This window comes from Piliocolobus tephrosceles, chromosome 2, assembly GCF_002776525.5.
Source record: "Piliocolobus tephrosceles isolate RC106 chromosome 2, ASM277652v3, whole genome shotgun sequence".
Lineage (NCBI taxonomy): Eukaryota > Metazoa > Chordata > Mammalia > Primates > Cercopithecidae > Piliocolobus > Piliocolobus tephrosceles.
The window spans coordinates 164,256,027-164,319,358 of NC_045435.1; the positions used below are offsets into that span (position 1 = coordinate 164,256,027).

Below are 63,332 nucleotides of genomic sequence, written 5' to 3' on the forward strand. Positions count from 1 at the left end.
AAAAAAAAAAAAAAAAAAAAGAAATCATGATTTTTCAGGTTTACAAAAGTATATTTTAGACTTTTTTTTTTTTTTTTTTCCAGATGGAGTTTCATTCTGTCACCCAGGCTGGCGCAATCTTGGCTCAAAAAACAAAATCAAAAACAAACAATGATGAAGCATAAGACATCATTCTTTGATCTGCTTTGCCCTTCCAGAAGGAAATTCTTTCTGGCCCATCTTGAAACTCTGCCTCCCAGGTTCAAGTGATTCTCCTGCCTCAGCATCCCCAGCAGCTGGGATTACAGGGACCCGCCACCACACCCAGCTAATTTTTGTATTTTTAGTAGAAATGGAGTTTTGCCATGTTGGCCAATTTGGTCTGCAACTCCTGACTTCAAATGATCAGCCCACGTCAGCCTCCCAAAGTGCTGGGATTACAGGCATGAGCCACTGCGTCCAGATAATTTTTAAAAATACTGATATTTAATGTATGGAGAGTTTGAAAGTTTTGATCGAATTTGATAGTGAGTTTCTGAGTTAAAGAAATGAAGCAGTACATGGGCATATTGCATGATGGTGAGGTTAAAAATAGAAAAAGAAAAAAAAAAAACAGCACAGAACAACAGAAAGAAAGCTTCACTAGGAGCTGAGCTCTGGTCTCATTTTATGTATCTCATTGAATTTCTGTGTAGACTCAGTTTCTCAGTCCCTCTGGGCCTCAGTTTCCTCATCCATGAACAGAGGGGCTTAAGCCAACTCATCTGGAGGGACCCTTCCCTGAAGATCTAGGAGTGGATAAGACATGCTTAACCTACTACCATGTTAAGAATCATAATGTAAACGAAAAGCTACACATCCTTGGTAGCTTTTCTTCATGAGAAATAAATTGTTCTTCATGATGACAATCAGAAATAAATTGTCAAGTTTAGGATGATAAGACTTATGAAGGATTCTTGAGTAGGGAATCAAATGCCTCATATTTGGCAGGAGCATTTGAGTTTTATCAAAAAAAAAAAAGAAACTTTTTGTTTCTTTTTTTGAGACAGAGTCTCACTCTGTCACCCAGGCTGGAGTGCAGTGGCACAATCTCAGCTCACTGCAACCTCGCCTCCCAGATTCAAGTGATTCTCCTGCTCAGGCTCCCAACTAGCTGGGATAACAGGTGCACGCCACCACATTCAGCTAATTTTATATTTTTATTAGAGGCAAGGTTTCACCATGTTGGCCAGGCTGGTCTTGAACTCCCAACCTCAGGTGATCCAAAGTGCTAGGATTACAAGCGTGAGCCACTGCGCCCGGCCCTAGGGCTATTTTGAGACTCAAATACCTTCAAGGTGCTGTAAAACATTGATAAATCTCAAGAGGCAACTTAAATAAGGAAAAAGAAAATTAAAAACAAACAATGATGAAGCATAAGACATCATTCTTTGGTCTGCTTTGCCCTTCCAGAAGGATATTCTTTCTGGCTCATCTTGAGTCAGTGCTCTTCACAAAAGAAGTAAATAGAAAAACTGTAGTATGTATTATTTCAGAATATTACAGGTCCAAGGGGCCTGATAATTTAATAGATACCTTCATTTTAAATTTCACGTTTGAGGCTGGGTGCAGTGGTTCACACCTTTAATCCTAGCACTTTAGGAGGCTGAGGCGGGCAGATCACAAGGTCAAGAGATTGAGACCATCCTAGCCAACATGGTGAAACCCCATCTCTACTAAAAATACAAAAATTAGGAGTTCAAGACCATCTTGGGCAACATAGTGAGACCTCATCACTGAAAAAAAAAAAGTATAAATGAAGCCAAAAACAAAACTGGGCATGGTGGTGCATGCCTGTAGTCCCAGCTACTCCGGAGGCTAAGGCAGGAGAATCGCTTGAACACAGGAGGCAGAGGTTGCAGTGAGCTGAGATCACACCACTGCACTCCAGCCTGGAGACAGGGCAAGACTCTACCTCAAAAATAAATAAATAAATAAATAAACAAATTCACATTTGAGGGAGCCTGTGCAAGCCTACTCTGGCTCAGGAAGCTACTCGATAATAATAAATAATAATAATAATATTTCAAATTTGAGTTAGATTTGCAGATTGTTCTGTAACTGACATATTAATCAAAAGTAAATCAAAACTCATTGGAGATTGATATCTTAGTCCCTTCTATAATTAAAAATAATTTTGTGTTTTTGACACAACTCTGTGGGGTTTAAAAATTATATTTTTAGTTAGGTGGAAAAATCAATATAAAATACCAAGTATATAGTATACAAGAGTCCATAGCTACTGTGGTTTTGGCTTCATTCATACTTTTTTTTCAGTGACGAGGTCTCACTATGTTGCCGAGCGGGTCTTGAACTCCTGCGCTCAAGCAATCCTCCTGCCTCAACCTCTCAAAGTGCTAGAATTATAGACATGAACCACCTTGCCTGGCCCCATTTGTACTTTTTAATGAGAAGAGCATACAATAAGTTGAATGATATGAAATTGCTATCTTCATAGGTCAAAATTTCATCTGGTTTCACCTAGTAGCTAGTAACTCAGTTTATTTAGATGTTCTTATCCTGTTACTAAATAACTTAATTTTTCTTTCTTTTTTTTTTTTTTTTTTTTGCTGGAGTGCGATGGTGTGATATCAGCTCACCTCAACCTCCGCCTCCCAGGTTTGAGCAATTCTGCTGCCTCAGCCTCCTAAGTAGCTGGGGTTACAGGTGCCCACCACCACGCCTGGCTAATTTTTTGTTTGTTTTTGTTTTGAGACAGAGTTTTGCTCTGTTGCCCAGGCTGGGGTGCCGTGGCATGACCTCCACTCACTGCAACCTCCACCTCCCAGGTTCGAGTGATTCTCCTGCCTCAACCTCCCGAGTAGCTGGGATAACACGCACCTGCCACCACACCAGACTGACTTTTGTACTTTTAGTAGAGACGGGGTTTCACCATCAGCCTGTTGGCCAGGCTGGTCTTGAACTGCTGACCTCAGGTGATCCTCCCACCTCAGCCTCCCAAAGTGCTGGGATTACAGGTGTGAACTTAAATCTTTAAGGAGGAAAAAAGTATGCAGTTAGGAATGGTGGGGCTCAGAGTTTATAATAGGAGAAGTCAGCTTAAGTCCATTTTTCCCAACCACTTAACTTAAACCATCAAAGTAATACAACATATACACAATTTAAAGAAAATCAAAGTACAAAAGGACGAAGAATGAAAAGTACTTATATCCTGCCTATATCCCACAGAAAAATATCCAAGATCTTTCAATCCTTTCAAGTTTTATTTCATCTGCTCTCTCTTTGGCTCTAAGCAACATGCTTATATACCTATTTTTCTATTAGTCAATTCCAAACACTATTAAGTCTCTGATGTGATAAACGAGCTATTTGTGTATTGTTCCACTTTATCCTCCATTTATATTTTGTTAATCATAGTACTATTTTGTTATTCTGTTGGTGATATTTACAATTTTAAAACTTTTACTTCCAGTTCCACCATCTTATTTATTTGAGACAGAGTCGCTCTCTGTCGCCCTGACTGGAGTGTGGTGGTGCCATCTCAGCTCACTGCAGCCTCCGCTTCCCAGGTTCAAGCGATTCTCCTGCCTCAGCTTCCGAGTAGGTGGGATCACAGGTGTGCGCCACCACACAGGGCTAATTTTTGCATTTTTAGTAGAGACAGGATTTCGTCATGTTGGCCAGGCTGGTCTCAAACTCCCGGCCTCAAGTGATCCACCTGCCTTGGCCTCCCAAAGTGTTGGAATTATAGGCGTGAGCCACCACGCCTGGCCCCCTGTCTTTAAATAGGATCTCTAAACTCCTTATTACGTATGAAAAAGAAATGAACATTTCCACATCTTCCTTCAACTCTCACTTCTCTATAGACCTCCTGCCTCTGTCAGCTCCACCACTACTTTTGTATTGTCAGAGTTTACAACATGGACATTTTGCTCTATGACTGATCATTCTGCTGATCCTAAGTATTTAAAGTCAATAAACTGCAATTATATTGTTTTGATTATGTAAATAGGATTCACTGCAGAACAAAGTGCATCAGTTAGAAAAGGTAAATCTCTATCGCTAATCTATGCCACTAGAAAGAGGATGCACCAAATATCAGGGCTGAATGATTACATCTTCAAACACTCAATTAGTGTGCTTTATATCTGGAACATAGTTTTCTGCCGTTTTTCATTGCTTTTCCTTTTGCTTCTTAACAAAAGAAGCACATGCCTTCATCATAGGACTAAATTTATCCAGGATCTTAATCCCACGCTCCATGGCACGGACTCCACTTTCTGCTTGCAGGCATTCTTCTCTGTTGGAAACCAGTTGCTCGCTTGGCCTGCCAGACAGCTGTCATTCTAGGCCTGCCTGACATTGCACTCCCGGGTTAGGACTAGTTTTTCTTGGATCCCAAGTTTTTCTCATTCTTGGATTCCTTTGCCTTTTTAGTGGCCCACTCTTAATTGATTTTTTTTTTTTTTTCCAGAAAAACTTTATGAGACATGAGTTTCCTGAGTTCTGACACGTCTGAATATGTGTGGCAGCTTGACTGGGTATGGTATTCTGAGACTTACTCCTCTAAAGGCGGCACTCCACTGTCTTCTGGCCCTGAGTGTAATGGGAAGACTGGTGCTGTTCAGACATTTGTTCTGTTGTAGTTGGCCTGTTTGTTTGTTATCTGGAAGCTTTCAGGATCTTCTATTAGTATTTTCTGTACTGTAAAATCAAAAGGTTATGGTTAAGTATGGGTCTATTTTTATTTCTTTTTTTTTTTTTTTTTTTTTTTTTTTTTGAGACGGAGTCTTGCTCTGTCGCCCAGGCTAGAGTGCAGTGGCCAGATCTCAGCTCACCGCAACCTCTGCCTCCTGGGTTCACGCCATTCTCCTGCCTCAGCCTCCCGAGTGGCTGGGACCACAGGCGCCCACCACCTCGCCCGGCTAATTTTTTGTATTTTTAGTAGAGACGGGGTTTCACCGTGTTAGCCAGGAGGGTCTCGATCTCCTGACCTCGTGATCCGCCCGTCTCGGCCTCCCAAAGTGCTGGGATTACAGGCTTGAGCCACCGCGCCCGGCTATTTTTATTTCTTATGCCTGGCACCAGCATACATTTTCAGGCTGAAGACGCCTGTCCTTATCTCTAGGGAACTTTCTTCTGTTATTTCTCTCATTATATTCTCCCCTGAATTTTCTTGTCTTTCTTCTGAAAACATATAAAGTGTCAATCCAGGAACTATTAGTTGAACAGCATCCTTCCTGGATTAACCCTGTATGTGTTTGGACTTCTAAAAATATTTTCAATTCCTTTTATCTTTCTGCTTTACACTTCAGGAGATTCCATTGACCTCTCTGTTCAGTCCTTATATTGATTTTTTAATTTTAGCAACTATATTTTTAATTTCCAATAATTTTCTTCATGTCACTGATTGTGCCTAATATATATGTATGTATATATATGAGTGTGTATATAGATATATACATACACATCTATATGTTGATTACATATATATAATCAACTTATCTTACGGATAAAGTAACTTCTTAAATTTTCCTGCGGTCACTATTCAGAATACAAGAAAAATTCTCTTATGTCCCCAGAATTATCTGTTTCCTATGAAGTCAGCTTTTTAAAATATCTCCTTTTAAAAGTGTTAAATTTATACCTTCTTTTTATTTTTGAGACCGAGTCTCACTCTCAGCTCACTGCAACCTCTGCCTCCTGGGTTCAAGTGATTCTTGTGTTTCAGTCTCTCAAGTAGCTGGGATTACAAGCATGCACCACTACGCCCAGCCAAATTTATACCTTCTTTTGGTTATTTTTCAAATAAAAGAACCACGAAAATGTGTATCAGGAAAATTGGCCATCCTTTGTCCCCAATTTCTTTTTCACATCTGCTCCAATTTTTAAAAGCATTCTATTATGAAAAATTTCAAGCATATACAAAGCAAATACAGTATAATGAACCTCATGTACGCATCACCTGTTGATCTAAAAGGAAGCAGCTTAGGCAAAATTAATATAGAGAGTGTATTTAGGCCAAGGTTGAGAAGTGCAGCCCAGGACACATTTCCAGGTTGTCTAGGCGAGTGCTCCAAGGAACAAAGGAGAGGCTTAAGTTTTTAAAGAGAAAAGGATGAATCAGGAGAAAAGGACAATTGCAAAAGTTGTTCATCAGGAATTCACTGGGGTTTATAGAAATGAAGTGGCTTCAAGAGATAATGATTTAGTTCAAGGAGGAGTTTCATTCCATGGATTTAATTTCAATGCCTCTCTGGGCCTGATAATTTAAAGGGGCTAGTCTTCCTCAGATAAAAAGCTCCTTTTTGGCCAGGCAAAGTGGCTCACACCTGTAATTCCATATTTAGCGAGGTCAACTCAAGAGGATCGCTTGAAGTGAAGCCAAAAGTTCAAGACCAGCCTGGACAACGTAGTGAGATTCCCATCTCTACCAAAACAAAATAAAAATTAGCCAAATGTGGTTGGGCCTGGTGGCTCACGCCTATAATCTCAGCACTTTGGGAGGCCAAGGTGGGCGAATTATGAGGTCAGGAGGTCGTAGGAGTTCGAGACCAGCCTGGCCAGCAGAGTGAAACCCCGTCTCTACTAAAAATACAAAAACTAGCTGGGCATGGTGGCACGCACTTGTAGTCCCAGGTACTCAGGAGGCTGCAGCAGGAGAATCAGTTGATCAATTAAACCTGGGAGATGGAGGTTGTGGTGAGTCGAGATTGAACCCCTGCTCTCCAGCCTGGACAACAAAGGGAGACTCCATCTCAAAAATAATAATAATAATAATAATAATAATAATAATAATAATTAGCCAGATGTGGTGGCATGCCTGTAGTCCTAGCTACTCAGGAGGCTGAAGCAGGAGAATCACTTGAGTATAGGAGGTGGAGGCTACAGTGAGGTATGATTGTACCACTGCACACCAGCCTGGGAAACAGGGCAAGACCCTGTCTCAAAAAAAAGTTTCTTCCTTTTTTTCCCATATACCCAGCTTCAATAACTCAACATTCTGCTTTTTTTTTTTTTTTTTTTTTTTTTTTTTTTGAGATGGAGACTTGTTCTGTCACCCAGGCTGGAGTGCAGTGGCATGATCTATGATCTAGGCTTACAGCAACCTCCGTCTCCTGGTTCAAGCAATTCTCCTGCCTCAACCTCCCGAGTAGCTGGGATTACAGGCGCCCGCCACTGTGCCTGGCTAATTTTTGTAGTTTTGGTAGAGACGGGGTTTCATCATGTTGGCCAGGCTGGTCTTGAACTCCTGACCTCGTGATCTGCCCTCCTCAGCCTCCCAAAGTGCTGGGATTACAGGCATGAGCCACTCGCCTGGCCTACTGTGGAGGTATTAATAGTATTGGGTGGTGGAGGAGAGGTGGGTATTTGAATCCAGGTGCTGTCATTTGCTAGCTTCTTAACCATGGATGAGTTAATTTCTCTAATTTCAGTAATTGTAATTAGAGAATTAATTACAAAATTAATTACCATTTTGTAAATGTAGTTCCCTCATTTACAAAATTAGGGAAACAGTACCTCCTAATTAGGGTATTGGTAAAGATTGAGAAATAAATCACACTACGCAAGTAGTACGGAGCACAGGACTTAGTTAATAATTTATAAGTGGCCGGGCGCGGTGGCTCAAGCCTGTAATCCCAGCACTTTGGGAGGCCGAGACAGGCGGATCACGAGGTCAGGAGATCGAGACCATCCTGGCGAACACGGTGAAACGCCGTCTCTACTAAAAAAATACAAAAAACTAGCTGGGCGAGGTGGCGGGCGCCTGTAGTCCCAGCTACTCGGGAGGCTGAGGCAGGAGAATGGCATGAACCCGGGAGGCGGAGCTTGCAGTGAGCTGAGACCCGGCCACTGCACTCCAGCCTGGGCGACAGAGCGAGACTCTGTCTCAAAAAAAAATAATAATAATAATAATTTATAAGAGATCTTTATTATTACTGTGGAACTCCTAAGTATCCTCTACGGGTATGGCTGTCAAATTTAGTAAATAAAAATACAAGATAGGCCAGGCGCAGTGGCTCATGCCTATAATCCCAGGACTTTGGGAGGCTGAGGCAGGTGGATCACCTGAGGTCAGGAGTTCGAGACCAGCCCGGACAACATGGTGAAACCCTGTCTCTACTAATAATACAAAAATTAGCCAGGTGTGGTGGCACACACTTGTAATCCCAGCTACTCCAGAGGCTGAGGCAGGAGAATCGCTTGAACCCAGGAGGCAGAGGTTGCAGTGAGCTGAGATCGTGCCATTGCACTCCATCCTGGGCGACAAGATTGAAACTCCGTCTCCAAAAAAACAAAAACAAAAACAAGATTTCTAGTTAAATTTGAATTTCAAACAGACAAGAATAATTCTGGGGGAGTAGCTATGTCCCAGATATTGCATGGAATGTATACCAAAAAAAATCCATCATCTATCTGGACTTAAATTTAGGTGGGCACTCTGTATTTTATCTAGCAAAGTAACTTCTCCTTCAAAGGAGAAACTCGGAGTAAAATAAACTGACAGAGAATGTAACTGTAATTAAATTTTATGTTTCATCTGCTCATACTTGGTAGGCCAGTGGTTCTCAGTACACACAGGATTTTCTCTTCCAGGTAATGCTCAACTTACCATATATCAGAGAAATAAATAGTTTCCATGTTTTGGAGTAGAATGTAAAAATGTCACCAAACTGAAATCTATTGGATCTAGTTACTATACTGAACTAGTCTTGCGTTTCAAAACTGCTTACTGAATTATATATTTCTATTTAAAACCTTATTTGGAAAACCACGAAGCACTAAATATGAAAGTCATATTAATGACCATTAAACATATACAAACTACAGGCTGGGCGTGGTGGCTCATGCCTTAATCCCAGCACTTTGGAAGGCCGAGGCAGGCGGATCACCTGAGGTCAGGAGTTCGAAACCAGCCTGGCCAACATGGTGAAACCCCATCTCTACTGAAAAATACAAAAATTAGCTGGACATGGTGGCTTGCGTCTGTAATCCCAACTACTTGGGAGGGTGAAGCAGGAGAATTGCTTGAACCCGGGAGGTGGAGGTTGCAGTGAGCCAAGATCCAAGCCACTGCACTCCAACCTGGGTGACAAGAGCAAGACTCCGTCTCAAAAAATAAATAAATAAACACATACAAACTACAAATCCTTGACAGCAGCCAATCTGTTTGAAACACTATTTCATAATATTCTTGTTTACCACGTTTTCTTTGTGTGCCAGGTAGTTATCAAAGCACGTTTATTATCAGCACACACACACATACACGCACACACATAATGTAAATGAAATGGACAGGTTTTGTTTCATTCTAAATATCTTCCATTTTACCTGAATGTAAAAGCCTGTTATGAACTCTACAAGTATTTTAGGTCTCCTCTAACCTGTAGTTATATTTGTAATGAGTTGAAAATAGTTAACTACTTCTATTTTTTTTTTTTTTGAGACGCAGTTTCGCTCTATCGCCCAGGCTGGAGCACAGTGGCCGGATCTCGGCTCACTGCAAGCTCTGCCTCCCGGGTTCACGCCATTCTCCTGCCTCAGCCTCCCCAGCAGCAAGGACTACAGGCGCCGGCCAACACGCCCGGCTAATTTTTTTATATTTTTAGTAGAGACGGGGTTTCGCCGTGTTAGCCAGGATGGTCTCGATCTTCTGACCTCGTGATCCGCCTGCCTCGGCCTGCCAAAGTGCTGGGATTATAGGCGTGAGCCACCTCGCCCGGCAACTACTTCCATTCTTAGTTCTTTCAATCTTGCCTATGATTTAAAGAAGGGCATTCCAGTCTGCTTGCATGGTGCTTTGCTAATTTCTAATGCTGATTTCATGCCAAACTCTCCAAAATGCTTCTACAAATCTTTTGGTGTCATTGGCTCAAAATGTAAATGGACTTTGGTTATTTTTAATGTCATAATTATAAATTTAGCTTCTCAAGCGTGAAAAAAAGCACTTTATAGGAATGTATTTTACCACTTTTCCATTTGTGGGAGATATAATTCATTATTTCTTGCTTTGGTAAGAAAAGTGAGGAAAAAGGGAAATTTATCCATTTGCAGGCTGTTTAAACTTCCAGACAGGTTATAATTCATCATTCCAAACAATAAGATGACTGTTACATTTCTCCATAATTTTTATTTGCTAATAAAACGGAGGCAGCGCTTTTTTTCTAAAAATAAAATAAAATAAAATAAATAAAAACAACAACAGACCCCCCCCTCCCCACCCCGTACCTTCTGTGCAAATTCCTATTAAGTCCTTTATCCTGTCAGTGAGTCTGAGGGCCCCGTACTCTTCAGCTCCATCTCGCGGAGGAAAACGCTATCGGCACCCTCAGCTCCGCCCAAGGGCCGCGATCTCTACAGGGGAGATGAAAAGCCGGCGACGCTACACAGGCGTGGACCCTCCACGAGTGTCCCTTTCCTGTGGGTTAAGAGTAGGAGCGTCTGGGCAAAAGGTGGGAGCTTTCAGTTGCCAGGGCCCTTGGGAAAGCACGTATTTAGATTTCATTGATAAATTCAACTGAATCCGGAGAAAAATTATACTCCATTCACTGGCATATTTAGAACGGAATTCCCATTGACCCGAGGCTCCCGGTTGAATCCTTTAAAGGAGCCAAGCGAGGACGTTCTCGAAACAGCAGTGCACCATGTACACTGTGGGAGCCCCGCGCGATCGCCCGCAGAGCGTCCTGTAGGAACGTCACAGAGCCCAGAGAGCGTCCCGTAGGAACGTCACAGAGCCCAGAGAGCGTCCCGTAGGAACGTCACAGAGCCCAGAGAACGCCTGGGGACAGTCGGGGAGGCAGTTCGGGAAGGGGACGGTTAAGTTCCCTCGAAGAGGACGCCGCGGGCCAACTGGAGTCTTTTTCGTGCTCTCCGCGCCCGCCTGCCGCGGGTAGCATCTTCTCAGCGCCCCGGCGCCCAGGAACGCCCAGGAAACCCAGTCCTCCTCCTAAGCAACCTGCGGCGCGGGGATGCCTGCCTTTTGCTATTATTATAAAAGTGCGTGCGACTAAACCTTCAGATTTTTAGACGTACTTCTCGCTTCCTCTGACCCGGGGTGAGGGAGCCCCCGAGGCTACCGCGGGGCGGGGCCGGGGCCGGGGCCGGGGCGGGGTGGGGCGTCATAGCCGCCTCAGGCAGCGCCCCGGCCGCTGGCGGGAGGCGGCAGCGGCGCGGGCCGAGCGGCGAGGGGATTGGCTGCGGCAGGCGGAGACGTCAGGCTCCCGCGGCCCAAGCGGCCGCCGGGCGCGGCGCGGCGCAGTCGGCTCCAGTACTCCCAGTAACGAGGAGGTGTTCTCGGCCGTCCCACCCTCCCCTGCTGTCTCCGGGTTGCGCCGCCAGAGCCGGGACGCGCCTCCGCTGCCCTCGCCGCCTCCATCCCCGCGGCCGCAGCTCCCCTCGCAGTCAGCGCGCACACCATGACGAAGAACGAGAAGAAGTCCCTCAACCAGAGCCTGGCGGAGTGGAAGCTCTTCATCTACAACCCGACTACCGGAGAGTTCCTGGGGCGCACCGCCAAGAGCTGGGGTGAGCGGGCGGCAGCTGGGTGTCCGGGGCCGGCCTCGGTCCCGGGGGCGCCAGGCGCGGTCGGGTGGGAACGGAAAGGCGGGAGGCGGCTCCCCGCGCCGGGGCCCCAGACCGCCCGACCCTAACCCGGGCGGCGGCGGCGCAGTGCGGCCCCATTCATTGCTCTCCGGGCCGGCCGGACTGGCCGTCGCTCGCTCCCGAAGCAGCGGGGCCCTCGGGCAGCCCGGCCTGGCCGCGCCGGTTCCTCCCTCCCTGCCGGGAGCAGGGCGCACGTGCTGCCCGGGCCTCCCGCCCGGCGCGGCGCCGGAAGCCGGGGACCCCTGCCCGGAGCCGGGCCCCGAGCGTGCGGGAGCCTAGCCCCCGGGCCTCCTTTGTACGGAGCGCTCCGGCCGGAGAGGCCCTGGCGGAGGCGCCCGGCCCGCTGAGCGGTTCGGTGAAGCCAGACCCTGCCCCACTCCAGGGGAGAGGAAATTTCCACTCCCGCCGCTATCTTGTGACTCGTCCACGCTGCCACCCCGACCGGTCGGAAGAGTGCGACTGAGTGTTATGTGTGGGTGTGGGTTCCTTAAACGTGTAGCGGTGAGTTAATCACAGAAGTACATTGTACGAGAAAATGCACTTGAATTTGGACAGTGAAAAGGCCCCTGAAAAGGTTGTTTCCTCCCGGATTCCTTTTTAATTACAGAGATTTTCTTCCTTACAAATTTGCTCCTTTGGGGAAAGTAAATCCTGTCTGAACAACACAGGTTTTTGTTTTTGTTTTTCCTGTGTCTTCAAAACAGGAGAGTGATGGTTGTATGTTAGCAGCTTTTTTCTATGCGTGAGCTCTTTGTTTTAAAATATTTAAACCATCTACCATGTAGAGTTGCTTTAGGATGCCTTTTTTTTTTCTAAAATTGTATCAATATCTGAATGCAGGCTAGAGCTTTTTTTTTTTTTTTTTTTTTGCCTTTATACTTAAGTAAACTAACTTCACCTTTTTAAAATCTTTTTGAAACATTTTGTTAGTGGGTCTTGAAAGACCATTTCTTTCTGAGGATAAATCTCGAGAGCTTAGAACTATTTGGACACAACATTTTTAGGATAAGCATGGAGAAATAAGCTATGACTCAGAAAATAAACTGTTGCTGCAGACTGAAGTGGACTCCTTCAGGCTGAAAAGGCGACTTCGGTCTTATCACAAACCGAATGGGGCCTTGGAGGATTTTTAGCCCAACCCCCACGTAAGAGAGATGAGAAAAATGAGACCCAGAGAGGTTGTAATTTTTGCCTTGTGTAAAATTACATATGCCACAAAGCCAAGAAAAGAACCCAGTTCTCCTTTAATCCTAGTCCAGCGGTTGTATTATTTTACAGATGCCTTGCCTAACTGCATGGTAATCACTCAAGATTTTTATTTAAATTGCTGTCTTCTTTTGGGAACCCACTAGTGTGATGAAGAAATAAATCTTGCATCCAGATTTACATGGGAACAAAAGAACAAAGAACATTTATAAAGCTTAATTGCTTGTTTCTAGAGTGTACTAACTTTTTGCTGAAGAAATTTTTGAGTGGTGGAGAGGGATTAATTTTGATAGGCTACCTTCCTCCCTTTCTCCTTCCCCAGGGCTTCCTCATTTCCAGAACAGAGTAACTCCACTTTGTGTTAGAATGACGTTTCTTACTGCAGACAGTGCTCTTCAACCTTTGTATTATATGACCTAGGGTAGAGATTTTATTTTATTGGATCAGTGCATTTAAATAGATAACGTGCACAAATAAGTATAGGGCAGTGTGTAAGGACTGTAAAACTAGTACAAGTGAAGTTGGGATTCATTTTGGAAGAATTAAGCCAATCTCTTCAAAATCGATAAGTATTACTCTTATCAGTAAATTTTTTGTTTATTGTAATAATAGTAAACCGATGAAGAATGGCATATGTAGGTGAAAATTTACCATAATCCTGTCCCAGTATGCGGATATTCTTCTAAGGATATGTAAGGGAGTCGTGAGAGGAGGCCGAAATCCGTATTCAGCTTGCCAGGCTGTGTACCCTAGACCATGGTTGGGTCTGCCTAGAGAAGGGGCACCTTGTCCTAATTCTTGCAAAGACCAGATCAGTTTGGAGAGGTCTGTGCCTCTGGGGATATGTCTGCCAGGAGGGGTTCCTTTTCTAATGCTCTCAAAGGGACTGTATGGGCTTCCTGCCGGATCTCATCATACCTCAGAGATACTATTAACATTCTGGTATATATCTTACTAAATTGTGTATAACATTTGCTTTTTTTTTTTCTTTTAACAAAAGGATCATAAAGTGTTGTTTCATATTCTGAGTATATTGTGGTCATCTTTCCATGTTACTAAAGATTTATTTTTAGAGACAGGTTTCCCTATATTCACCCTTTTCACGTACATTTTTGCAAATTTATTTCTTTGGTATATATTTATACCGATGGGATATCTAGGCCATTCATATGTACTTTTTACATTTTGAAAATTTGTTTTCGTGTGCCTTCCAAGAAGTTTCTAACAATTTATACTTCCAACGGTGTGTAGCGGTGTCTCATACCTTCATCAGCACTGAGGCTATTTTTACCCGGGTTATCTCTTTTAAAACCTTACATTTTTTGGGCCGGGTGCGGTGACTCACACCTGTAATCCCAGCACTTTGGGAGGCCGAGGTGGGTGGATCACTTGAGGTCAGGAGTTCAAGACCAGCCAGGCCAACATGGTGATACCCTGTCTCTACTAAAAATGAAAATAATGATAATAATAATAATATTAGCCAGCTGTGGTGGCGCCTGCCTGTAGTCCCAGCTACTTGGGAGGCTGAGGCAGGAGAATCGCATGAACCCAGGAGGTGGAGATTGCAGTGAGCTGAGATCCACAGCACTGCACTCCAGCCTGGGTGACAAAGCAAGACTCAATCTCAAAAAAAAAAAAAAACCTTACATTTTTTGGTAACAGCTTTTTTTTTTTTTTTTTTTTTAAAGAAAAACAGCCTTTTGTTATTTTGTAAATTTTTTTTCTAGTTGTCTTTTTGACTTTTTTTTTTAAATCAAATTTTATGTAGGTGGTGGTAGTAAAAGATTATGTGTTTGTTGTAGGGGGTAGAAGAAAAAAAAATTACATCTCTTTTGACCTTGTAAAGTTCCTAGGACTCCTGGTGTGTCTACTCCCAGGATTTTATCATTCATTTAAGATGTTTCCCGGTTTTGTTTTTAGACATTTAAGGCTTTAGTATGTTTGTCTCATTTTGATCTGAGGTTCCTCTCCAAGTGCATTGGATACGTTAAAAAGCACACATCTTTAAAAGGTAGTTGTGCTATTTACATTTTGGGTAAAGTGAAAGTGTTGCATGTTACATTGCATTGCCTTATTTAAAACAGCTACATAAAGATTTTGAGTGGCCGCTTTATTGTGTATTCGGCTAATATCTTACAGGTGGTTACAGCAGTTTCGAAATGTTTATACATAAGTTACCTCATGTGATTTTCACAGTAACCTACAGCCAACTAGTTGGGTGATCCAAGTGTACTTAGCACTGCTTTTCAAGCTGAAAAGTAAGTATACATCAGCAATAAATAGTTGCCATTTATGAATACACGGGACAAAGAAAATTGAGCACCTAGTGGCTGATGTTGCAAAATATTAAATAACTTAAGTTCATTGAATACAATTAGAGTCAAATTAATGAAGCTTAGAGATTGTCTAGTGTTATTGAAACTACTAGTAGTGGGCCATGTGTTGCTATTAACATTTTTTTAAATGATGAAATAGAATAGTAAAAATATGTTTATTTTACCTAATATGTTTATTCTAGCTAAAAAAAAAAAGTGTTATTTCATGAAACTTTTGTGTATTTTGCATATATAGATACCCCAATGTAAACTGTAATTGTTACTTTGGCTCATAGTCCAAAAACTCTTGAAAGCCACTAATCTAGCCCAGTGCCTTCGTTTCATAGGTGGCAAAATTAAACCGATGGGTCATGTGATTTGCCAAAATTCACTCAGGAAGTTAGGGATGAAATCCTTGGGGCTTCAGACTCCAGGGCCAGAGATTTTTTAAAAAACAAAACAAGGCTGGACTTGGTGGCTCATGCCTGTAATCCCAGCACTTGGGAAGCCGAGGCAGGCAGATCACCTGAGGTCAGAGTTTGAGACCAGCCTGGCCAACATGGTGAAATCCGTCTCTACTAAAAATACAAAAATTAGCCCGGCATGGTGGTGGGCTCCTGTAATCCCAACTGCTCTGAAGGCTAAGGCAGGAGAATTGCTTGAACCCAGGAGGCAGAGGTTGCAGTGAGCCGAGATCGTGCCACTGCACTGCAGCCCGAGTGACAAGAGCGAGACTCCGTCTCCAAAAAAAAAAAAGAAAAGAAAAACCAACTATGCCATGATGTGTTGTCATTTCATAACATCTACTTGTGAGCTTCTTCGGGGTTCATTATCTTTATTAAGGTGGTCTGTCAGTAAATGCTTTCTATTAACATTAACTTAAAACTCAAGTCACTGATTTCCAAGCCTAGTCAGAATTCTGAACCAAAACTATTAGCACATATATTTTGTTTGTGTGCCTTTTCTTTTACTATAGGTCCATGAAGTGCCATTTTCTCAGTCACTTCTAGGTCATGACTCAGTAATTGTTCTACTTTGGAGATCAGACTTCATCCCACCTGGGGCATCTGACAGTAGGGGAGAAGGCAGATGTTTGTTTTTCAGTGTCACATAATTGTTGTAAGATGGTGTTCTTTGTCACACATCTTAATGTGTGACATTGTTAATGTGGAGAATGTGGAGTGTGCCATTAACCCATTTATGCTGGAGGTTGCAATTTTTTGCATTTTTGCAATCAGATCTTGGCAATGACATTGAGCAGTAGGATATAACTCCCACATGCTTAGCGTTCCAATAATGGAACACAGGCATAAATAGAAGCTTTACAAACTTTACAAAAATGTGCATCACTGGGAAAGTAACAGGACTTACCTTACCCTGTGTGCCAGCTATAAATGCAGGCCAATGGTACATGTGATGGCAGCAGAAGAGCGGGGCAGGTACTGAGCCATCATCTAGCGGGAGAAAGTACCTCCTGGATTGTCCAGGAAGTAGTCCTGTGGTGGGAGGGAGAGAAAGGGTAAGTTTATGTGTTGTGTTATACCATTGTAATTATGGTAGTACGAGTGCTTTAAGATTATTAAAGAGCCTCTCCCCACCCCTGATGTAATTTGATTTCTTTGAAATTGACTTTTGGATTTATATCTATAGAATTAAACTAGTTGTATTAAAAGAAGTCTTAAAAGGCCTCCTATCTGTAGTAACAACTTTTCCATGAGTTTATCATCATTTAATTAAGGACCAGTCATTTAACACTGATTGTGAAATAGGAGGAAACACCCATTTAATCTTGAAAGATAAATTTATTATTTTCTAGTTTTGCATTCATTCTATTGGTTTTGAAGAAAAGTCACCTGTAATCTTTAACCACTTATATAACTACTGTTAACATTTTATGTCTTTTTCCTGTGTATAAATAAGTTTTTGAAACATACCTGAATAAAGTTTTAAAATGCATAATTACATACCGGATCTTATCATTTAACATTTAAGGAGAATGGTCTTTATTCCTCTGCCTTTCTCCTAAATGTTGATGTGCTGGAGGTGTCCTTAGTTCTGTCACCTTTGTGGTGACCATATACACTTCCTGTTGAATTTATCTAAATTTCTCTGGTCTGGTGGCTTAGTTACTATCTCTGTTGGGACTCCCAAAGCTGCATATCTAATCATGATTTTTTTTTTTTTAAGACGGAGTTGCGCTCTTGTTGCCCAGGCTGGAGTGCAATGGTGCGATCTCAGCTCACCGCAACCTCTGCCTCCCGGATTCAAGCGATTCTCCTGTCTCAGCCTCCCAAGTAGCTGGGATTACAGGCATGTGCCACCACGCCCAGCTAATTTTTGTGTTTTTAGTAGAGATGGGGTTTCTCCATGTTGGTCAGGCTGGTCTCAAACTCCCGACCTCAGGTGATCTGCAGGCCTTGGCCTCCCAGTGTGCTGGGATTACAGGCGTGAGCCACCGCGCCCGGCCTCATATGACTTTTTAATGTTGATATAACCACCTGCCTATCAGAAATCTCCAGTTGGATGTTTCATAGGTATGTCTTCATGTAAATCTGTGTTGTTCTCAAGGGCTCCTTAGCGTGACATACAAACTCTTTAAAATCTCAGTGGCTTACTTCTCTCCTGTCATCTCTCTCTACCGTTCCACATCGTTATTTCCTACCCCTTCTGGGCTGTTTCCTAGCTTCTGGGCCTCTCATCCCCTTATTCCATGTTGGTCTGGCTACTCAGATGTCAGCTTTGATAGTCTAATCTCCGGAAAACGTCTTTGAACTCCTCTTTGCATTATGGCAGGGTGCAGTGGCTCTTGCCTGTAATCCCAGCACTTTGGGAAGCTGAGGTGGGTGGATCACTTGTGGCCAGGAGTTAGAAGTTGGCCTGGGCAACATGGTGAAACCCTGTCACTACTAAAAATACAAAAAATTAGCCCACGTGTGGTCACGTAGTGAATGTTTGCAGTCAGACTTTGATGATGACCTGTCGTCGAGCTACATGGGAGGCTGAGGTGGGAGGATCCCCTGAGTCCAGGAGGTCGAGGCTACAGTGAGCTGTAATTGTGCCGCTGCATTCCAGCCTGGGTGACAGAGTTAGCCTATCTAAAAGAAAGGTTAAGATTCAATAAAATAAAATAAATAAAAGCTTTTTCTGTCATAGCATTTGTAACTTTATATATTGTTGTCGTTGCCTGTTTACTAGACTGTAATCTTATTCGTGTCTTATTCCTCTTGGATTCTCTAACTCCTGGCCTGTCCTGGCACTTACTAGGAGTGTAATACAAGCTGGTTGAATGAATGAGCAGTGGTGTGGATGTTTCCATGAAGTTAGTCTTCTGCAGTATTGTTTCTAACATCTTCACAGCGTCTGGCGTACCGTAGTATAATCGTCCCCTCAATTTGGGGGCATTTTCCTTTTTCTTTTGCTAGAGTACTGATGGGTTTTCATGGAAGTTCAGTGTTCAAAGGAAGCTTAGTGATTTTTCCACTTAACTTTCTTATTGGAGACTCAGCTGAGTTTGTGACATGCCTGGATTGTGCACCTGATAACAGTGACAGAACCAGGGCAAAATTTTATTTAGGTTTACTTCCTGCTTTATTGCTCTTTTCAGCTTCTTATACTGCTTTCATGAGACCCTCACAAAGTCTTTTTGTCTTTTAACTTACCTGCTCTCAAATTTAATGGGAGTTTATTCAATAGTGCCCTTCTTCCCTTATGGGATGCTATTACTGATAATATTTCTGAAAAAATTTTTTTAACGCGATAACCTCCCACATACCTGTTTAAACTTTGTTACTGACTCATTTGGGGAGCTTGCTCTTATTTGTGACTTCTCAGGATTTTGCTGGTGCTGTGGGTAAGATATGACTTTGGAAGTGACCTTCCTGCAAGGCATGGGGTACTTTTCTTTTGGTTTTAGCATGTTGGCAGTATCTGGCTCATAAAAGTGGCCCTTTACATACTCCTGCTCCCACTCCCTAGCTTTCTAACCATTCCTTTCTTTTTTTTTTTGAGACAGAGTCTCGCTCTGTCACCCAGGCTGGAGTGCAGTGGCCGGATCTCAGCTCACTGCAAGCTCCGCCTCCTGGGTTCACGCCATTCTCCTGCCTCAGCCTCCCGAGTAGCTGGGACTACAGGCGCCGCCACCTCGCCCGGCTAGTTTTTTGTATTTTTTTTTTCAGTAGAGACGGGGTTTCACCATGTTAGCCAGGGTGGTCTCGATCTCCTGACCTTGTGATCCGCCCATCTCGGCCTCCCAAAGTGCTGGGATTACTAACCATTCCTTTCTTAATTCCTCCCTGTTTGCTCTTCCTGTCTTCTAAATGTTTGTGATGGTTAATAGTATTGAGTGTCAACTTGACTGGGTTGAAGGAAAGAAAGTATTGGTCCTGGGTGTGTCTGTGAGGGTGTTGCCAAAGGAGATTAACATTTGAGTCAGTGGGCTGGGGAAGGCAGACCCACCCTTAATTGGGTGGGCACCATCTAATCAACTGCTAGTGAATATAAAGCTGGCAGAAAAACTGGCCTAGCCTCCTAGCCTACATCTTTCTTCCGTGCTGGATGCTTCCTGCCCTCAACATCAGACTCCACGTTCTTTGGTTTTGAGACTCAGACTGGCTCTCCTTGCTCCTCAAGGAGATATATACATATCTCCTATTTAGTTCTGTCCCTCTAGGCCCTGACTAATACAATGTATATATCTCAGGTGCTGTCTTTGGGCTTGTTTTCTCTTCTTTCCTGGCAATGTCATATAATAACTGCAAAGATCATTCACAGATTTTACTTCTTGTTCGACATCTCTCTCAGGTTCCAGGCCCCTGTTTATTCTCAGTTGCTTTCTGCATATCCCACAAATCTGAGTGTGAGGCTTAGATGTCTTAACTAACTCTTATACCAGGTAACATCATCTGGTACATAGCTCGTTTCCCTTCCTCCACTGAAGTTCTGTATTGCTCCTGTTTTGGCAGTTTTAAAAAACAGCTTCACTATCCTGTCCTCTAGGCTCTAGACTTAGCCAAATTGTGCCGGTCCTATTCAATAACATTGCTTGAATCTCTTGAATCTTTGTGGCCCATACCCCCATTACTCGCACTACACTTATTTTAGGAATTAATTTTCTTTGACTTAGTCAACATTTTCTCTTTACTCCATCAAAACACACATTCAGAGGACACCTGAGATGCTCATTTTTCCTAACTTCATAATCCTAGCCACCCATTCCAAATTTCATTAACACTCCCACCAAACTTGTCCTCATTTTATCGGGATCCTGTAGTGCCTTTTCTTTTCTTTTTTTTTTTTTCAGATGGAGTTTCGCTCTTGTTGCCCAGGCTGGAGTGCAATGGCACAATCTTGGCTCACTGCAACCTCCGCCTCCCGGGTTTAAGTGATTCTCCTGTCTCAGTCTCCCGAGTTGCTGGGATTACAGGCACATGTCACCACGCCTGGCTAATTTTTGTGTTTTAAGTAGAGACGGGATTTCATCGTATTGGTCAAGCTGGTCTCGAACTCCTGACCTCAGGTGATTCGCCTGCCTCAGCCTCCCAAAGTGCTGAGATTACAGGCATGAGCTACCGTGCCTGGCCAGGGGGTGCCTTTTCTTATAAACTCTCTGATTAAAACACTTGAAGCACCAGATGAAGATCTTTGTAATTTTTTCACAGTTGTTCCAGCTTCTCATAGATGATTGGCTTTCCAGCTTTTATCTGCTGCTTTAAACACACACACACACACACACACACACACACACACACCCCTGTAGTGTTGTTGACCCTGGGGAAAGTGGGTCTTACCTATTGGTGCATCTCCAGTAAGATCCAAAGAATCAGCGAGAACATTGTGACTTAAGCAATGTAGCCCATTGCTGTCAGGTTATTTCTAAAGCTGCAGCTTTGATCATATTACTCTCTGTACCCCAAAACTGTGTTTGGGTCCATGCTGCTTCCAGAAAGTTTAGGTAAGTTCCAGACAACCTGGCATTCCAGGTTTATTGTATGTGGGCATGGAGCTGTTTCCAACCCTAAATAACCCATCATTTCCCACCTCGCCTACAAATGCACCCTATGTTGTAGCCACATAGATGTATCTGAGACCCTTAGTCTGGAACCCCTGTCTGTTCCTTCCCACATCTCTCCATTCTGTGCACATGAATTCTTCCTCATTTCACAGACCTAGCTTCAGTGCTGACTCTGCCATAAGCCTTCCCTGATATGCTCAGGTGGAAATAATACCACTTATTTCCTATAATGTCGAAAATGTTATATCTGTACATAAAGGCATAGTTCTGTCACCCAGTTCACAGTGGCTCTGCTCTACTACATTTCTAATTAAGTTTTGAAGTTTCCAGAGAGGGCATCATAATACAAAGTGAACTGGTCGGCTTATATATTTTTACTCGATGCATCTTAAAAGTACACCAGTATACTGAGAAGATGACCAGATAGGACTCAGAGACCTAAATTCTAGTTCCACATCTCTGTCAAAGCTTAGATAACTCAAGATCTCTTAGCCTTGTTTCCTTTATAAAAGAAAAAAGTTCAGACAGGCATGGTGACTCATGCCTTTTAGCCCAGCACTTTGGGAGGCCACGATGGGAGGAGCACTTCAGTCCTGGAATTCAATACCAGCCCGGATGATATAGGGAGGCCCCATCTCTACAAAAAATAATTTAAAAAATTAACTGGTTGTGGTAGCGCACATCTTTGGTTCCAGATGTGTGCTACCACAGCCAACTAATTTTTTAAACCAGGAGGTTGAGACTGGACAATCACTTGAGCCTGGGAAGTTGAGACTGCAGTGAGCCATGATTGTGCCACTGCACTCCAGCCTGGATGACTGAGACCATATCCCCCCAAAAAAGAAAAAACAGTTGTATGAGATAGTTTCAAATGTAACTTTGAAATTACAACAAAGCCTACTTATATAAATGCTTTGGAATGGGAGGCAGCAAGCTTCAAAGGACCATATTGTTGTAGGCTTTGCTGACCACATGGTGTTTGTTGCAACTACCTAGCTCCACTACTGTAGCTTGAAATTGACCATAGAACTAACGGGCATGTCTAGCATTTTATTTACAAAAATAGCAGCAGCCGTGGTTTGCTTTAGAAGTTAGAGTTGGCGAGTGGTCATTGTAGTCTGACTCAAGAAATCTGAACTGGTCTTAAATGGGATGTGGACTCTTGGCTTTGTTCTTTTCATATAACAAAAGTAACACCATTTTTTTACAGTACAGATGTGAATATCAGTAAGTCCACCATCATCTTCAGCTTCTTCCCTGGGTAGCCCCTGTTAAGTATATAAATCATTTTTGAAAGGTAATATGTGGCATGTCCATAAAGGTCTGGCAGTGTCTTAAAAAGGTAAATATATGCCCACCCCCTGAGGCAGGAGTTCTGCTCTTGGGTGTGCTTTATCCAAGAGAGATGAAAACATACATTCACAAAGTACTCTTGTACAAAAATATTCATAGTAGCTCTATTCATAATAGTTCCAGACTTGGAACAGTTCAGGTTTTTATCAGCTAGGCGATAGATAAACTTGCGTGTCTACCCAATGGTATACTACTCAATGGTAAAAAGGAATGAACTACTGATGTACAAAATGTGATGAATCTCACAGGTTGACTGGGAACAAAAGCCTTACCAAAGAGAGGACATACTATATGGTTTTATTTATGTGAAATTCTAAAATAAGCAATTCTTACCTATGCTGGAAAAAAAAACCCAGAACGGTGGTTGCCTTTAGGGCAGTGGACAAGGAGAAGGACTAGGAAGGGACGTGAGGGAACTTTCAGGGTGATGATAAGTGTTCTGTATCTTGAATAGGGCTTTGGATCATAAGTGAATGCATTTGTCAAAACTCATTAAGTGGTATATTGGAGATTTGTATATTTCACTGAATATGCATTTTTTCTCAGTTTTAGTTAATACACATGCTGAAGTGTTCTCTGATGTTTGCAACTTGAAATGAATCTTAAAAATGAGATAACTAGGTGGGAATTGAACAATGAGATCACTTGGACACAGGAAGGGGAGCATCACACACCGGGTCCTATTGTGGGGAGGTACAGGGGGAAGGGATAGCATTAGGAGACGTACCTAATGTAAATGACGAGTTAATGGGTGCAGCACACCAACATGGCACATGTATACATATGTAACAAACCTGCACATTGTGCACATGTACCCTAGAACTTCAAGTATAATAAAAAAAAATGAGATAAATACAGCAAAATGTTAAATGTAGAATCCTGATGGTTTATGGGTGTTCACTTTTAGGTTTCACTCAACTTTTCTGTGCATGGGTAAACATTCCTAATTGAGTGTTGGAGAATATGAATACACTTCGTGTGTTTCTCTCTACCTCCTTCACCAGTCTCAGAGTGTTTCCTACAGATGACTATCAGGTTTTCTGTCAGTCCTTTTTTCAGCACCATTTTTATATATGTATATAAACATGTTTCTGTATATATGTGGAATATATAGAAATAAGTAGGTTCTTGTCTACCTTTATGTGAGTAATAGGAAACTCATATGTTCTGGAACTTGATTTTTTTTTCACTTAATATGTTTTGGCTGTATATATAGGTTTGTGTCATTCCTTTTCATAGCATAATGTATTAGTCCATTTTCACATTGCTATGGGTAATTTATAAAGAAAAGAGGTTTAATTGACTCACATGATATGGCTTGACTGTCCCCACCCAAATCTCATCTTGAATTGTAGCTCCCATAATCCACACATGCCATGGGAGGAACTCAGTGGGCGGTAATTGAATCATGGGGGCAGGTGTTTCCTGTGCTGTTCTTGAGATAGTAAGTCTCATGAGATCTGGTGGGTTTTATGAATGGGAGTTCCCCTGCACATGCTCTCTTGCCTGCCGCTATGTAAGATATGACTTTGCTTCTCATTCACTTTCCACCATGATTGTGAGGCCTCTCCAGTCATGTGGAACTGTGAGTCAGTTAAACCTCTTTCCTTTATAAGTTACCCAGTCTCTGATAGGTCTTTACTAGCAGCATGAGAAGAGACTAATAAATACACTCACAGTTCCACATGGCTGGGGAGGCGTCAGGAAACTCACAGTCATGGCAGAAGGTGAAGGGGAAGCAAGGCATTTCTTATTCTTACATGGTGGCACGAGAGAGAGAGAGAGAGAGGGAGAGAGCGAGAGCCAAGGGGGAAGTGCCACACACTTTCAAACAACGAGACTCATGAGAACTCATCATGAGAACCGCAAGGTAGAAGTCGGCTTCCCATGATTCAGTCACCTCCCACCAGGCCCCAACATGTGGGGATTACAATTTGAGATGAGATTTGGGTGGGGCACAGAGACAAATCATATCACATAATATTCCATAGTGTGGAGATTATGCTATAGAATATATATATTTCTTTCTGATGAATGTTTAAATTGTTTTCAATTTTTATCTTAAAAATTGCTGCAGTGTGACTTTTTATCTAGAATAAACTGAGAAATGGAACTGCCAGTTTATAATATATATTTATTTTTATTAATATATTGTTCTGAGTGGGCGCAGTAGCTCATGCCTATGATCCCAGCACTTTGGGAGGCCGAGGCAGGCGGATCACCTGAGGTCAGGAGTTCAAGACTGCCTGGCCAACATAATGAAACCCCATCTCTACTAAAAATAAAAAATTAACTGGGCGTGGTGGCGGGTGCCTGTAATCCCAGCTACTTGGGAGGCTGAGGCAAGAGAATCGCTTGAACCTGAGAGGCAGAGGTTGCAGTGAGCCAAGCCTGCACCACTGCACTACAGCTTGGGCAATAAGAGTGAGACTCCGTCTCAAAATATATATATACACACACACACACACACACGTGTATATACATATATGTGTGTGCATATACATATATGTATATATTGTTCTCCAAAAAAGCTGTACCAGTTTATAGTGCCACCAGCAGTGGATTGAAGTACCTTTTCTCCTCAAGCACTGGATATTATAACAATATTGTACAATCATACAAAAATATTGTACAGTTTTTTCCATTTTGATAGGATGCTGGTATCTATCTGGTTGGTTTAATTTGTAATTTCTTCAATATTTTTATATTTGCACAATTTTAATTTTTTAAAAATGCCTGTAATCTAATTTTTTTCTTTTGTGGGTTTTTTTGTTTTAAGACAGGGTGTGGCCTGGTGACCCTAGCTGGAGTGCAGTGGCATGACCTCGGCTCACTCTGCCTCCTGGGCTCAAGCGATCCTCCCGCCTCAGCCTCCTGAGTAGCTGGGACTACCTGTGTATGCCACTATGCCTGGCTAATTTTTGGATTTTTGTTTGTTTGTTGTGAGTTTTTTTGTTTTGTTTTGTTTTGTTTGAGATGGAGTCTTGCTGTATCACCCAGGCGGGACTGCAGTGGCATGATTTTGGCTCACTGCAACCTCCGCCTCCTGGGTTCAAGTGATTCTCCTGCCTCAGCCTCCCAAGTAGCTGGGATTACAGGTGCCTGCCACTACGCTTGGCTAATTTTTATATTTTTAGTGGAGATGGGGTTTCACCGTGTTGGCCAGGCTGGTCTCAAACTCTTGACCTCAAGTGATCTGCCCGCCTCAGCCTTCCAAAGTGCTGGAATTACAGGCGTGAGCCACCATACCCACCTCATTTTTGTATTTTTACTAGAGACTGCGTTTCACCATGTTGCCCAGTCTGGTCTCAAACTCCTGAGCTGAAACGATCTGCCTGCCTCAGCCTCCCAAAGTGCTGGGATCACAGGGGTGGGTCACAGCCCTCTAACCTGTGTTGTGTTCTTACTGGTTAAAGGAAATTCTGATACACTTTGAATAATAAAGCCTTTATTATACTTGTAAATATTCTTTATGGACTCTTTTTGCTGTGTTGTCTCTTAACTCATATTTTGGTTTATTTTTTAAATTGTAATGGTTTTAAATGAACATTATCCCAGATATAACAGTCTTCTGTGGGCTTTTCTTAATCACTTATCCCTATATATTATATAATCCATCATTTCCCCACTGATTGGAGTTGGCAACTCTGTTAAATGAAAAATTCTATTTTATATGGATTCTTTTTAGGATATTGTTTTGTTTATCTGTATCTTGATTCCTGTGTATCATCACACCATATAGTATTTAGACTCTATATTCATGATTGTAAAGTAAAATACATGTGTAAATTTTGTGTCAATACTATCTGTTCAGTTTTAGTATCCAAATAGTGTGAGCCTTATAAAAACCATTAAGGTAACTTAGCGTACAGAAAGAATAGTTTTATATATGGAAAATAGTCTATTCTTTCCATTTTGAGAGAACCAACTAAAGCCATTTGGACTTGGTGTCTCTTACTGGGGTAAAGCTCTGTTTTGTAAAAATTTATGGTTTGAACCTTTTAATTTTCCTAAAATATTTTGTATTTCATCTGTTTTCACATTTACTAATTGAAAACACTTTTGATCAAATTGATTTATTATTTAAATTTATTGAATGGTTTTGTTGTGGTTTTTCATTACATTTTGTGTCCATTAACTTGTGTTTTTATCTTAAATCTCTCCTACTTTCTTTGGATTTATTTTAGTCTTGAGCTAAAAATCCGGCTTTTTTGTTAGTCGTATATTTTAATGATGTTTTAATGAATGCATCTAAGGCTATGGGTTTTCCTTTGAGTTCTACTCTGATTACATTATTGTTTTGAATTTTTGGATATTTATTTTTATTGTCTTTTTAATTCAAGGATTAAGACAATTTTCTAAATTTGTATTGTTAATTTCTAATGTATTTTCAGATGTTAGAGAATGTGGCCTCTTTTTTTTTTTATGTTTTTTAGTTTTGAATTGTGTTTTGTTTTTGTAATGTAAGTCATGGTCAGTTTGGGGGCAGTGTTCCAAGTTTGTAGAGAGTACATTTCTTGGTGACTACGAAATTCTACATATACTAGGTATCTGTTGTGTTTTAAAAATACACATTGCCCTTTTTGTTATTCTGTACTCAGTCTGTGGGTTTCTGGAGAGGTATGTTGACATCTCTGGTCATGATTGTGGTGAATTTTGTAACTCTGCTTTTGCTTTAATCATTTGAAGCCACTTAGCATCACAGAGGTTCATGGCTGTTACGCTGTATCTTCTTGATATGTTTTTATTTACTTTTATTAAACACACAATATCTTCATCCTTGCAAATGCTTTTTTACTTGAATTCTAGTTTGCATACAGTAATAATGCCATATCTGCATTTCCTTTTGTTAGCCAAGACCTATTTTATTTTCCTGTTTATTTCAACCATTGGTGTTTTAATTTTAGGTTGTCTTCTATAACAGCATTAAGTGGATTTTTTAACTGACTCTGATAATGTCCTTCATTGTTTCACCACTTTTAAATCATTCCTGCCATATTATTGACATTTTAATTACAAATTGTTATTGAATATAGGCCAGGTGCAGTGACGCACACCTGTAATGCCAGCTACTCGGGAGGCTGAGGCACAAGTATCGCTTGAACTGGGAGGCAGAGGTTGCAGCAAGTGGAGATCGAGCCACTGCACTGCAGCCTAGGTGACAATGAGGCTGTCTCAAAAAAAAAAGTTATCGAATGTAAACAAATTTAAAACTTTAGCCTTATGTAAAATACAAATACAGTGACAAAATCATTGGCTGCCTGGTGAAGGGTAAAAAGGAGTGTTTTAGACATGATGGTAATGTTCTATATCTTCAATGGAGTGGTAGCCTCACAGATTTTACAACAGTCAAAACTCAGTGGAATTGTATACCTGAAATAGAGGAAACTTACTATATGCAAATTATTCCTCAGAATTGATAAGGAAAAGCAATCAAAACATCTTATTTAGCTGTTACCAGTAAGTCTTAGCAGATCTCTGCTCACCATTGCCTTACGTAGTTTTCCTCTTTGCCTTATTATTATTATTATTTTTTTTTCACCCAGGCTGGAGTGTAGTGGTGCTGTTGGTTCATTGCAGCCTCCACAAGCTTCCACCTCTCGGGTTAAAGCGATTCTCCTGCCTCAGCCTCCCAAGTAGCTGGGATTACAGGCATGCACCACCACACCTGACCAATTTTTGTGTTTTTAGTAGAGATGGGGTTTCACCATGTTGGCCAAGCTGGTCTCGAGCTCCTGATCTCAAGCTATCTGCCCGCCTCAGCCTCCCAAAGTGCTGAGGTTACAGGCGTGAGCCACTACACCCAGCTGTCTTTATTCTTGACGTTCTAAAATTTTACCTTTTAGTGTCTAGGTATAGGATGTTTTCCAGTATTTTTTAACATTTCCAATCTAGACACAAGCTTGTTATTTCTTTGAGAGTTCTTGCCCCACCCTCTTTTCCTGTGGAGTTCCGATTAGATTTGTTTGTATTTCTGGTTCTCTCCCCAGTGTCTCAACAATTTTTCATATACTCCCTCTCTGTTAGCCCAGTGTTATAGAATACCTGACTTGATCTTTAGCTCACTGAATTTTTCTTCAACTTAACCAGTTCTCCTGAGGTTAAATTTTTGTCTTTAACAGCTTTATTGAGCAATAAGCTGCACGTGTTTGAAGTGTACATAGTTAGTTTTGGCATACACTCATGTATATGTGTGTGCATATGCTATATGCATTAAAGTATCACTGTAATCAAGATAATGAACATTTATCACCCCAAATATTTCCTCTTGGCCCTTTGTAACCCATCTCTGTTCTTAACTCTCCAGGTTCCAAGCAAAAGTAAATCTGCTTTTTGACACTCTGTGTTAAATACAGTCATGCCTTCTGAGAAATGTGCTTAGCTGTTTTCATTGATTTCATTGTATTATAAAGTGGACTTGCACAAATCTAGATGGCATAGTGCACTACACGTATAGGCCATATGGTATAGACTGTTGCTCCTAGCTACAAACTTGTACAGCATTTTACTGGATGAATACTGTCGGCAGTTGTAACACAATGGTAAGTATTTGTCTATAAACATATCTCAGCATAGAAAAGGTACAGTAAAAATGCCATGTAAACATAAAGAATGGTATACCTATATAGGGCGCTGACCTTGAATGGAGCTTGGCAGGACTGCAGTTGCAGTGAGTGAGTGGTGAGTGAATGTGAAGGCCTAGAACATTACTGTACACTACTATAGACTTTATAAACACTGTACACTTAGGCTACACTAAATTTATTAAAAATTTTTTTACTTCAGTAATAACCTTATCTTACTGTAATGTTTTACAACTTTTTTTTTTTTTTAATTGAGATGGGGTCTTGCTGTGTTGCCCAGGCTGGTCTCGAACTCCTGGCTTTAAGCGATCTTCCCACCTCAGCCTCCCAAAGCTATGGGATTGTGTGTGAGCCTCCATACCCAGTGACTTTATATACTTTTAATAACACTTAGCTTTTAAAGCACAAACATACTGTACAGCTGCACAAAAATATTTTCTTTATATCGTTATTCTATAACCTTTTATCTATTTAAAATTTTTTTTCAAACTAAGACACAAATATGCACATTAGCCTAGGCCTACACAAGAGTCAGGATCATCAGTATCACCGTCTTCCACCTTCATATCTTGCCCCACTGGAAGGTCTTCAGGGGCGGCAACACATATGGAGCTGTCCTCTGTGATGACAGTGCCGCCTTCTGGATACCTCCTGAAAGATTGCCTGAGGCTTTTTACAGTTAACTTTGTAAGTAGAAGGAGTACACTGTAAAATAACAATAAAAAGTATAGCATAGTAAATACATAAACCCATAGCAGTTTATCATCATTATTAAGTATTATGCATTGTACATTGTTGTTACATACTACACTTTTATGTGACTGGTAGGTTTGTTTATACCAGCGTTGCTACAAACACGTGAGTAATGCATTGTGTTGCGACATCACTAGGCCATAGGAATTTTTCAGCTTTATTATGAGCTTAATGGGACTATTGTTGTGTATGCAGTCTGTCAGTGACTGAAATGTTTCATGGTGTATGTCTGTGTGTGGAATCATGCAGTATGTTTTTTTCGGGGGGAGGGTCTGACTGTCATAGAAGATGACAGGTCATGTGCATGTTATTGTCTCTTTTTTCTTTCTTTTTCTTTTCTTTTTTTTTTTTTTTAAGACGGAGTCTCACACCGTCGCCCCGGCTGGAGTACAGTGGCACGATCTCAGCTCGCTGCAACCTCCGCCTCCTGCGTTCAAGCAATTCTCCTGCCTCAGCCTCCCAAGTAGCTAGGATTACAGGTGCCTGCTACCACGCCTGGCTAATTTTTTGTATTTTTAGTAAAGACCAGGTTTCACCATGTTGGCCAGACTGGTCTTGAACTCCTGATCTCAGGTGATCCACCTGCCTCGGCCTCTCAAAAGTACTGGGATTACAGGCATGAGCCACTGTGCCCTGCCTCTTTTTTCTTTAGCATAATTATTTTAAGATCCATTTATGTTTCTTTGTGTATCTGTAGTTCTTATTGCTGAATGGTATTGCATTGTATGGATATAGCCAAATTTATTAATTCATCTGTTGGTGGATATTTGGGTTGTTTGCAGTTTTCAGTGATTACAAATAGTGTCTGAACATTCGCGTTTCCCTGCTGTGTGAACATGTGCTTTTATTTTTCTTGGGTAAGTATCTGGGAGTAGATTGGCTGGATCTTTTGGTAGGTGTGCATGTTGCTAACTTCTCAAAAGATTGTCAAACTTTTTCTTTTCTTTTAAAAATAAAAAAATAAAAAAAACATTCCCACCAGCAGGATGTGAGTTTCAGTTGCTCCACTTCTGGATCATTACATGGTATGGTCAGTCTTTAAAATTTCTAGCATTCTGGTGGGTACGTAGTGGTAGCTCATTATAGCTTTGATTTGCCCTTTCCTGGTGACTGATGATTTGGAACACCCTTTTTATGGGCTTATTTTTGCAATCCTTATATCTTGGTGACGTTTCTGTTCAGATCTTTTGCCTGTTTCAAAACATGTGTCTTGGACTGGGTGTGTTGGCTCACACCTGTAACCCCAGCACTTTGGGAGGCCAGGGTGGGAGGATCATTTGAGCCCAGGAGTTTGAGAGCAGCCTGGACAACAGAGCAAGATCCCCCTTATCAGCTGGGCATGGTGGTATGTGCCTGTAGTCCTAGCTACTGGGGAGGCTGGGGCAGGAGGGTTACTTGAGCCCAGGAGTTTGAGGCTGCAGTGAGCTGTGATTGTGCCACTGCACTCCAGCTTGGGCAGCAGAACGAGACCCTGTCTCTAAAATAAAATAATATGTTTCAGTGAGCTGTGATTGTGCCACTGCACTCCAGCTTGGGCAGCAGAACGAGACCCTGTCTCTAAAATAAAATAATATGTTTTGTTGTAAAAGTTCTTTGTATATTCTAGATATGAGTGAGGCATTTATTTTATGTTTTGCAAATATTTTTTCCCAGTCTTTGGTTTGCTTTTTCATTTTAGTAACTGGGTTCTTCTGTAGTTTGATTCTTCTTCAGTTAGGCTTTTCTACTAAGTTTTTTATTTCAATAATCAGAATATGATACCTGATTTTTAAAAATTATCCTTCACCTTCTACTGTTTTAATTATGCTTATTTTTCTTTGTTCTATTTGCTGATACGGCCTAGTGTTTTCAGGTATTGCTGTCTTTGTTGAGTTTCGTACTTTTCTTTATGGATTAGTTTTATCTTGAATGTGTGATAATAACTGGTTTTGTGCTCCTCTTCTATGTGTTTAGACTTTCCTATTACAACATTCAAGGATGGAGGTAGCCTGTAGAGCCAAGAGCAACCTGGGTGTGGAGGCTGTCTGCACCTTTAACCTTTCACCAACCCTTTCAGAACATTGCCCACTTTTTCAGCCCAAGCACCCAAGCTCCCTGTTCCCACTTCAAGCAGATGCTGCTGCTACTGTTGCTACTTGCTGGGCACCAGGGGCTCATGCATACTGAGAGAAGCAAAGCTGTGCTCACCTGACTGCTCCTGCTGTGGTACTCCATCTCATAACCTAGTCTTTGACCCAGAGCTCCCTCCTTCTCTCCATCTTTGGTGAGCCAACTACCTTATTTCTGGGTGGCCTTCTCTGATGTCCCTTTTCTTCCTCTCCCTGCTAGAGAGGATTCTTTTTCTGTTTTTTTCCTAGCATCCAGTATCTATAATTCATTGTTTACATGTCTGTCATTTGTAATAACTGAACTCTTGTAGAGAAGCAGCAGATACTATTCACATGTGAGTTTCTATCACTCTGAGTAACGCAGAATATTTGAATGAGACATTTTTCTTTAGAGAATGAGAGTTTTAATTAGAAAAGACAATAGAGCTTGAGACTCCCTGGGAGAGCAGGCCAGGTAAGGTACCACATGGAGGAGTAGGCCAGGTAAGGTACCACATGGAGAGCAGGCCAGGTAAGGTACCACATGGCGGAGCAGGCCAGGTAAGGTACCACATGGAGGAGCAGGCCAGGTAAGGTACCACATGGAGAGATACTGGTCTGTTTCTTTTACTGGTAGGTTAATCTTAGGCAGGTTATTTAATCTTGTTTAATCTTTTTATATTATAATAATTTTAATTATATAAAATGCGAGAATGTGTGTATACATACATATATCTGCATACATTTTATTAAAACAGTACATGTTCATTGGGTTTCGGTTTTTGTTTTTTGTTTTGAGACAGAGTCTCACTCTGTCACCCGGACTGGAGTGCAATGGCACAATCTTGGCTCACTGCAACCTCTGCCTTCCCAGACTCAAGCGATTCTCCCACCTCAGCTTCCCGAGTAGCTAGGATTACAGGTGCATGCCACCATGCCCAGCTAATTTTCGTATTTTTAGTAGAGACCAGTTTTCACCATGTTGGCCAGGCTGGTCTCAAACTCCTGACCTCAGGTGATCTGCTTGCTTTGGCCTCCCAAACTGCTGGGATTATAGGCATGAGCCACTGTGCCTGGCCAACAAATGGTTTTTTAAACAGTACTGGGACAACTGGATATTTCCATGCAGAACAATGAAGGTGGACCCCTACCTTAAACCGTATACAAAAATTAACTCAAAATGGATAAAAGACCCAAACTTGAGAGCTAATTTATGAAATTCTTAGAAGTAAACATAGACGCAAGTCTTTATGACCTTGGATTAGTCAGTGTTATTTTAGATACGCCACCAAAAGCACAAGCAACCAAAGAAAAAATAGATAAGTGGTGCTTCATCCAAATTAATAACTTTTTTGCTTAAATAACATTATTATGAAAGTAAAAGGATAACTCGTGGAATGGGAGAAAATAATTGCACATTATATATTTGATAAGGGGCTTGCATCTATATATAAAGAACTTTAAGAACTTAATAAAAAAGGCACATAACCAAATTTTAAAATGAGAAAATGATCTGAATAGACAGTTCTCCATAGAAAATATACAAATAACCAATAAGTTTATGAAAAAATGCCCAGCATCGTTAGCCATTAGGGAAAATGCAAATTAAACCCACAAAGAGATATTACATTGTATCCACTAGGATAGCTGTGTGAAAACACAGTAAGAGAAGCGTGAATGAGGATGAGGAGGAATTGGATCCCTGCTGTAGGAGTGTAAAATGGTGAAACTGCTTTGGAAGACAGTCTGCCGGTTACTCAAAAGGCTAGAGTTACCATATGACCTGGCAGTTTCACTCCTAGATATATACCCAAGAGAAATGAAAGCATTTCTTTACACAAAAACTTGTGCATGAATGTTTATAACATTATTCACAATGGCCAAAAGGTATAAACAACTCACATGCACATCATCTAATTAATGAATTAATCAAATATTATATATCCATACACAGTGGGATATTAGCCATAAAAAGGAATGGAGTACTGATATATGCTGTAGCATAAATGAACCTTGAAAACACCTTATGTGGAAGAAGCCAGTGACAAAGGCCATGTATTACATGATTCCATTTCTAGGAAATGTCTAGAAAATAGATCTATAGAGACAAAGTAGACTAGTGATTGCCAGGAGCTGGGTGCAGGAAAGGAGAGGAATGGGAATGGGTATGGAGTTTTGGGAGGAGGTATTGAAAATATTTTAAAATTTATTGTGGTGATGGTTGTACAACACTGAATATAAAATGTAAACTTCACACTTTGTGAATGGTATGCAAATAATAACATTTTTAAAAATCAGCATTATTTTTAAAAATTCAAATATACAAAAGATTATAAACTTGCACCTGTTCATATAATGGATTTTTTAGAAATTACACATCTCTGCTTTAAAATGTTTTAAACCATAAATGGAATACTGGTTTATTTACCAAATGGAAATGGTTGCTAGTCATCAGAATTTTCTGAGAGGCCCAATCTTTCTAGTGTCTAGGTCCCTGAAGATAACTAGAAAGTATGCAGGGGTTGGGAGTAAGATCACAGGGTCTAGTCATGTGTTGAGGGGGCATGTTTCCAGGCCCTCATGAAGTCCTTTTCCCTATGTCCAGTTTATGTGTGCTGGTGTTGCAGCCGAACGCAGTGGTTCACACCTGTAATCCCACCACTTTGGGAGGCTGAGGCGGGCAGATCACCTGAGGTCGGGAGTTCGAGACCAGCCTGACAAACATGGAGAAGCCCCGTCTCTACTAAAAATACAAAATTAGCCAGGTGTGGTGGCGCATGCCTGTAATCCCAGCTACCCAGGAGGCTGAGGCAGGAGAAACCAGGTTGCGGTGAGCTGAGATCGTGTCATTGCTCTCCAGCCTAGGCAACAAGAGAGAAATTCCATCTCAAAAAAAAAAAAGGATCAGTTGAGTGTGGTGGCACACAACTTCTTGGTATTCTCAACTTCTCAGGAGGCTGAGGCTGGAGAATCACTTGAGCCAAGGATTCTAAGGATGCAGTGAGCTTTGATTGTACCACTGTACTCCAGCGTGGGTGACAGAGAAAGACCCTGTCTCAAAAAAAAAAAATTTTTTTTTTTGTTTGGTGTGTTTTCCAGATTCCTGACATAGAACTTCTAAAGACCCTGGAATTTGAGTAGTAGGAGTGTCTTCATTATGCTAATGAAGTGATTGGCAGTGGGTCCAGATAGCTTCAAGATGGAGGCTCGTCCCCCAGAAAGTCCAAACCAAGTCCCACCATGGTTGGGACTTTAAGCTAGCCAGACCTCCAAGGACGGCAGGAGAGAGGGCTGGAAATTGAGCTCTATTGTGTGGCCTATGGTTTAGTCAATCATACCTACATAATGAAACCCCAGTAAAAACTCTGGACACTGAGGCTCAGTGGAGCTGCCAGGTTGGGAAACACATGTGCTGGGAGGGAGATTGCCCAATTCCTCAAGGAGAGGACACAGAAGCTGCATTGCCTCCCAGACCCCTTTCTATGTGTATCCTTTATAATAAAACTGGAGTCCTAAGTTGAGCACTTACTTTCCTGAGCTCTGTGAGTCATTCTAGTGAACAAACTTGAGGGTGCAGTGGAAACCTCCTGTATTAGTTACTAGTTGGTCAGAAGTGTGGGTAGTGCGAGGACCTCTACAGTGGCATATCTATGGAGCACTGAGCCCGTAGTATGGGGTAGTTGGTGCCAGAATTGTATGCCCAGTGTGGTTGAGGCAGAAGAGCTGGACAGGGCCCGTTTCTCCTTCCCCTGGATGACATGGTGGTAAGCCTTGCCAGGTTTCTTTTTGTTTGTTTGTTTTTGTTTTTTGAAAAGGAGTCTCTCTGTGTCACCCAGGTCAGAGCACAGTGGCGCATTCTCGGCTCACTGCAGCCTCCGCCTCCTGGGTTCAAGCAATTCTCCCATCTCAGCCTCTCAAGTAGCTGGGATTACAGGAGTGCACCACCACGCCCAGCTATTTTTTGCATTTTTAGTAGAGACGGTTTCATCATGTTGGCCAGGCTGGTCTCAAACTCCTGACCTCAGGTGATCTCCCTGCCTGGGCCTCCCAAAGTGTTGGGATTACAAGTGCAAGCCACTGCGCCCAGGCTTGGTTTTTTCTTTTGTAGAGTCCACATGAATCAAACCTCATTTGTCAAAACATTTTTTGAGAGTAAAATGCAATTCACTGGGTACCTAATATCTGGGCACCTGAGGGTAACTGGAGTGATATGCTTCCATGAAGTCTAGTTGCATTATCATTCCAAAATGTTTCTAGTTTGTTGCTTTTTTCCCCCATTAGGAGTCTTGTTTTTATTTCGTCAAATCTCTTGACTTTTATTTTCCTTTCTATAATGTGAATAATTAAATAGATACTACCTTTACTACTTTTTTTCAGATGGGGCTAGAAATTAGGACACTTACCCAAAGTCACAGGAAAGAGGTCAGGCCAGGATTTGAGCCCTGTTGGATTCTCTAGCACAGCCCATGTATATAACCATTCTGCTGCACTGCCTCCAGGTGGATCTCTGTCTCACACCCACGTTCCCCCTTATCAAAACTACGAGGAGAGAAAGAAGGAACAGAAATGAAGAGGGGTGCTGGGTACAGTGGCCCACGCCTGTAATCCCAGCACTTTGGGAGGACAAGCTGGGTGGATCACTTGAGGTCAGGAGTTTGAGACCAGCCTGGCCATGGCCAACATGGTGAAACCCCGTCGCTTCTAAAAATACAAAAATTAGCCAGGAGCGGTGGCAGGCGCCTGTAAATCCCAGCTACTTGGGAGGCTGAAGCAGGAGAATCACTTGAACCCGGGAGGCAGAGGTCACAGTGAGCCAAGATTGCACCACTGCACTCCATCCTGGGCAACAAGAGTGAAACTCCGTCTCAAATAAATAAATAAAATACTGATTTTTCTTCATCATTTAAGTCCATGTTAGTTTTTTTTTTTTTTTTTTTTGGTTTGGTTTTTGAGATGGAGTCTCATTCTGTCGCCCAGGCTAGAGTGCAGTGGCATAATTTTTAGTGCACTGCAGCCTCTGCCTTTCGGGCTCAAGTGATCATCCCGCCTCAGGCTCCCAGGTAGCTGGGACTATAGGCATGCCCCATGTCCAGCTAATTTTTTGTATTTTTAGTAGAGACAGGATTTCGCCATGTTGGCCAGGCTGGTCTTGAACTCCTGACCTCAACTGATCTGCCCACCTTGGCCTCCCAAAGTGCTGGGATTACAGGCGTGAGCCACTGCGCCTGGCCCATGTTAGTTTCTTTAGTTGGATAATGACTTAAGGAAATTCCTTGAAAGATTTTAAACTAACTAGGGAACGTTAGTAATATGATAAGCACTATTTAGGCTGTGTTTGCTGTTTTCTGCTTACATCAAGTAGCACTGAGGCGGGCATGGCACATTGAATAGGTTCCATGAACACTATCCATGACTAAGTCAGGACGCCACCCTTTAGATCCCCATCAGCAAACTACACCTGAGTAACTAACTTAACTGCCATTTTACACCTGGGTAAGAGTAGCAATTTACAACTTCTGTTTTTATTTTCTGGTATTTTTTCTCTTAGTGGGGGAAGACGTAGTTGATAAAGTATCATATTTATATGTGAGACTAACTAGTTTTTAAGTTTTTAAAAATTATGTTTGGTTCTTGGCAGAAGGATCTTGTTCAAGTAAGGAAAATTCACTTCAGTGCTGGAAATAACTTTTTTACTTGTTTCCAATGGCCACTAGTATATGGCATTAGATTTGGGACATAGCTGTTAATTTGTGTACATATTGTATGAACATAATTCTTTATACTCATTATTTTCATTGTGTAGTAGTTCTTTAGGAAGCAGATTTGGAGAGACAGTTTGTTCATATCTGCTATATATTTATTTGCTTTGTAACTATTTTGTAAATATAATTTACATTATTTTCCTAGAAATTTAAAATCAAAATGTTCAAAACAGTATTGTGATACGAGTATTTTAAGGTGACTTTAAAACACTACTAAATAAACTCTTAGCACTTTTGTTTCAGACATTTCCACTTTAGTGTCAACTGCATAGGTCAACAAACTACTGTGGCCCCAATCTGACTATTTTTGTAAGCAAAACTTTATTGGAATACAGCCACACTCATTACATTTATGTTTCTGTCATCCCTGGTGGAGAGGATTTTATCCCTTCATTCCTGCAGATACCTGGATCTCAAAGAATTTCTCTCTGTATCTTATTAAACTGGCCTGTGGGCTTTCTGTGTGTTTCATTTCCCTCTATAGCAAACTGATTACTTCTTTGAGATTGGTCTTCCTTTTCTTTTTCTGCAACAGGATCGCAGTATGTGGTAGGGAAGTGATGCTGTCTGAAGGTGACATCCTGTTCTCCTCTCTTCTGTCCTCTCGATCCTTATTTTGGCCACCTGGTAATTGTGGGGGAGGGGTAGAATGCTAGTCTAAATTATAAAATGAAATTGCTTGGGGTTGGGGGAGATTCCTGCCATGCAGTTGAGAAATAAAAGTTACCTAGCTTTCAGTACAATCTGTTTTGGGGTCATGGGGTCTTTTGAGAATCAGAAGAAAGTTGTGGAACCACTCCCCTGGGGGTGGGAAAGAATATATTCAGAAATGTATTATTACAGAAATCTTTGATCAGTTTTTAAACATTGAAATACAAGTGACTTTACCAGTGTATTCTAATATACTTGTCGGCAGCCACTTCTGATGTTAGAACTTTGAATATAGACATTTGAGAAAAATAATTGATTTTAAGTGTTCCCAAAATAAGTCACTGGTTCAGGATAGATCTATCTTAGTGTTCCCAAATTGTGAAAGGAAAAAGATTAAGCCCTTAATGTTGAAACGTGTGTTTCCCAAATCTTGGATTGTGCTTGGCAGTAGAGCTATGAAATTCCGTTGATCAGAGGGCTTGTTTCTGGCCTTGTTCTTTTTTCACTTCCGCACGAGCCCTTCCATTTGACCAGTGTGTCCTAAACTTTATTCATTGAATGCTATCTTCATGAGTTTGCCTTCTCTGCATATTTCCTGATATTCTTTCAATGAACTCAGTTTTTAAAATGTATATATTTAAAATTTTTAAATATGGAACGACTCACAAATTTGCATGTCATCCTTGCACGAGGGCCGTGCTAGTCTTCTCTGTATCATTCTGCTGTTAGTATATGTGCTGCCTAAGTGAGCACTTAATTTTTTGTAAAGACAAAGTGTTGCCCGGCCTGGTCCCAACTCCTGGGCTCAGGCGATCCTCCCATCTCAGCCTCTCGAAGTGCTGGGATTACAGGTGTGAGCTATCAACTCACTTTTTAAAACTTAAATTTAAGCAAATAATTACTGTCTGTGAAATATGGGTTTCATGTACTAATTCTTTTATATTTGCCACTTAAAGGAACATGTAAATATTGGGGGTTTTCTTTACCTAAAACCATCTTTTATCTTTTTAGAGGGCATCAAGTTCATTTTGGGAAACATTCCCCTATGTGCTGGAATTTTAAAGCTTTGATTTTGAACCAGAGTATGAATGGTGGAAGCTGCTTTAACTTGGAAATACCAGAGGAAAGGAGGGATCATGGGATGGGTGGGTGCTGCCTGCTGAAATACCCCTTGCTTGGGCAAATTTATGTGTCCCAAATATGAGGATATTTGGCTATGTGCATGGCAGAGCTTGGGATCATACCCTTGCAAGAATAGTTGGTTTGTTCTTTAACCTGGCCAAACATGTATACACACACACATGTGTGCACATTTCATACATTTTATTTTCGTTTACAGGTTTGATCTTACTCTTCTACCTAGTTTTTTATGGGTTCCTGGCTGCACTCTTCTCATTCACGATGTGGGTTATGCTTCAGACTCTCAACGATGAGGTTCCAAAATACCGTGACCAGATTCCTAGCCCAGGTAATTATCTTGCAGTTATGACTTTTTTTTTTTTTTGAGACAGAGTTTTGCTCTTGTTGTCCAGGCTGGAGTGCAATGGTATGATCTCGGCTCACTGCAACCTCCGCCCCCTGGGTTCAAGCGATTGTCCTGCCTCAGCCTCCCAGGTAGCTGGGATTACAGGCATGCGCCACCACGCCCGGCTAATTTTGTATTTTTAATAGAGAAGGGGTTTCACCACATTGGCCAGGCTGGTCTCGAACTCCTGACCTCAGGTGATCCACCCACCTCAGTCTCCCAAAGTGCTGGTATTACAGGGGGTGAGCCACCACGCCCAGCCTCCACAGTCTTTGAATGCCAGCTCTCCCTTGGTGATTGGACATGACCCTTGTCCTCAGATGCTGGTAATTCTTAGAAAAGAAGTAAGAAATAGTAATGTGCAGAACTTTAGAGTGTGTAATTCCAAAAACTGTAAACTAACTGCTAGAGATGACAGAGAAAGGAAGGTTCTACCTAGAGAAGAAGGTTCAGTCCTAGAGGAGTGGGATTTAAAGGGCAGGAGAGTGGGGAGTCGGGCCAGGAAGGTGGGAGTCTAGCAGGTTTCTCTATAGAGCAGCGGTTTTCAACCACTGGGTCATATGGCAGCATCTGGAAATATTTTTGGTTGTTACAGCTAGAGAGGGTACTGTGAGTAGAGGCCAGGGATGTTGCTAAACATCCTACAGTGCATAGGACAACCCCCACAACAAAGAATTAGCCCAAAATGCCAATAATGCCGAGATGGAAGCACCCTTATCTAGATCCTTGCTCACTGTATAGACTTCTGAGCTATATCACCAGCCAAACTGAACTAATTTCCTCAACCATTTTTTTCCCTAGAAGAACAATTTTTTCTAATGACTTCTTTTGTTTACACCTAATCTTAGTCTAAATATCCTGAATAACTCTTTTAAAACTCTTAGTGTATTGGAGCAAGGGTCAGAGATTAGCTCCAATGCTACTTTTCCCTCATCTCTCATTGTAGTCCTGTTTTTTTTCTACCTTAGACTAATTCCAAGATTTTTCTTTACTTGCTGTTTAAGTGATGTGACTTACCATTGAACATAGTCTGATCTATTTCAAAACCACTGAACTCTGTTTATAATTGCATGAAATATATATGTGTTAAATATTTTTAAGTACACAGTTTTAAACATTTCCATATTTAATATATCACATGTGTACATGTAATACATATATAATATGTATGTGTCTTATATTACACACATATAATATGTATTGTATGTACATGTGTGATATATTAAATATGGGAATGTTTGAAGGCTAGAGAAAATTTTAGGATTGTTTTAAAGCCTATGTGCAAGGTTGAATTAATAATCTAGATCTAATGCTTTTTGTTTGTTTGTTTGTTTGTTTGTTTTTTGAGACGGACTCTCGCTCTGTCACCCAGGCTGGAGTGCAATAATGGCACGATCTCAGTTCACTGCAAACAACCTCTGCCTCCCGGGTTCAAGCCATTCTCCTGCCTCAGCCTCCCAAGTAACTGGGACTACAGGCATGCGCCACTACACCCGCCTCATTTTTGTATTTTTAGTAGAGACAGGGTTTCACTGTGTTGTCCAGGCTGATCTCAACCTCCTGACATCAAGTGATCTGCCCGCCTCAGCCTCCCAAAGTGCTGGGATTATAGGCGTGAGCCACTGCACCCAGCTGGTCTAATGCTTTTTAAACAAGGAAAGCTTATATTAAAGTTGGAAGCCTGATTGTTTCTTACAGATAAATCTGCTTGCCTTTTCTTCATTAGTAAGCTTAAGCAACATGGTCTGTATTACATGGGTGTCAACTTCTGATAGGAAATTGTTGGTGGTTATACTCTAAATTCAGTATGTGAAGACCACATTTTGATTACAGAGCAGTATCTGCTATTGAAGGAAGAATATTTGCCATAAAGTTTAAAATGCATAGACGTTTTACACTGAAAAGGAGTTAACTGTCTTATGAATGTTTCCATACAGTTGTAATTTAAATGACAAAAGTACTTAGGTTTTGATTTGCTAAAACTTTTTTCTTTGTATTAATGGCACATTGACAAAATCTAAAAATGTTACTTGATTTTTTAAAAATGAATATAGAAAGTTCAAAGTAAAATTGGATCTTTTAAAAAGGAAGATTATAATTAACTGTAGATAATCAAATTTAGGGAGGGTTTCTAATCGGTAATGTCTGAGATGGTTTTGAAGGTTTGAATTCTTTTTAATTTTAGATGTCTATGCATTCATAATTAGAATTAGGAAGTTCTTGATAGTTTCAGCATACTGTCAACACAATTTTCCATGTAATTTGCTGAGATCTGCTTTTTAGAGATAAGAGTAAGGAAAAGAAGAGAAGGAAATTTGATAATCTCTCCCTTTTATCTCTTTATAGGACTTATGGTTTTTCCAAAACCAGTGACTGCATTGGAATATACATTCAATAGGTCTGATCCAACTTCGTATGCAGGGTACATTGAAGACCTTAAGGAGTTTCTAAAACGTGAGTATGTTTTCTTAGAGTAAGGTCAGAGATTTTAGTTATAGAAATTAGTACCAAATTGTGGGCCAGGCGCGGTGACTCACGCCTGTAATCCCAGCACTTTGGGAAGCTGAGGCAGGCAGATCACCTGAGGTCAGGAGTCTGAGACCAGCCTGGCCAACATGGTGAAACCCCGTCTCTACTAAATATACAAAATTAGCCAGGCGTGGTGGCATATGCCTATAATTCCAGCTACTCGGGAGGCTGAGGCGGAATAATCGCTTGAACCTGGGAAGCAGAGGTTGCAGTGAGCCGAGTTCACGCCACTGCACTCCAGCCTGGGCAACAAGAGCAAAACTCTGTCTCAAAAACAAAAAAAGTACCAAGTTTGTGGTTACATTTAGAGATATCATTCTTAGAATGTGTACTACCTTCTGGGCCGGGTGCGGTGGCTCACACCTGTAATCCCAGCACTTTGGGAGGCTGAGGCGGGCGGATCATGAGGTCAGAAGATTGAGACCATCCTGGCTAACACGGTGAAACCCCGTCTCTACTAAAAATACAAAAAATTAGCTGGCGAGGTGGCAGGCGCCTGTAGTCCCAGCTACACGGGAGGCTGAGGGAGGAGAACGGCGTGAACCTGGGAGGCGGACCATGCAGTGAGCCGAGATTGCACCACTGTCCTCCAGCCTGGGCGACAGAGCGAGACTCCGTCTCAAAAAAAAAAAAACATGTGAAAGAATGTGTATTACCTTTTATTTCCTTCTGTTAAACAGACAACTGAGCAAGTGCATTTTATAATAACTTGTGAGACTATTCTAACTATAGAAAGACACAGGGGCTTACTAATGGGCAGTAGATTTGATTTTTCTGCCTTTAATAAGTACACTAAGTTTCTTGAGATGTAACATTTATTCTGCATTAAAACTAAATATTTTAATTAATAGAGCAAATCTATATTGTATGAAATAGTTCCTCTGAGGACTTGGATCTTTTGCATCCAATGTAGTGTTTGTGTCGGGGATGGGAAGTGGTTTATTATTTTAAAGTTATGTCTGTGTCTGATTTTTAGTACATCAGTTTTTCAAAGTTACCAGTTTGTAACGTTCTTTGATAGCCATCCTAGCCCAACTTTTCCTCCTGTTTTGTTTGGCCCAACCATTTATGTGAATGGTGTTAACAGTCACATGAGTAATCATCAAATACCCTGGCCTGCTGGTTCATGATCAGCTCATCTCTTCCTCAGCCACACACAGCTGCAACTCCTCCCTAGAACATTACCTTCTCTCATCTCCCACCCCATCTTCCCTTTTATGTAGCTTAATTCCGTGGTTTTTATTTCATTTTTACTTTTACTGGTGTTCTAAAATCCCAGACCTGTCAGTCTTCATTTCACACCCTGTGGCAGAACCCCACTCCTGGATAAAGCCATATAATTACTGGATGCAGCTCATCCTTCTGTGCCCCTGCCCCTGAGCAGATACTGAGCAGGACTAATTAGCACTGTGAGTATTTGAGCACCTCCCTCAAATGGACTTGCTTAACTGCTTGGTAATCCTATGGAATTTCTCTGGATAATTCTCTGAAAGGATTATTTCCAACTTTCACCCAAGCCTCTAACCCCTTACCTTTTTCCTTATAAACTCATTCTCTTCATATAACCTGATTTCTTGCTTCAAGAGATAATAGAAGAACTCAGATGGGAGCTCCTCCAGTTTCCCCATTACCAGTGAAACAAATCTACAATGGCAGCCATTTTATGTCACATTTCTCCTGCTCTGATCCGGGGCTGCCCTTTCTCTCACTTGAGGCCACCTGTGTCAGTCCTGCTTGGGATCTCATCCTCTCTCAATGTCTAAGAAACATACTATGTACCTCTCTCTTCTTGTGTATATTTAGCCTTTCTGTCTTTATTGGATCCTTCCTATCAACTTGAAAAAATCTTCAACTCCCTCCTATCTTAAACCAAAAGCTGCTTTTGATCCCACATTATCTACTAACTATCTTCCTAATCTCTTTTCCTTGACAGTTAAATATGTATTATTTAAAAAAGACTTTTGTGAAAGTATTATCCATGGTTTAATAGCTAAAAAGGTCTGCAGTGAAGTGTTCCCTGCCCTCCTCCCTTCTAGCAGAAGTCCTATTAATTTATTCACATAGTTTTTGAGGGCCTGCTTTGTGGCGGGCACTCATTTGGGTTCCAACAATGAATACAAGAAAAATTCCTGTCTTTCTGGAGCTTAGTCTCGTGGTGAATTAGAAGATAATACGTCCTGAGAGGGAAAATAAAGCAGAAAAAGGAGATAGGGTAAGTTGGGAAGGATTGTGGTTTTATATGCAGAGTGGTCTAGGAAAGCCTTATTGAAAGGGAACCTTGAGGGAAGAGCTGAAGGAGGTGAAAGAGCTAGGCATGGAAATGTCTAGCAGAGGAAACAGTAGATGCAAAGGCCCTGAGGCTTATGGTGCTGATGTGTTGAACATTCATCAAGGAAGCGAGAGGGGGTGAATGGAGTGAGCTAAGGGAGAGTAGTAGGAGATTGAGGTTAGGGAGTTAAAGGAGGTCCAGACTGTAGGTCCTTAGAACCCGTTGTTAAGTTCTTTGGCTTTTACAGTGACCATGATGGGGAATTTTAAGCAGTGAATAATAACATGATCTAATTCGGATTTTTAAAGGATCCTACAAGCAGCTCTTTGAAACTAGACTAGAAGTGGGAATTGGGGAAGCTAGTTAGGCTCTTACAGTAATCCAGGTAAGTGGAGACGGTGGCTTGGCAAGGGAGAGAGCAATGGAGTTTGTGAAAAATAGTCTGATTCTGGACACATTTCTTTTCTCTTTCTTTCCTTTGTCTATTTGTCTGAGATGGGGTCTCTCTCTGTCACCCAATGGCACAATCACAGCTCACTGTAGCCTCAGTCTCCTGGGCTCAAGTGATCCTCCTGTCTCAGCCTCTTGAGTAGTTAGGACTACAGGCTCACATCATCACGCCTGGCTAATTTTTTAATTTTTTGTAGAGATGGGGTCTCGCTATGTTGCCCAGGCTGGTCTTGAACGCTTGGCCTCAAGTGGTCCACCCACCTTGGCCTCCCAAAGTGCTGGGACTACAGGCATGAGCTACTGTGCCTGGCCTCTAGGTATATTTTTGGTAGGGAATAATTTCATGCTTCTGAACTTTTTCTTATGGTGTTTTCCTTCTGTATCTATAAATATTACACTTTTCCTGCTGGTTCTTGATTTTTTACTTCTATACATTATCACTTTTCTTTATTAATTACCACTTTTATACATTTTCTTTACTTAGTTCACATCTCACAGACCTTCCCCCCTTTCTTAATTGATTACTATTTTCAGTTTCATTATTGGTTGCCTTTTTATACCTGGTCTTTATATCTTCTATCATCTGTAGATATTCTCTTCTGACTTCCTTATTTGTAAACTATCATTTGAGGTATTTTCTTGAGTCTCTTTTTTCTGGAAAACTACTTCCTGGAGCCCTTTCCCTCCTGCTGCAGTCTGTACTATTTCTACATCAGCCTTTTACTCCCAACTGTCCTTTGGGGAACTTCCTTCTACCACTTTCTTTTGTTGTACCCACTGTTTCTTGGCTCTTGCCCTGCCCTTTTTATTTTTATTTTTTCTCTTAATTTACTCCTTAGTTTTGATGGAGTACATTCTCAGGTAATTTTATAAGAAAAGACACCTGAAATGTAAATTTGAACCCTTTTATTTCTGAAAATGGCTTGTTTCTGCCTTTATATTTGCTAGTGTACCTCCATGTAGAACTCAGTTCTTTATATTTGCCTTTTTTCTTCTCTGAAAGTTTTTCATTTTCTTTTTCAATTTTCTTTATCTCTTGGATTCTAAAATTTCTGTCTGGATCTCTAAAATATTTTGCTGAGACTTGATTGCAGGTCTCTCAGGATGAAGACTTAAGTTCTTCAGTTCAGGGAAATTATCCTCTGTTACCACTTTGATAATTTCTTCAACTCAATTTTCTGGTTTTCTCTTTCTAGAACTATTCTGTTTGTTGTGTCTTAGACCTCTTGTTTTTCTCTTATTTTGTTTTTACTTAATTAGACTTTCTGGGGGATTTACTTTAATTTTCAACTCTTTCTTTGCTTCTTAAAACTTTCAACTGCTGTTGATCCTTATGTGCTCCTTTTTCATGTTTGAAAGATACTATATCTGGTTAAAAAATAGTATCTTCTCTGTTTTTTCCTGCAGATACTAATTGGACTTAAAGTTTTATTTTGTTCCAATTATCTCTTTCCTTTAGGGTCATTCATTCCTCCTGTTATCTTGGTCTTTTTTTTTTTTTTTTTCTTCATTGAGACAGTCTTAATCTGTTGCCCAGGCTGGAGTGCAATGGCTTGATCTCAGCTCACTGCAACCTCACCTCCTGGGTTCAAGTGACCCTCATGCCTCAGCCTTCCAAGCAGCTAGGATTACAGGCTTGTGCCACCACACCTGGCTAATTTTGGTATTTTTAGTAGAGACAGGGTTTCACCATGTTGGCCAGACTGGCCTCAAACTCCTGGCCTCAAGTAATCTGCCCATCTCAGCCTCCCAAAGTGCTGGGATTTCAGGCATGAGCCATTGCACTTAGCCTTTGGTCTTTCTTATTTTAGGCTTTCTTCAGATGCATAGGACTCTTTGGTTACTCTGGGGTCAGTGACCTTTCTGTGTTCCCATCATGCCTTCTGCATAATCTAACTGGTCATCATACAGTTCCTTACACTTAATAGTATGGAAGTGGAAGTCAGCATAATGAAAAAAAAATGAACGGTCACTGATGAACTGACCTGTACCAGCAGAGTCTATGCAGTAGAAGCCCTTGGGGAAATTGTTGAAGGACTTACATTTTTTTGCAAAGTGTTGGGTGTCATGATGCTGTTTTGTTACAAAGTTTACCCCCCACAAAATACCTGAATCATTCTTTGCTTTTAAATGAGTACATAGTTCCCACAGTAACCTAGTTTCGGATAAGCATAAGATGAAACCAAACATTTTGACAGTGATTATTTTCCCCCCAAGGTAAAGACTTTACACTTCCTTTTTGAGGCATACTCTTTGAAATTTGGTTCTTATTTTGGTTGAATTCAATACCTTTTTCTGGTACCAATTGCACCCACACACCAATAGTTCTTACTGAGGCACTGTTATATCTTAATATTTATTAGTAAGTGTTGTTCACTAGATTAAGCTCATTGAGGGCAGGGGTCACATCAGGCTTGCTCACTGTGTGCCTCTTGGACTAAACACTGCCGAGTACAGAGCAGAATTGTGTTGTCTGTTGCATATTTCTCCTCCCTCTTCCCTCCCATTGCCAAGTTCTAACCATTTTACTCCTTTATCACTTTAGACTCCATCTCTGCTAAAAACCCCCTTCTATGAGCTAGTTGTCTCACCTGGGCTGTTTTAATAGTCTCCTAACTCGTTTTCCAGGTCCTTTCTTTTTCCCTTCTGGACTGACCCCACAGAAAAGTCAGAGTTAATTTCATAAGTATGTTCATACTATCCACTTGCCCTGGTTTAAAATATTTTAGTGGATTGTTAATTGCTGTTTGGCAGAACACTCACCCACCCCCCTCAAAATTCTTTAACATAGTTTACAAGACTGTGTGGTCTGGCTTCTACCTTCCTTCATTGGAAGTGCTTCTCCTAGCTTCATTAACTACCACATTCCCTTCTGCATTCAGCTCAGTTGCTTTTTTCTTTTTATTTTTTTTTAAGTGTAGGTTGTCATAACACTATGTCTTCATACCTCTGCAATTCTGATTTTATGCTCACTTAATGTCTGTCTTCCCCACAAAACCGTAAGCTCCATGAGGGCAGCAGCAGTGCCTTTTTACATCCTCTCCGTTGTATCACCAAGCATGCAGAAGGCATTCAGATGATGCTTTAGCCGTGGCTGGTACCGCCACCTAATGGTGACAGAAGAGATGGAGCTATAATCCAGTTTGTATGATTGTTGAAATGCAGTAACTTTAGAGCACTAGTTAGCTGTTAAAAGGTAAAGGGGCAAACTTAACATTCTTTCTAAAGTTATCTGGTAATTGACATTGCTGTTTTTGTCTTTGAAGAACATTTTCCAAAGGTTTATATATTCCTGGTTGTTTTTAATACCTTTTTTGGCTGATCTAGTGCACATGTATGTTTCCTTTTTAGCGTATACTTTAGAAGAACAGAAGAACCTCACAGTCTGTCCTGATGGAGCACTTTTTGAACAGAAGGGTCCAGTTTATGTTGCATGTCAGTTTCCTATTTCATTACTTCAAGCATGCAGTGGTATGAATGATCCTGATTTTGGCTATTCCCAAGGAAACCCTTGTATTCTTGTGAAAATGAACAGAGTACGTACATATTTTACCTCTGCTGCTGCTTTTTTTCTAGTATTCTCTTTTAAGGAGGCAACTATTTTTAGATTGTTTGGGTTGGGTTAATGCCTTCCTTATTAAAAGTTATCATTTGGGGGGTAGCTTGCTTTAAAGGCTAGCAGTAATGTTTATTAATCACTGGAAGAAAGTTTATATGGCAAAAAAAGGAGAGGTTCATAGATTAATCATGGAGTAAGGAGTTAAAGTAACTTAAACTTTTCTTCTTTGGAAACGCCTGCATGCATTTCACCAGATTAATGCTCCAAGGGGCAAGTGTTGTCCTTGTCATAACCAAAGCAGAGTCTTGTTAGGGTGCAGTGCTCATCTTTGAATCCTGTGTTGTGAAATAATTTAAAATTCTGCAGACTCCATAAAGTTTAAGCTTATTTAACTTTTCCGAAATACTCAGTAGCAAAGCATAGTTTTATAGTATATGTATATGTATATGTAATTAAGTAACAGAAATACAAATAAATCCCATTCTAACGAGTTCAGTGGGATGTTGTCCTTGTATCCAAAGTAGCAGCATTTTGCTGTTTTACAGCAGGGCTTCCTGAATTGTGTAGTAATGAGCGAAGTAAGAAGCTAATGAATTAGGGTCATTGTGCAAAAGAACCTGATAACAGCTTTTCTTGAGTCACAAAGTGATCCCTAGCCCCCTTGCCTTGCTGCTCTGTAAATGTATTTCAGAGTTGTGTTCTGATGCACTTACTGTTTTGAGGCCTGCAAGGTCTCCCTTGAAGAGTGAAGTCATGCCTGGTCTTTTAAACAGGTGTAGACTTCTCAGAATCATGAGTTTATAAGTCATCATTGGTGAACAAATTGCCACTAGCCTAAAAAAAAGTAAAACTTGGTCTTTTGAAGTTGGCACTGCTAAATAAGGAGCTTCCCTATAGGGAGAACCAGCCCTGAGGTGCCCAGACTGACACCCCTCCAGCCTCTCCTTCATCCCTTTGGGAGGCCTTGGACAACTGACAGCTTCCAGATTGTCCCATAGCATTCTAGGTGCTCAGTAAATGACTAGTGGGATGTTTCAACTAAACTTTATTCAGAAGTAAGAATTGAAGTTAACAAAGTAAGCTGAAAGTAATGTGAAACTAGATCTAGTTTATAAAATGAATTAAGTTTGTTTTAACAGAGATGCCTTTTGTAATCCCAGTCTACTAGAAGTATCCTCACAACATCCAGATTGCTGAAGATTTGTTCCCAGTAGAAAGCCAGGAGAGGATCAACCTCCAGGGTTTGTTTTCTTTCTCAAGATGGCCTCCTTGAATGATAATGGTCTGAGACCATACTTGCTGATGACTCAGGGCCTGGCTTTGGCAGGAGGACAGCATCAGATACACAGGAATCAGTGATGAGATGAGCTTATGTAGTGTAACAGGGGGTTTCATACCAGTACAGTTCCCAGTTAGCGCTATTGACATTATTAGGTCACAACAATACTTGTCTTTTGAGAGGAATATTTAGATTTTACATGCATTCACATGGAAACTGCGTATAAATTCAGAATGCCAAAAAATTATCTCACAAAATATATAAATATGTTAGGATTCAATTCTGTCGGTTACATACATGAAAGGAGTCTTAAAATAGGGCTCTCCCAGTGCGTGCCTTTTGGGGAGCAGATGGGTTGTGAGATACAGTGAGGCCCTCATGGAAATATGGAGAGTGTGACCTAATATAGTTCTGTGAAGAACAGTTGATTATTGTGTCTCTGCAGTTCTTATTATTTACATTAAATTATTTGTTCATATAAATATGAATAATTAGATTTAAGGTTTCTGTTTCTTATTTTAAGGGTAGCAAAGGGTACTTTTGTTTCAGTTAAATCTTTGGTAATTGATTTATTTTCTAAATTGCCCAGGACAGTAATAAGATACCTTATTGCTGAAGTTATTTTATTTAAAAGTTCATTTTAATCCCCTCAAATAAGATTAAAGTAAAAGGCAGGTGTAACTCACTGGGTTAATATACAGTTGGTGTTAATTTCAAAGTCTTCATCCCTTGTCCCTAGCAACAGAGGGAGGAAGTTCCATTGCATACTTACGTGATGTTTAAATTTATCACTATTTCTTAACCTTAGATAATTGGATTAAAGCCTGAAGGAGTGCCAAGGATAGATTGTGTTTCGAAGGTTAGTATTCAAAAAATAACTCCTGTTAAATCTTTGATGTTTCTTAAAATACTTTAAAAGTCTAAGGATTTAGTCGTCTTTTTTCTTCCCTGTCACATTTTAAAGTCCTTTGTAGTGCCTTAGAATAAAATTCCACCAACCTTTTTGAGAGTAGTCTTTCTCTTCCTTAATGATAATTCAGAAAAACATTGTCCATGTGTATTTGATTTTGCACACATTGCCTTTATTTTCACATATACCATATTTCATCAATTCTAAGATTCACTTTTTTTCTGCCAGCTCAGTAACACTGAAATTGGGATTACCCTTATAATTGATGGTGTCTTAATACTGTATCATGACATTTTTTCTCTTTCTTAATTGTTTGTTAGTTGGCATGCTAGCTATCAATGCTATCTGAGATTTAATGAAATATGGTACATTTTCCTTAAGGTAGAAGCATTATTTATCTCCCCTGTCCCTACTTAATTTTTTTTCCAGAATACTGTGCAGTTTTCATCTCATAACTTTCTTTTGTTTTCTCTCCATGCTGCAAATGCCACTAAGACAAATAATGTAAAAGATGGGTAAGAGTTCTGAGGAGACATTAAGTTCTAAATTTATCATTGTGCTAAATATTAACATTTCAACTCCGATAGTAGGACAGAAATATTTTTCTTAAAATGTTACATTGAAATCACTTTTAAAGTTGTGGAAAAAAATTCTTTTTACTGTTAATGGACTTCTTATTTGGGCAGAAACTTCTTGCTCAGTGGCTCTCAAACTTGATCATTCATCAGAATCACGTTGGCTTGTTGGGCTCCATTCCCATAGTTTCTGACTCAGTAGGTCTGAGATAGGGCCCAAAATTTGCATTTTCTTTTTTTCTTTTTTTGTTTTTGTTTTTGAGACAGAGTCTCGCTCTATCACCCAGGCTGGAGTGCACTGGCGTGATCTCGGCTCACTGCAAGCTCCGCCTCGCGGATTCATGCCATTCTCCTGCCTCTAAGTAGCTGGGACTACAGGCGCCCGCCATCATGCCAGGCTAATTTTTTTTTTTTTTTTTTTTTTTTAGTAGAGACGGGGTTTCACCGTGTTAGCCAGGATGGTCTCGATCTCCTGACCTCGTGATCCGCCCGCCTCGGCCTCCCAAAGTGCTGGGATTACAGGCATAAGCCACCGCGTCCAGCTGAGCTTTTCTTGATAAATTCTTATAAAAATCTAGTGGGCAGCGTATACTGTCAGCTCTCAAGTCAGAACATTATAGCTACAAGATACATTTAGAAAAAATTGGGTAACCCTTTATGAGCCTCAGGGCTTGCTCACAAAGCTTTCTGGTAGGAAGTTCTTGGGGCTTGGGTGCTAGGCTTCAGCTGGGTAGAAGTGCTAATTTCATGACAGTGTGCCTATATACAGGAGCCTATGAGCAGGCTGCATGGGTAATCTTGTATGGAATCCTGGGTCTACAAAGCCAATATCACCTGAAAGGAAAACACATTCAAGCCAGAAGTGCAAAAGCTTTAAATTATTTTCCTAAGGTTTAAATTGTGTAAGCCTTTGGCCAGTATAAACAATTCCATATATCTCTTCCCTTACGGTGTGTTTTTATTTTTTTTTTGAGACAGAGTCTTTCTCTGTTGCCCAGGCTGGAATGCAGTGATGCGATCTCGGCTCACTGCAACCTTCACCTCCCGGCTTCAGGCAATTCTTCTGCCTCAGCTGCCCGAGTAGCTGGGACTACAGGCACGAACTACTGCTCCTGGCTAATTTTTTGTATTTTAGTAGAGATGGGGTTTTACCATGTTGGCCGGGATGGTCTTGATCCCCTGACCTTGTGATCCGCCCGCCTCGGCCTCCCAAAGTACTGGGATTATAGGTGTGAGCCACTGTGCCCGGCCCCCTGAAGGTTTTAAATGCATTTTTCTTGTTGTTTATCTATTATATATCCTTCGCTTCTAGAATAGTTGGGGGAAATGTTAATGAAAAATCCAGATTTAATGATTCCGATTTCAGTTAGCTTTCCCTTTTGCTTTGGAGAGATGTGTGTGAAGTACATAAAATAATCAAAACAGGTGGGTTTTTAATTTTGTTTATTTAGTTGTGGAATTTTTTTTTTTTTGCTTTTAGAAAAACACAAAAGTGGAAGAAATGTTTGTAAAATTTGACATTTTATCCCTGGGCTAGTTACAAGTAGTAAACCAGTTAGAACCCATAAATTTTAGAGATGTGGCTCTCCAGAACAGATGGAAGCATTTACTACATGTCATAATTGCAATTTGCTATTAGATTTGTCTATATCAAGTGTTCTTTAAATTCTTTAGTTCTTTTTTGTAATATATATGTCTTTTATTTGTCTTGTATTGATTTTGTTCTGCCTTAATTGCTTTTGTACAAGTTAGAGTCCTGAAAATACAAACACTGACCATACTCGGAGGTGCCTTTTTTTTCTCTCTCTCTCTCTGTAGAGACAGGGTGTCGCCATGTTGCCAGGCTCGTCTTGAACTCCTAGCCTCAAGCAATCCACCCGCCTCTGCCTTTGAAAGTGCTGGGATTACAGGTGTGAACCACTGCAGGTGGTCAAGGTGGCCTTTTAATATGTATCAACTTAAAAGATGATTCCTGCAAAAGGTGTAATGTTCATATTTATGACATTTTTTCCCAGTATTTTATTTTGTTATGAAAATGAATCCTATTGAGAAAATCAAAAGTGGGAAGAAACAAAATGCATTATTTTTTAAACTCCATTTTGTTTTGGTGGAACTTAGTGACCATCAGTAGGTTCTTAGAGTTAGTTGTTCATAGTTTACAATATGATACTATTGCCCGGCATGGTGGCTCACACCTGTAATCCCAGCACTTTGCGAGGCCAAGGTAGGCGGATCACTGGAGGTCAGGAATTCGAGATCAGCCTGGCCAACATGGCGAAACGCTGTCTCTACTAAAAATTTAAAAATGGCCTGACGTGGTGGCACGTGCCTGTAATCCCAGCTACTCGGGAGGCTTAGGCAAGAGAATCACTTGTACCCAGGAGGCACAGGTTGCAGTGAGCCATGATTGCGCCACTCCGCTCCATCCTATGCAAGAGAGCGAGACTCTGTCTCAAAAAGAAAAAAAAAATGATGTTATTCATATACTTAGAAAATTATGACATATATGCTTCACCCTGAGTATCTCATTATTCAGATACTCATTTTAGTATTTCATAATTTCTAAATGTTTATTTTCACAGAAGGTATAAATTAAAAGATTAAGAAAAATCCTGCCAAGATCATGGTGTAGGCCCACACTGAGAGAACAGTTGAGCGTCTGCCACACCTGGTGGTCTTGAGCACCTGGCCTTAACTGTGAGCCCCAGTGCCCTGCTTTGTCATTGATGCTGCCCACTAAGACTTGTTAGGCCTAAAGGAGGGAAGTGTAAGCTAAGTGTGGTATCTGGTGGGAAACGCTGGGCTGGGCGTGGTGGCTCATGCCTGTAATCCCAGCACTTTGGGAGGCCGAGGCAGGCGGATCACTTGAGGTAAGGCGTTCAAGACCAGCCTGGCCAATATGACAAAACCCCGTCTCTACTAAAAATACAAAAATTACCCATGCGTGGTGGCACACACTTGTAATCCCAGCTATTCAGGAGGCTGAGGCAGGAGAATCACTTGATCACTTGAACCCGGGAGGAGGAGGCTGCAGTGAGCTGAGATCGGGCCATTGCATTCCAGCCTAGGCAACAGAATGAGACCTCTGTCTCAAAAAAAAAAAAAGAAAGAAAGAAAGAAAAAAACACACTCCAAGGTACTCTAAACTGTTTCTCAAAGAAAAACCTTTTTTTCATTTCGGGGAAATGCGTTCTGTAAATGAAGGTCATATATTAAGATAAAATAGGTTCAACAAAAGCAATTAATGCAGAAAAGCACTGATATCAAAGTGACTAGTTTTTCTCTAATATAAAATGTTATCTTTGATTTAAGCTTATTTTTTAAGTTAAAGAGTACAAATGAAGGGTGGAGTTTGAGTAGTGATTGAAAATTGCTTTTGCGATTTCTCCTAGCATTGTTACTTCCTGCCCTTTCCACATATTCTTCATCTGGGTCATTAGAGCTTGTCTGGTGGGTGGGGAGCATCACCACTGTGTGCTTTGTGCTGTCCGGCCGGTGCCTTTCATCTGTTCCTTACCCCACCCCACAGCCATATGCTGCTTCATAATGAAACGAAATGAGCAGAATCTACAACTCCTTAGAGTGGATTCTTAGTTCTGTTTTATGCTGTTTCATGTGTGCTTTCAACCCTGTCTCAAAAAAATTTTTTTAATATATAGATATAAAATTCAAGTATTTAATAATGTTTTATTGTAACTAGTGCTCCGTAAATCCAGCACTGATTTTAATCATTGTGGTCCGTTTGCTACTACTCAGTCTGTGTTAAAGTTACACTCATTAGAATTAGGCCCATTTGGAAAGTGTTACATGCGAATTTTCATAAATTGCTAATTTATCGTGAATGGTACTAGAAATAACTAATAGCATGAATGAACTGGATGATAGGTGATGCTTGATTTATATGTTGATAAGCATGGAATATGTTTATATATATTGGTAAACATGGAATTCCAGTAGACAAGTAATACTTAATGATTTGTATATGCTCATAAATTTATCCCTGAGAAATATAGTATTCAAATTTGTCGAGGAGAGTTTTGCTTGGAGTACCGTAAGTTTTCCCTCGTGCTTCCCCTCTGGTTGCAGTTCTGGTTATTAATCACATGAAACTCACACCTGCGGTCTCCCAGGCCTGAGTGCTGCATTCTAGGTTGGCACCTTGTGGTGGCCATTGCTTTCCAGTCTGGAAGCACAGTATTTTCTTCATTTCAGGAAAACACTGCTGGTGCATTCCTGCTGTTAGTAGGTAGAAAGGCTGGCATTTGGTATTTGGAGGGCAGGTAAGATTTTACAGGAGTACATGAGTGGAACTGGCTATAATTAAGAAGGGACTCTCATGAAAAAGAGTATAGAGTGTATCTGGAAGTATAAGAACCAGGATAGTTCATGTGGAAGGGTTTAGTTAGATAGTATTTGCAATCAAGATGAGCAAGTTTCTTCTCAGAAATACACGAGTAATGATAATATAGTTGGAGCAGCATTGTAGTTTCTCCAAACTGTTCATGATTGATACTGCTTTAATTATAAACATAGTTTTTAGAAATTCTTTTTGTGAGCCTAAAGAGGATTTCTTTTGTTTTCAACTTTAGGATGAAGATATACCAAATGTAGCAGTTTATCCTCATAATGGAATGATAGACTTAAAATATTTCCCATATTATGGGAAAAAACTGCATGTAAGTATTTAGAAGTTCGTATGTGGTAATTACTCTTTTGGGAAGCTGGAGCATCTGTGGGCATACCCCTTGTCTGGGGTAGGTAGACCCAAGCCCTGTTTGATTTGTGCATCATCTGTTCAGGTTTTGTTTTATTTTAATGGTGATGGTAAATGGAATTCCCACATCTACAATTCAGAACACAGAACCCAAGCAGATAAATTAAAGTTAGACGATTATTTCTAAAATGTCCTTTTCTTTTTCATTATAGAGGTAGTAGTATATGCTTATGTAGAGAAAGTAGAAAAGTACTTAAAAAGAAAATCAAGGCTGGGTGCAGTGGCTTACTCCTGTAATCACAGCACTTTGAGAAGCCAAGGCAGGCGGATCACCTGAGGTCAGGAGTTCGAGACCAGCCCAGCCAACTTGGTGAAACCCTCTCTCTACTGAAAATACCAAAATTAGCTGGGTGTGGTGGCGTGTGCCTATAGTGCCAGCTGCTCAGGAGGCTGAGGCAGGAGAATCGCTTGAACCTAGGAGGTGAAGGTTGCAGTGAGCCAAGGTTGTACCACCACAGTCCAGACTGGGCGACAGAATGGGATTCTGTCCCCACCGCCCCCCCCCCCAAAAAAAATAAAATCAAGGCCAGGCGCCATGGCTCATGCCTGCCATCCTAGCACTTTGGGAGGCCGAGTTGGGCAGATCACGAGGTCAGGAGATGAAGACCATCCTGGCTAACATGGTGAAACCCTGTCTCTACTAAAAATTACAAAAAATTAGCTGGGCATGGTGGCGGGCGCCTGTAGTCCCAGCTACTCAGGAGGCTGAGGCAGGAGAATGGCATGAACCTGGGAGTTGGAGGTTGCAGTGAGCCGAGATTGTGCCACTGTACTCCAGCCTAGGCAACAGAGAGACTCCATCTCAAAAAAGAAAAAAAGAAAACCAAAAGCTCATTGCAGCTGGGTGCGGTAGCTCACGCCTGTAATCGCTGCATTTTGGGAGGCCGAGGTGGGCAGATCACCTGAGGTCAGGAGTTCTAGACCAGCCTGACTAGCACAGTGAAACACCATCTCTACTGAAAATACAAAAATTAGCCAGGCATAGTGGTGGGTGCGTGTAATCCCAGCTACTCAGGAGGCTGAGGCAGGAGAATCACTTCAACCTAGGAGGCAGAGATTGCAGTGAGCCAAGACTGCACCATTGCACTCCAGCCTGGGCGAGAAAGCAAGACTCTGTCTCAAAAAAAAAAAAGGTTAGTGGACTAATGAGTTACCATAGGAGTGGGACTAGCAGCTTTATAAGAAGAGGAGGAGAGACCTGAGCTAGCAGGTTAGCATGCTCAGCCCTCTGGCCATGTGATGCCTTGCACCACCTCAGGACTCTGTTGAAAGTCCCCAGCAGCAAAGAAGGCTCTCACCAGATGCAGCTGCTTGATCTTGGCCTTCTCAGCCTCCATTAACTGTAAGAAATAAATTCCTTTCTTTATAAATTACCCAGTTTCAAGTATTGTGTTGTAAGCAACAGAAAACAAAGACAATAACCATAGTACAGTTAACAAAGGAAGATAACATATAGTACTCTTATGAATGTGTAGACTTTGTTGAAGATCCATCAGTGGTTGCAGTAATATTCTTCATAGTGAAAGACAAGAGTGTCTTCCTGATCCAAGATGTCACACTGTTAATATGTTTAGCAACCTATAGTCTGGAATATTTCCTCAGTCTGTTCATGCCTTTGTACTCTTCAAGAATAAGTACAGGCCTTTTATGGCTTGTTTTATGTTCGTTAGTTTGAGTTTGGTGGTTTTTCATGATTAAATGTAGGTTGTGCATTTTGGCATGAGTGCCTCAGAAGAAATGTTGAGTTCTCAGAGTGTCAGGAGGTACATGGTATCATTTCGTTCCATTAATGGTGATATTACCTTGATTGCTTGGTTAAGGTGGTGTCAGCCAGGTTTCTACAATATAAAGTTACTTTTTTTCCTCTGTAATCAATAAGTATCATGTGAGGAGAAAATAAAAAAGCTCGTTACTGCCTGGCACAGTGGCTCACGCCTGTAACCCCAGCACTTTGGGAGGCTGAGGCGGGCGGATCACCTGAGGTCAAGAGTTCAAGACCAGCCTGACCAACATGGAGAAACCCTGTCTCTACTAAAAATACAGAATTAGCCGGGCATGGGGGCACATACCTATAATCCTAGCTACTTGGGAGGCTGAGGCGGGAGAATCCCTTATACCTAGGAGGCAGAGTTTGCAGTGAGCTGAGATCGTGCCATTGTACTCTAGCTTGGAGAATAAGAACTAATCTGTCTCAAAATAAATTAAATTAAATTAATAAATAATAAAATCTTTTAAGTTCCATAAAGTAGAAATACATTACAATTACAATCAATACATTGTGATTACAATGCAATAAAACTAAAAATTATTAAAAAGACCCTTCTATATGGGGGGAGGGACAAGTGGAAACTGTCTCTTAAACAACTTACAGATGAAAAGGTAAATTAAAATCAAGATTATAGAATATTAAAAATTAAGGCTGGGCACAGTGACTCATGCCTGTAATCCCAGCACTTTGGGAGGCCGAGGTGGGCGGATCACGAGGTCAGGAGTACGAGACCAGCCTGACCAACATGGGGAAACCCTGTCTCCACTAAAAATACAAAAATTAGCTGGGCATGGTGGCACCCTCTTGTAATCCCAGTTACTCAGGAGGCTGAGGCAGGAGAATCGCTTGAACCCGGGAGGCAGAGGTTGCAGTGAGCCGAGATTGCATCATTGCACTCCAGCCTGGCAACAGAGTGCAGTGTCTCAAAAAAAAAGGCTGGTGCGGTGGCTCATGCCTATAATCCCAAAACTTTGGGAAGCCGAGATGGGTGGATCACCTGAGGTCAGGAGTTCGCAACCAGCCTGGCCAACTTTAGTAACAATGGCAAAGCCCTGTCTCTACTAAAAATACAACAATTAGCTGGATATGGTGGTGGGCACCTGTGATTCCAGCTACATGAGAGACTGAGGCAGGAGAATCGCTTGAACCTGGGAGGTGGAGGTTGCAATGAGCTGAGATAGTGCCACTGCACTGCAACCTGGGCAACAGACTCCATTTCAAAAAAGAATATTAAAAAATAATGATAAGGGTAGGGTGTGGTGGCTCACGCCTGTAATCCCAAGCCCTTTGGGAGGCTGAGGTAGATGAATCACGAGGTCAGGAGATTGAGACCATCCTGGCCAACATGGTGAAACCCCGTCTCTATTAAAAATACAAAAGTTAGCTGGGCGTGGTGGCGGGTGCCTGTAATCCCAGCTACTTGGGAGGCTGAGGCAGGAGAATCACTTGAACCCGGGAGTCGGGGGTTGCAGGGAGCTGAGATCGCGCCACTGCACTCCAGCCTGGGTGACAGAGCAAGACTCCGTCTCAAAAAAAAAAAAGTAATGATAATAGGCTGGGTGTGGTGGCTAGGATCATGCCCGTAATCCTAGCACTTCGGGAGGACAAGGCAAGAGGATCACTTGAGCTCAGGGGCATGAGCTGTCACACATAGCCAACATTTTTATCAGTAGTTGCAGGTATGGACTTACGGCTCCAAAACATTAAAAAGAATGCAGAGAACAGAAAATAATAGATCTAAATTATTTTATTATAATTATTTTAATTTACAAGCCACATGCGGTGGCTCACACCTGTCATTCCAGCACTTTGGGAGGGCATGGTGGAAGGGCCATTTGAAGCCAGGAGTTTGAGACTAGCCTGGGCAGGGAGACCCTGGCTCTACAAAAAAATTTAAAAATTAGTGGGCTGTGGTGGCATGCGCCTGTAGTCCCAGCTGCTTAGGAAACTGAGGTGGGAGGATTGGTTGAGGCTTCAGTGAGCCATGATTGCACCACTGCACTGCAGCCTGGGTGACAGAGTCTCAAAAAGAAAATTTACAGAATAAGCCAATTCCTGGTAGAGAAAAGTATAAAGTTTCCATAGAGTTTGAATTAATGTCTTTTCCTTTTATTGCCAGGTGGGGTATCTACAGCCATTGGTTGCTGTTCAGGTCAGCTTTGCTCCTAACAACACTGGGAAAGAAGTAACAGTTGAGTGCAAGATTGATGGATCAGCCAACCTAAAAAGTCAGGATGATCGTGACAAGTTTTTGGGACGAGTTATGTTCAAAATCACAGCACGTGCATAGTATGAGTAGGATATCTCCACAGAGTAAATGTTGTGTTGTCTGTCTGCCTTTTGTATCAGCTGGTCCTTCCATTCTAGAATTATGAGACCACCTTGGAGAAAGGTGTGTGGTACATGACACTGGGTTACATCATAACGTGCTTCCAGATCATAGTGTTCAGTGTCCTCTGAAGTAACTGCCTGTTGCCTCTGCTGCCCTTTGAACCAGTGTACAGTCGCCAGATAGGGACCGGTGAACACCTGATTCCAAACATGTAGGATGGGGGTCTTGTCCTCTTTTTATGTGGTTTAATTGCCAAGTGTCTAAAGCTTAATATGCTGTGCTATGTAAATATTTTATGGATATAACACTGTCATATTTTGATGTCAACAGAGTTTTAGGGATAAAATGGTACCCGGCCAACATCAAGTGACTTTATAGCTGCAAGAACTGTGGTATGTGGAGAAGTTCTGTATGTGAGGAAGGAAAAAAAGAAAATAAAAGTGTATTTGAAAAATATTATCTTGGGTTCTTTGTAAAATTTATTTTTTACATGCTGAATTAGTCTGGATCTTTTTGATTAAGAGCACAAACTTTTTGTTGTAAAACCTGTAAAAAAACAAAAACTGGGATTAATTTTTAGTGCTGGAACTGTCTCTTATAAAATATTTTAGGCTGTAGATAAAATAGCATTTTTAGGTTAGCCAGTATGACTATGCACCTAATTTTTTATGAGATTAAATTCATAAGACTTAATTTGTACAATAGTTTGTGAAATATCTTGTTACTGCTTTTATTTAGCAGACTGTGGACTATAATAAAGTATATAAATTGTGAAATATAAAAACTTGGAACTTATTCAAATCTTCAAAGCAAACAGTTTTGTGTAAGCATTCTTTCCCCTCCAGTATTAGGTGCGTTCTTGGTAGGATTATTCGTCATAATTTGGGTTACTTTGTTGAGAAAGTTGTGCTTCCCATATGATCTGTGTTGTTTCTTGTTTTTTCTTAAGGCTATTGTTTGTCGTTACTTTTCTCCTTTTTTTAAAAAAAAAAAAAAGGCGGCCGTGTGCAGTGGCTCATGCCTGTAATCCCAACGCTTGGGGAGACCAAGGTGGGTGGATCATGAGGTCAAGAGATCGAGACCATCCTGGCCAACATGGTGGAATCCCATCTCTACTAAAAATACAAAAGTTAGCTGGGCGTAGTGGTGCATGCCTGTAGTGCCAGCTACTCGGGAGGCTGAGGCAGGAGAATTGCTTGAACCTGGCAGGCGGAGGTTGCAGTGAGCTGAGATCACGCCATTGCACTCTAGCCTGGTGACAGAGGGAGACGCTGTGTCTCAAAAAAAAAAAAAAAAAAAGCAAAGCAGATATTCTTGAGGTTTTGTTTGTGGTGGTACAAGCCAGAAGGGATGGGACCCAACCCAGCTGGCTCAAGAATGACCGTTTGGAGTAAATGTGAGGGCTGTGGGTGGCCTTGCCTGGCCAGATGGGCCTTGGTGGCCTGGTGGCAGCCTCTGCCCTTGGCTAGTGAGCACTCAGCCCCGTGTGAGAGCTCTGTTTGTCCCTCTATCACTAAAATCATAGTGATAAAAGAGATTTTCACTGAAGGAAATTATTCTTGGAGTAATTACAGCAAACCTTTTCTGGGTTTTGATTTTCTTTATGCTATCGCTTAAGAGTGTAAAACAAGGATAAAAGAAGGCTACGAGGTGAGAGAGGTGACATGACTTTAGTTGAGCCATTGTGACCTCATCCTCAACAGCTGTAAACTTTGGTGCCTGTGAAATTCATAGTATTCTATTAAGTGTGTATTTTTGAGTCTTTTGAAGTAAATATGGATGGAATTTCTGTTTTAATGAGCTTAGATAAAAAGACTCATTCTCAGAATATAAAAGAATTGAGATGGCATCCAACATAAGGTGGGTTTTGGAGAGAAACAAAAATGGCACACACACGTAAGTCACCAAAGCATCTTGTATGCCTCCCCGGTTCAGAAGCTTGGACGTGGATCAGCCCCTGACTGCCCAGTGATCTTAGCTGATCTCCCTAACTTTTTCTGGCTCTGTTTGCTTCATCTATCGAAATTAAGGCAGCTGAACAACAATTTAGCAGACCTGCTATATACTAGGACTGGATCAGCCAGACTGAGGTTTCTCAAAAGATCTTAAACTAGGAGGGAACAGCCTCTGAGACACAGCACGTGGCATGATGATGGTGATGGCACTTATATGCAAGGGGCCATGAGGTGGGGGAAGACAGGATTATTCCAAAGGCCCCGCCCTTCCCTAAAGTTTTATTTTTGTGAAAGGTCTCTAGAGACAAGTGGTGCTTGATGGAGGAGGAAGAGTGGCCGGGAGCTGGGTCTGTATGGGCAGGGTAAGGACTGGACTAGGAACGAAGGCTGCCTGGACACAGCTGGAATCCGCCTTTCTGCTGCTGATTTCGGGTTTTCCTCAGGATTTCAGGATGTGCTTACAGATCACCTGGGTGTCTCATTAAAATGCAGATTCCAGTTCGCTAGGAGGGATTCTATAGAGGTAGCAACTCCAAGGTAATACCTACCACTGCCCATTCACAGACCACAGTTTGGAAGGGACCAAACACAACCAGCTTTGCATCCTTGGCCATGGAGCCTAGCACCAATTTGATTTAGTAGATGGAGAAGATTGAGCCATCATTTGACTTTAGCTGATATGTGGAATTGTGCACTCCTGCTAGCTGGCCACCTGTCTGGGCGAGGGAATCCTGAGAATACCCAAAGACCGCGCCATTGGCCCGTGGGAGAACCCGAGTGGTATTGCTTCTGGGGTTGCTGCCTGGCAGGTCACATTCCCAGGTTGTGCTGAGAGAGTGTGGGGTGGAATGAGATATGTCCCCACGTTTTTCCACATGAGCGTTTTTGATCCTTTTTTCTGGGTAGCTGAGAACAGCTGGGGATTGTGTGGAAAGATGGAGTTTTCCTGCGGAATGATGCGTGTCCTCAGGTAAGAGCTCTTCAGGGTCAGGAGGGAACTGGGATGTGCTGAGAGGCCCTATGGCAGCATGGACGGTGGGCGATGGCTGGATGGGATCAAACAGCCAGAGCCGGGGGGGGGGGGGGGGGGGGGGGGGGGG

General features: G+C 41.5%; 1 protein-coding gene and 1 non-coding gene across 2 annotated transcripts; one reads left to right on the plus strand and one right to left on the minus strand.

Annotated features, from left to right (window-relative positions):
* The first annotated feature begins 10,708 nt into the window (after window positions 1-10,708).
* On the plus strand, window positions 10,709-60,736 carry ATP1B3 (ATPase Na+/K+ transporting subunit beta 3). The gene is made up of 7 exons (XM_026454183.2): window positions 10,709-11,508; window positions 39,647-39,775; window positions 42,179-42,286; window positions 48,432-48,616; window positions 50,727-50,777; window positions 55,993-56,079; window positions 60,065-60,736. The coding sequence occupies exons 1-7, from the start codon at window positions 11,400-11,402 to the stop codon at window positions 60,233-60,235; spliced, it is 840 nt and encodes a 279-aa protein (XP_026309968.1). The 5' UTR covers window positions 10,709-11,399; the 3' UTR covers window positions 60,236-60,736.
* Window positions 38,954-39,060, minus strand: LOC111526440. The gene has a single exon (XR_002726365.1). It is a non-coding gene; the product is annotated as a U6 spliceosomal RNA (small nuclear RNA).
* Window positions 60,737-63,332: the final 2,596 nt, after the last annotated feature.

Coding starts and splice junctions, on each gene's coding strand:
- ATP1B3 (XM_026454183.2), top strand. CDS start 11,400: ATGACGAAGAACGAGAAGAAGTCCCTCAACCAGAGCCTGGCGGAGTGG. Junction 39,776..42,178: donor TGACCAGATTCCTAGCCCAG/GTAATTATCTTG, acceptor ATCTCTTTATAG/GACTTATGGTTTTTCCAAAA. Junction 48,617..50,726: donor TTCTTGTGAAAATGAACAGA/GTACGTACATAT, acceptor TCTTAACCTTAG/ATAATTGGATTAAAGCCTGA.